The 72,089-nt window shown below is 36.0% G+C and overlaps 4 protein-coding genes and 1 non-coding gene across 17 annotated transcripts; 4 read left to right on the forward strand and 1 right to left on the reverse strand.

The window, feature by feature from the left end:
• The first annotated feature begins 27,405 nt into the window (after positions 1–27,405).
• LOC145118106 (small nucleolar RNA R71) lies at positions 27,406–27,512 on the forward strand. The gene has a single exon (XR_013713088.1). It is a non-coding gene; the product is annotated as a small nucleolar RNA R71 (small nucleolar RNA).
• Positions 27,513–36,902: 9,390 nt separating this feature from the next.
• On the forward strand, positions 36,903–41,939 carry LOC145114658 (uncharacterized). Of its 13 annotated transcripts, none has more exons than XM_079050721.1 (13): positions 36,903–37,449; positions 37,520–37,580; positions 38,031–38,156; positions 38,604–38,678; positions 39,023–39,089; positions 39,232–39,289; positions 39,410–39,436; positions 39,741–39,839; positions 39,933–40,009; positions 40,215–40,256; positions 40,343–40,553; positions 41,189–41,556; positions 41,770–41,939. In XM_079050721.1, the coding sequence occupies exons 4-9, from the start codon at positions 38,634–38,636 to the stop codon at positions 39,943–39,945; spliced, it is 309 nt and encodes a 102-aa protein (XP_078906847.1). In that variant the 5' UTR covers positions 36,903–37,449; positions 37,520–37,580; positions 38,031–38,156; positions 38,604–38,633; the 3' UTR covers positions 39,946–40,009; positions 40,215–40,256; positions 40,343–40,553; positions 41,189–41,556; positions 41,770–41,939. The 13 variants fall into 13 exon arrangements, 10 of the variants coding, with proteins under 10 accessions (XP_078906847.1, XP_078906845.1, XP_078906846.1 ...); XM_079050719.1 differs by having other exon boundaries at positions 36,904–37,449; positions 39,933–40,099; XM_079050720.1 differs by lacking the exon at positions 40,215–40,256 and having other exon boundaries at positions 36,904–37,449.
• A 6,966-nt stretch (positions 41,940–48,905) lies between these two features.
• Positions 48,906–50,912, reverse strand: LOC145112265 (uncharacterized). Its single transcript, XM_079048450.1, has one exon. The coding sequence runs from the start codon at positions 50,910–50,912 to the stop codon at positions 48,906–48,908; it is 2,007 nt and encodes a 668-aa protein (XP_078904576.1).
• Positions 50,913–56,936: 6,024 nt separating this feature from the next.
• Positions 56,937–58,943, forward strand: LOC145112267 (uncharacterized). Its single transcript, XM_079048451.1, has one exon. The coding sequence runs from the start codon at positions 56,937–56,939 to the stop codon at positions 58,941–58,943; it is 2,007 nt and encodes a 668-aa protein (XP_078904577.1).
• Positions 58,944–68,239: 9,296 nt separating this feature from the next.
• LOC145111156 (F-box protein At2g26850-like) lies at positions 68,240–71,243 on the forward strand. The gene is made up of 5 exons (XM_079047452.1): positions 68,240–69,746; positions 69,992–70,071; positions 70,237–70,415; positions 70,563–70,637; positions 70,877–71,243. The coding sequence occupies exons 1-5, from the start codon at positions 69,057–69,059 to the stop codon at positions 71,062–71,064; spliced, it is 1,212 nt and encodes a 403-aa protein (XP_078903578.1). The 5' UTR covers positions 68,240–69,056; the 3' UTR covers positions 71,065–71,243.
• The last annotated feature ends 846 nt before the right edge of the window (positions 71,244–72,089 follow it).

Consider the following 72,089-nt stretch of genomic DNA (forward strand, 5'->3'; position numbering starts at 1 on the left):
ATAGTATGGTTATAATAACTCATTAAAAAGATATTAACAATACGTTAGTGTATAAACAACTAAACGAAAGTACACCTTCAAAGTACCAGTTTACAGAATACAAAATACAATGGTTCAATACAGTTTTCAATAACAGCTGGTGGAGCCAGGCACACTCTCAGTTACAAGTTTTCATAAAGGAATACAAATACAAAACATTAATACAAAGAGAACGGTTTATGGGATTAAACCACTTTTACAAATGGGAACCTAGTCATTCACTTTCGGTAAACTAGTATAACATAAAGGACCTTTAGTGGTTAATTCTATAATTCCTTAGTTGCTACATCATAGTTATACATAAGTAATATCCGATTGACAGTGAAATGTGTGACTTCCGCCTTACTTCCTGTTCCTTGTTTGGTTGTGGGCTTAGGGCAGATACACCCATTTAACTGTCCATTCGATATTGGGTTATATATAATCAGTATAAACTAAGTAATTACAGAGGGAAACTATTGAGGTTATCATTTAATCACCTTAGGAAATATAGGATTTCCTGGAGAAACCAGTGAACTTATCCAAAGAACTTAGGGTATACTTAACAGAACTAAAATACTTATGAACTCACCAGCTTAAATGTTGATCTACTCTTTCCAAATAACTTGTATTCTCAGGAATCCAGTAGACAGGTACACTTCCGAAGCTTTTGAGAAGACTACCTAGTATCGTACCGCGACTCTTGTCTTCTACTGTACCTACTTTAGTGTTTGAATATGTAATGTTTAAGCACTTATGTAAAACTTATACTTATTAATGCAATGGTTGTTTGTACTTTGATTACTATATTGCATATGTTGTGATACTTACCTGAAGTCCTCCGCCCCCGAACGTTTCCGTCGTTCCGGTTTGGGGGTGTGACAGCTTCGTATTGTCGAAGTCCCCATAATGGAAAGCCCTCCCAACGCCAATCCCCCTAGCAGGAACGGCTGCGGTGGCTGCGGCAGCAGCAGCCTCAGAAAGTGCAGTTTATTGGTCATCGAAGAACTCAATCATTACGGTATTGATAGACCCAAACAACTCTGGTATCTACTCCCAGACAATATAAACAACCTCCTCACAAAGGATCTCCCTAACCCGGTCCTCAGTCAATCTTGGCCCATCCTGACCACTTGCTCCGGCTCCTAATCCAGATCCTGACTCAAATCGTCTTGTAAACACCATACTGAAAATAAATCAGGGAGATATCAGATAAAACACATATAATACAATAGGGACCATTCCCACAAAACCCTAGGGTTGTGACTTCCCTGCTATGCGTACGGGTCTTGTGTTTCCAGTAGTACGACCCATACTACCTTCCACACCTACCCGTATTTGTCTCAGAGGATCATCACAACAACCCTAACAACACTCACTGGAATACACATACGCCCTATTCTCACTTCCTAGAGAAAGGCCAGGCATCCCTCGACGGGTCGGCTGACTCCACACAACTTATCCATGAAACTTCCACCAACCCTGCAACACTCGTGTATGCTAATCATACATAACATTGGATCCTATAGACAGTCAAATACTTGATTCTACCCTAAGCCCACAACCAAACAAGGAACAAGAAATAAGGCTACATCAAACATTCTCTGGCTATAAAATCTTAGTTATGTACACTTTTGATGCATACACTAAGCAACTACAATATTAATGTCAATTCCATATAAGAAAGAAACCCTAGGCTACCAATAAGGTTCTAGATAACGTAAGGCATGACTTGGCGGCAATGTCAAGCCTCAAGATTTTTCGAGCCTTTGTGAGCCACGTCTTTTGTAAGGTGTGACTTAAGGTGGCAATTGTGTATATAATTAATATTTTATATGTATTTTCAACTATTATTCTATTTTATAAATATATATGAGTTAAGGCGGCGTTTTGGTAAAGCTTGGCGGCAGGCACAAGCCTTGGATTCATGGAGAGCTTTTTAGAACCTTGGCCGCATCATATAATCAGACAATTCTATCATGCAATTCCTGAAGATCCCTAACCTATCACTAGCATGTTGTTCTAACATATCATAATATCAAATAACAGTGTGGTAATTTGTGGTTAACTTACTGGCTCCGGCTGATTGTACACACCACATACTTTCTTGATTATATTTGAAAACAATTTTGGAAATCATTTTTAAAACCTCTACAGTTCCTTAGTTTGAAACTAGATTCATACGGGTGTTCCTCCAATTCGCTGAAACCAAGGCTCTGATACCAACTTGTAACGACTCAAAAATCACAACAAATTTAAAGTTTTAAAAATGACCCATAGTCATAAAATGTTTACAAAATCATTGTTTCCAAATTGTTTATCCATATCAGAGCATCCTAAAATCATAAAGTCATAAACAGAGGATGTGTACGGTTACGCCTTCGCCTTCCAGCGATCATCAAAAGTACCTGAAACAATAAACTAAAAATCGTAAGCCAAAGCTTAGTGAGTTCCCCCAAAGTACCACCACATAGCACACATATCATAAACAAACAAGCATATTGGGTCCAATCAGTTATCGGACTGGAATACCCCTAGGCTTAGAGCCATCGGTCTTGATTACCCATGAACCAATCAGTTATCAGACTGGAATGCCAATACACATCGGGTCCACTCAGTCATCAGACTGAAATACCCTCAAGCCCTCAATACGAGTCTGGCATACCAACCGTCCCTCAGCTCGTATCTGGAATGCTCCCGAGCCCTTAGTATGAGTCTGGCATGCCAATCGGCCCTCAGCTCATATCTGGAATGCTCCCGGGTTTGTTGGCTACAACACAAAGCAGTACAACCTCAACCCAACACAATATGTCGGCATATAACAGATAACAAACATAATCAATCAAACAGATAATGATGCGGTCAGAAATAACAGGTAGTCCTATAGATCTACTAGTCTACGCATATCAATAACTAGCATATAATCATACAGATCTATCTCATACTCAACATATCAATGTATAGCAGGATATCAATCGAATGGGTCGGCCTTGGTGTCTTGGACCCGTAAGTACAATGAGGAAAACTCACCTCACAACCTGAAAAAAAAAAGATCAATACTCTGATACTGAATACCGACTCCACCCAAGTCCTAAATGTCCAAACATTTACCATTAATAAAATAATCACAATTTCCCAAATTACCCTTGGTCAAACTGTTGGATGTATATGCTCAAGAATCATTATGGAGTGATATTGCTAATAATATATGATCCTATAGGGTCAAACCTTTATCAAGTTGGCACATTTTGTATATTTATTATTAATATGATTATTAATAAATAATATCGATTCTTGTATTTTAATTAGGGAATAATTATTGTTTTGTGAAAATAATAATTATAAAAGAGTATTACTAGTTATTATTTCATATGGTATGAATTAATAAGTCATGCACAACATTTTAGACTAGTTGGATTCTTTTGTCTTTTACCTAAAGACAAAGTTTATATTTTATAAACTTGAAGTTTATAAAAAATAGAGAATCTTAACTTTTTAAAAGGCATAATGATAGTGTGGGAGGTTGCTTTTTCAACCTTCCACCTTTTGTCTCCCATGCTTCTAAAGGCTACCATTACTTTAGATTATTTTAATGGTTAGGCCTTACTTTTCATGGACAATATAAGAGATGCATGAGGCTTGCATTGGTGCAAGAGTGAAGCTCTTCTTCTTCCTCTCTTTTCTCTCTAGAACCGTGGGTTCTTCTTCTCTTCTTCCTCTCTCTCTTTTGAAGTTAGTTTGGTGTTTAGAAGACCTCTTGAGTTGTTCCCTTTAGTGATTAATTGAGTTAAGCACTTAAAGGCTTTAGACACTGTTAGGGTGCAAAGTCACGCTTGGATGTATTTGTGCTTTACCCACTTATATTGTGTAAATGAGTTGTCTTTCTTATAAATTGGAAGTGAGTGACACTCATATTTAGGATGAAAACTTTGAGAGAATTAGTTTAGAGAGAGAGAAATTGCAAGACCTATTTGTACTCTTTCTATCAATACTAATGAGAGCTAAACCCAGATTGATTTACTCATTGTGTTCTTGAGTTTACATGATGATTCACTAGATCTTTTCTTATTCCGCACATGTCATCATAATCAACAACACTACAATTGGTATCAGAGCGGGTGTTCTTGATTTGATCAAGAATTGATCCATGATGGCTTTCTAGATTTGGTGACTCTTCATTGTGTTTTGATCTTCGTGATTTAGAGAGTTTTTGGATTCTAGAAATCGAATTCATCTTTGATTCTATTCATAATTCGATTTTCTTCACTAGAATTTAAGTGATTTTTACTTTCTCTCTCTAGAAAACCCATTAAAAATCACTTTCTCTCTCTAGAAAATTTCAAGTTCTTATGATCATAGTGGATTTGTCATATGATTCTTGCATTGTGATCGTTGAAGATATCAAATACAAAGTCAATGAAGATCAATTTTATGGGTTGGTGTTAAGCAGATTGATTTCATGGGGTAATATGGTTTCTTATGGAGATTTGAAGGATGATAATGGAAGCTTGATTTTTCAACCACTTTGTAAGATTGTATGGATGAATAAAATTGCTTTGTCCATATTAGTCCGTAGTAGAAATCAAAAGGAAGGAGAAGAAATAGATTTGTTTAATAAGAAATACATTTCTCTAATTGAAAACCCAAATGATCTTCGTGCTCTTAAGGTTGTTGAAGTTCTTGACAATGGAGTTTAATGTGATGTTCTTGAAGTTCATGATAAGAAGATTCAAGTTGATTCTCATGAAGATGAAAAAGTTTTTTGCTCGATTGGAGTTCAAACCGATGATATTTTATGTTCTTGTGATTCGTTTGAAGGAATGATTCCTTATCGGAAGCCGGTGATCCAAAAAATTCACAAGTATCAAACTCCAAAAGATTTGATTCAAACTCAAAAAGTTGAAGTTGTGGAAAGTGGGTTTGTTCATGAAATCAAGTCTTCAAGGTGCAAAAAGATGAGAAAGAAAAAGAAGAAGAAGATTAAACGGAAGAACAAGCGAGTTTATTCACAAAAATCGTCGAATGTTGTTGTGAATCTGAAATCCATGAAGCAAATTTGGGTTCCAAAGCAACAATCTCCAAATGTTGCATTGAATTTGAAGTCAAAACCCAAAAGTGTTGGTGGTTCTTTTGAAGATGTTCTTGGATCGATGAAGAACACGAAGAACGAGTTGTACATCACGCATAATGGGTGGTACAATGTTCAAATTCGAGATTTTCTCGTTCTATCAAAAGAACCAAGATCTTCTAAATTTGATTCGTTCTTTGCAAATGGGTCTCGATTCGTCAAAAAGGTATCTTAAATTCTCAAATGGATTCCAAAATGTCCATGATCTCGATTTGTATTTTTCGTTTTTCATTTTTTATCGCTTTGTCTCATTGGATCAAATATGTTTCAACCCCGTTGATTGATCCAATTATTTTTGTTTAGATCAAACCCCCAAAATCAAAATCAAATTCTAATTTTTTTACTGTTCGAAATCCATTTTTGTGTAAGCCCAGTTAGACCATCTTCATACTTTGAGCCCAAACTGAAATTCGATTAATGTTCATTTGTTAAGCCCATTTCTAAATCAAAATTTCCATCCGATCTAATTCAAAGCCCAATGTCACAACGAATATGTTTGTTTATTCTTAACGTCAAAATCGAAGATAAAGTCAAAATTAGATTTTTTTTTGTTCTGTGTTCGATGATCGAATTAGTTCAAGTTTTGATTTCGAATGGTGGGGATAAGGATCGATGGTTGCTACTACTTGCTTGTAACTGGAAATTCATTTGGAATCGAAAAGTACTTGTGTTCGACATCGAGTGGATTGAAATCGATATTTGAATATCGATTTTTGATTGTTGTTTGTTCAAAATCGATAAGGATTTTTGGAGATGATAGATTCGAAAATGGAATCTGTTTTGGTTTGCTAGTGATTAGAAGGTTTGATTGTTGGAAATCGAATGCTTAGATGATTTGATGTTTTTGGGTCAAATGGTAAAAGTCAAAATAGATGTTCTTGGTGTACAGTGATCAGTTTCTTAATTGAAATAAGAATTTCATTCTTGCTGGTCTTATCGAAACGAATTTTGTTGATGGATCGATAGTTGAGAACGAAGGACTATGATCTATTGTTGATGAAGATATTGGAATCAGGTTCAATGGTCGATGGTTTGGGGATGAACAAACATCGACTTGGCTAACAAACTGGGAAGGTTTTGAGAAGTAGATTGAGAAGTGAAATCGATTTTGGGGTTAGATTTCGAAGGCATGTATGTGGTTTGGAATTGAAAATGGAATCGATTGTATGTTGAGTGTCGAATCTGATTTGGTGATTGAGTTGTTAGTATTTGGGAAGTCGACAATTGAACGAAACTTTGATGTCGATGCATTTGGAATCAATGGATGGTTTAGGAATGAACTGAGAATAACGAACTCAGATGTTCGTTCATTGGGTTTGAAAATGGTGTTGGAATCGATTTCAATTGTGTGTTGGGTTCGATTTACGATTGATAGCCTTGAGAAGTCGATTGGTAACGAATGTGATGATTTTGTTTCAATTAGCGTGGTTGGAGATTATCAGTCGAATGTATTGATTGATTTTGGGAAGTCAATGTTTAGGGTGAATGAAAAGCGAAGAACGACGATGTTGGAGTCAATATATCAAAATTGATGGAACAAGCTTGCTAACGAAGTCTTGTACTTTTGATAACAAAGGTTTTGAAAAACGAAGGTTTTGTATACTGGGACTAACGAAGATTTTTGTTTGAAAAGCGAAGCGAATAGTTGCAGAATTCAATTTTGGAAATCTTCGCGGATGGATTGATTTTGAGGAAACGAAGTGTGATGTTGATTCAATTTTGAGTCCTTAATGAAAACGAAGGTTTTGGTATCGACTAATGAAGTTTTTTTCACGAAGGTTTTTGGTTGTCGCTATCTGCTACTTTCGTTAGAGAAGAAACCAATTAAGTTACGAAATTGGTCCTTAAACTTTTGAAAGATTGACAGTTTGCACCCACTTTCGAAATAAGGACTAAACCTTTAGAAAGTTTGAAGAAGTGTGCAGAAGTTTCGAAAGTAGTCCCTGATGTTTCGAAATTTTGGCTGTTCATACCCAACTTTGTAAATGGGGTTATAAAGCTGAGAAATTGAAGAATGTTCATTTCTGGTCTCTGCAGTTTGTGCAAATTTACACTTTCTACCCAGTTTCACAAATGGGGGAGAGTTTCACATATTTGGCTGTTTTTGGCGCAACGGGCCCCTGTAGAATTCAGAAAATGACAATTTCTACCCGGTTTTTGGAAAATCTTGCAACTTTCACCCAAAAAGTCAAAAAATTTCACAAATTGGAAATTTTTTTGAGGCTTTTTCGTGATTGTTTTTCCGTGCAAGTTTTTCGGGAGTTTCATTTTTGGTACACATCAAGGGGGAGTATTTTCAAGTTCATTCCTCGCGAGCTTCTCACCCTTAATGGGTTTTATAATCATTTTTTGGTTATAAAAAGGGGGAGAATGATGGGTATTCGAAGCGAGTTTTTCGGGTATTCATTTGCGGATTTGAAGACTGGTGTTACTTCGAGGGGGAGTTTGGTCTTGATCGCGCGAGTTCGTTGGATATTGAAGCCGGGCATCCAATCCTAACTTTGAGGGGGAGAATGTTAGGGTGCAAAGTCACGCTTGGATGTATTTGTGCTTTACCCACTTATATTGTGTAAATGAGTTGTCTTTCCTATAAATAGGAAGTGAGTGACACTCATATTTAGGATGAACACTTTGAGAGCATTAGTTTAAAGAGAGAAATTGCAAGACCCATTTGTACTCTTGATATCAATACTAATGAGAGCTAAACTCAGATTGATTTACTCTTTGTGTTCTTGAGTTTACATGATGATTCACTATATCTTTTATTATTCCTCACATGCCATCATAATCAACAACACTACAGACACTCAAGAATACAAGAAGGAAATTGCATTCCAAGTGCCTTACTCTTGATGGTGGATACTTGTAGAGAAGATCATACACTTTGATCTTTTGTTATCTTTATCAACACCCCAAAACCAAGTAGGTTCAAAGGCTTCAAAGGTTATCTCTAAAACATCCTATTGTTGTTTTTATTTCATTCTAACCTCTATAAATGGATCCATGATGGTTCGGTTTGTTATGAACTAAAAATAAACTTGTTATTGTTAAAGTCTTCCGTTGCCGGTTTTTGTGAAAAACAAACTTTTATATCGTATCAAAACCCAACACAAACTTGGTCAAAACTATCAAGTCAACTGAGTAAACCCAGCCGAGCTAACTCACCCGAGTCAACTCAGTCGAGTTGACACAGAACGCATACGCAGGGCGTACTCTAGCTTGTCTGTGATCGGGGTGGTAATTAAATAAGACTTGTAATTGGTTAATCAAATTACTAATTCAATTAGCCTCTTGTTGTTGGTTTATCAACAAGGTCACACATTAATTTACCCATTCTCTAATTAATCCTAGTTTCATATTCACTAGTCCTAGGCACATAACAAAGTGTTCACATAAATCATATGAGGTAAACAATTAAGAGATGTTCATGCAGCCTAATTGCTTTCCTATTAACAGAGAATAGTTATGGTTAATGCATAAGGATCTTTAACAAGCTTAATTTAACAAAATCACCAATTAACAATTAATCAAACCATAAAATTAATCCATAAGAGTAAAATTGTCTTCCCTAAACAGAAACTAGTAAATTTAGCTCATGATTACAGTAGTCAAAAAGCTAAAAACGAAAGTAATCAACTCAAACATTGTTCAATTCAAAGATAAAGTGGAAAATTAAACCTAAGTTGCCTTGAATCTCTTAAGAATGAGAGATTAGGGTTCTTCTCACGTTCTCCAGGTCTCCAAGGGTTTCCTTAGTCGCAAAGTATCTTCCAGAAAAGCCAGAAAGTCCTCCAATCGGATTTATTGCGTCTATTTATAGATAACTCAAAACAGGGGCTACTCGTCGAGTAGACAACCGACTCGCCGAGTACCCTTTGTGAATCCGTGTACGGTAAGGACTTTACGTGTTGCTTCGCGAATCTTCGTGGAAACTCGTCGAGTAGACGATTGGACTCGCCGAGTAGATTCAGGTTTGTACTCCTTTCTTCATTTTGCAGCTTCTAATTGCATCTCCTTCCTCCTTTTTGCTCCCGAGCATGACTTCTGGACTGAAAATACAATTTAAACATTATTAAGTACCTTTTGTCCATAATATGTAAATAATTAGCTAATAATTGATAAAAATCTATACTAAATATATGGCTAAATATGCAAATATCAAAATACCCCACACTTGACTTTTGCTTGCCCCCAAGCAAAACTGAATTTTTGCACACTAGAATCACATGAGACAATCCCAATCAAACCCAGCCATTATGCCAAGACCGCAACGCATGCATTTGTGTCTAAATTTTTCCTAAACGACCCCCCTCATCCTAAATACTCACAATCCTCATAAACACTCGCCCACTTCTTTTGAACAATGCTCCTTTTATGCATCCCTCCGAATCCATCCGCAGAAAACCTCCTAGTCTCAAGGTGTTTTTGGTTGAGCAACCCAAGCATACATAATCTAAAAATTACAATTTTTCGATACCACTATGGAGCTTTTTGGAATTCTTCACCTTCTTGATAATTTGAACTTTGATTTCTTTGAATTCTTCAAATTTGCCACCTTTTTTATTTTCTTTGATTTTTGGGTATCTTCAACTTTTTGAAATTTCTTCAGAATTTTTGATCTTTGATCTTCATACTTTGTACTCCAGAAATTCTTCAAACTTTTCTTGTAATTCTCTCTTTTTTTTTACATGTAACTCACTTTTTATCACTCAAAACCTACATGCTTAAGTAGGGGCGCTCAACTTCAACCTTTATTGATTAAAGATAAAAAATTTCCTGGATACATTTCTGGTACACGATGCTAAACTTATTGCATCCCTCAAACTAAGCGAGGTTATGTTTTTGTCCCATGATTTCACTAGAACAAAGGGGGCCACAAATGCACTATAACGTGTATAGGCTCAACTAAACATTTGGGTCTTCATGCAATCATCAAACATAACACTTAGCATGATTCCTAATTGCTTTTTACCAAAATTTTCTAAATTAAGATCCTAGCAATATTTTTTTTAAAAATTAAGCCTAATTTAGGATTCTAAATTTACTAACATAACCAACCATTCTAAATTTACTAATATAACCAACCCCCTACCTCACACTTAATTCATGCAATGTCCCCATTGCATGTTATGCATGAAAAGAAAAATGCAAAAATAAAGAAGGAATTGGAACAAACTCCCCTGGGATAGCAGTGGCGAGGTTGATATCTCTTCTCTTCAGCTCCATCTTCAATTGACTTTAGACATGGGAACAGCTCATCCATGTCTTGGATGTCATGTCTCGTGTGGAAAAACATCTAAATAGCTCCAATTATTAAGGAAAAAACTCTTAGAAATCTCCAGGAATTAATCTTCATGATAATATGAGTAAAAACTGCAGCGAATGTGCCCAAAATTCGAATCATGAGAGTAGAATCTTGAGTGGCTCGTCGAGTAGAACGGGAACTCGGCGAGTAAATTGACTCCAAGCAGAAAATCGTGATATTGCAGATGGACTCGTCGAGCCCAATACGTGCACTCGGCGAGTAGAGCGCTGAATGGAAAAAAAATAATGTTCTGCCTTCTTCCTTTGCTAAGCTGCTGGAATATGACAATTCAGCGACTCTTCTTTGATTTCTTCAGTAAATGACACATTTTGTCACCCTTATTCCTAACGGACTCGATCCTAAACTTGAATTTTCATACTCTCATCTAGACCCGATCCTCACTCTAGCCTTGACCAATGAGACTCTTATATTGCATCCTAATCTTCAATCCTGAAAAGAAACAAGGCAACCACAGTAAAAGAAAACAAGCACAGTCCTAAGTAAGTCTTAATACATAAAAGTTCAAAACACAAAACCAACAAAATAAAATAACATCCAAATAAAAAACATAAACTTTCAATCTTCTTCAATATCATCTCCTCCAGCTCCACTCCCACTCGCTTGATTGTTCCTCCTCTGCACACGCTCCTCCCAACTCATCACATACGGGTATCCGGGTTTGGGCCTCGACGCAATATTCATTTGTTCAAAGAGATAAACAAATGACTCGTTGTGATAATTCATACTTCTACCAAGGTCATCTTGGTACCTTCTTTCCTCAACGTGGTACCAATCCATAGGCAACTCATCATCCGCGGGAATGACCGGTGGGTCTTCTCGGACTTGCTCCCTCCTTTGCCTCACCCTTCTTCCCGGCTCCTCCGGTACCAACACCTCGTCCGCATTGGGGATGCCAATGTGCCCCCCACCATAGTCGTCAATGATCATCGCCCTCCTATATAAGGTGGTGCTAAAAGGAGGGGACGGAACCATTGTCAACATCCGAGCTTCCCTTTTTTCAAAAATCCCATATGTTCTCGCAAGCTTTGTGACAAACATGCCCCCATTGATCTTTGAGGTGATCCGCTCTTTGATTGCCCCTTCTGCTAAATATTTTGCCAAGCAATATGGCAAGTTGCAGAAAACATCGGGAGTTATAATACTCCACATATAGAAAATGTCAAGGGTGGGAACTTTGTCATCATCCTTCCTCATGTTGATGGTGCTAGCAACGAGACGGTGGATAAAATGATTGATGGGTGAACGGATAAAGCCTTCTTGGGCGGAAGATGGAATATAGACCCGGTTGGCGATAGTATTCCACCAAGTCGATGCCACCACCCCCTCGGGCAAATCTTTGTGACATTGTTCTAGGAAGGTTTCAAAATCTTCGGACATAATCACAGCTTGATCATATATCCCCATCCTCCAAGCAAGCTCTGCAATGCTACATTGATGCAACTCCCTTCCAAGACAAAAAGTAATAGTGTTTGGATTGTAATATTCACTACCACCTCGGAAGGAAATAGTAGCAAAGAATTCCCAGCACAACTCTTGATAAACGGGCTCTTGAATTTTGAAGAGTCGGCTCCAGCCATCGCACACTATATTCACCCCCTCATTGTTGAAAGACTTGACCAAATAAGGGGTCAACTCCTCCTCCAACCCAGTTTGACCAATCCACTGCCAGTCAATTGCATTTGGAACATATATTTCCTTACGTTTCAATGCTTCCAGTTTGTTTTTCGCACGAGCCAATGAAGATTTTGAGGTAATGCTTGGAAAGTTTAACCATGAAAGATCCCCATAGTTACCTCCCCTGGAACTCTGCCCTCTTCTAGACATTCTGACTGCAAAACACAACCAAACATACCAAAAACAAAACACAGAAAGATTAAAAACATAAAAATTCCTGGCTTCTGCAACATGGACTCGCCGAGTCCACGAACCGACTCGGTGAGCAGGATGAACTTTGCGAGTCCAGCTCTGTTACATGAAATTAACCGGCCAAATCTGAAAATTTCTTCAGGGGTTTGCTTCGGTATGTTCCAGGAGCATAACTATGTAAGAAATTTTCTCTAAAACGTCCTAATTTAACAAGAACTCAAAACCCTAAAATCCAAGTTTAGTCAAAATTGGGATTTTGCAGAAATTAAGGGTCTACTTTCACCAAAGATTGAAACTTTTAACAGATTAAGAGTAGAAAATGGTTACCTTGTGGTTGGATTTGGAAGAAAATGGAAGAAATCAAGATGAAAACCTTGAGAGAACTCGCTCGTCGTGTATGGGTGGCGGCTGTGAAATGTTGAAATGTTCCTCAATTAGGGTTAAAAACCCCTTTTACTGAATGTGAAAAAAAAAATTCTGGTAAATACTTCGACTCGCCGAGTAGGTGTACCTACTCGCCGAGTAGTTTCGCGATTCCGCATTTAATCGGGATTTCTCAAATGGACTCGCCGAGCAGGTTTAGGGACTCGACGAGTCTTTTATTCAGGAAGCTAAAAACATCGAATTTTTTTTTTTAAATTGTTATGCCACACCCCACACTTGAGCATTGTTTGCCCTCAAGCAATCATCAGAAACTCAGAAGAAGAATGATAAAAGCAGATCCTAAGAAAAAGTTAAAATAAAAATGAAAAATAAAGGAAAAAGAAAGCAAACTCTAAACTCGGGTTGCCTCCCGGAAGCGCTTCTTTTTAAGGAGTCATTAGCTGGACTCCTTCCCGCTTACGTTTCTGTAATCCCTTCCAGCAGCAGCCCTTCTTCAAGTTCTTCATTTCTCGGAATTCCTTCTTCATATCTTTTCACCCTATGACCATTCACTTTGAAAGGAGTTCCATCTCTTGCTATTAGCTCAATAGCTCCATGTGGAAAAATTTCCTTCACTATAAATGGACCATCCTATCGTGTCTTTAGCTTGCCCGGAAAAAGTTTGAGCCTTGAATTAAAAAGTAACACCTTTTGTCCTTCGTGAAAGTCCCTATTACCCTTGAGTCTTTTGTCATGCCAATTCTTGGTCTTTTCTTTGTAAATCAAGGAACTAGTGTATGCCTCATTCCTTAGTTCTTCAAGGGCATTCATTTGCATCAATCGGTTGTTTCTAAGTTCAGCCAAATCAAAATTGCACATCTTTAAAGCCCAAAATGCTTTATGCTCAATCTCTACTGGCAAGTGGCAACTCTTCCCATAAACCAACCTATATGGTGTAGTACCAATAGGTGTTTTGAAAGCTGTTCTAAACGCCCAAAGTGCATCATCAAGCTTATCCGACCACTCTTTTCTATTACTTCCAACCGATCTTTCTAATATTCTCTTCAACGCACTATTTGTAACTTCAGTTTGCCCACTCGTTTGAGGATGATAGGATGTTGAAAATTTATGGTGGACACCATATTTTTGCAATACCTTAGCTAATTGATCATTGGCGAAGTGGGTGTCTCGATCACTAATTAGAGCCCTTGGAACTCCAAATCTTGAAAATAATTTCTTGAGAAAACGTACCACTACTCGAGCATCATTCGTGGGTAATGCTTGTGCCTCCGCCCATTTGGATACATAATCGACTGCTACCAAAATGTATTTATTTCCCTTTGACATTGGGAAAGGTCCCATGAAGTCAATTACCCAAACATCAAATATTTCACAAACTTGAATGCTATTTTGGGGCATCTAGTTTCGTGATGAAATGTTTCCCGATCTTTGGCATGAATCGCATTCTTTGACAAATTTTGTAGCATCTTTAAAGATAGTAGGCCAATAAAAACCCGAATCAAAAACCTTCTTGGCCGTATATTGCGCTCCATGATGTCCTCCGGTGGGCCCGCTATGACAATGCTTCAAGATTTCCCGACTTTCTTTCCCGGATACACATCTTCTTATCATACCATCAGCACAGCTACGAAAGAGGTATGGCTCATCCCAAAAGTAATACATAATTTATGAAAAGAACTTCTTCTTTTGTTGGCGGGTCAAGTCTTTTGGGATGTATTCACTAGCTAAATAGTTAACTATATCTGCAAACCATGGAATCTCTCATGCTATAACCAATAAATATTCTTCGGGAAATTCATCTCCAATCTTGTTTTCTTCTAACTCTTCCAAGTGCGGTTTTTCCAATCTCGATAGATGATCGGCAGCCACGTTTTCCATCCCCTTCTTATCTCGTATTTCAATGTCAAATTCTTGTAGCAGCAATACCCAACGAATCAACCTTGGCTTAGCATCTTGTTTAGCAAAAAGATACTTAAGGGCAGAATGGTCAGTAAAAACTATGGTTTTTGACAAAACCAAATATGAGCGAAATTTATCAAATGCAAAAACCACTGCTAGTAGCTCCTTTTCTGTAGTAGTGTAGTTCTCTTGTGTTGGGTTCAGGGTCTTACTTGCATAATAGATTGGCTGAAAATGCTTGTCAATTCTTTGTCCCAAAACAGCTCCCACCGCAAAGTCACTAGCATCACACATTAGCTCAAAAGGAAGACTCCAATTTGGAGCTACCATAATAGGCAAAGTAGTCAACTTTTCCTTCAACAAATGAAATGCTTCAAGACATTCTTTAGAAAAGTTGAATGGGGCGTCCTTCAAAAGAAGTTGAGTCAAGGGTCTTGTGATATTCAAAAAGTCTTTAATAAAGCGCCTATAAAACCCCGCATGGCCTAAAAAGCTTCTTACCCCCTTGACATTTGTTGGAGGTGGCAATTTGGCTATAGTGTCCACCTTTGCTCTTTCCACCTCTATCCCCATCCTCGAGACCTTGTGTCCTAGCACGATTCCTTCCTTCACCATAAAATGACACTTCTCCCAATTAAGGACAAGGTTGGTTGTAACGCCCGTGTTTATAGGCTAGGCATTAATATTGACATAATGGTCTAGGTTAACCTTTGTAACTCATTTAGAAGAAATGAAAAGGAATTATGTGAATTTTATGTGAATTATGTGTTTTATGCTTAATTATTAGGGTTTAATTAATTAAGAATAAAAATGAGCATCAAAATTAAATATTAGATAAAGCCGATATCTATTAAGAAACTTGTAGTGGGCGTGACAAGGATTACGGATATATAAAGAATGCCGAAATCCGAGTTATAACGAAGAAGTTATGACCTGTTGAAGTTTCGCGACAAAACCGGCACGGTGCCGAATGTCGTAAAAAGTGAGTTTTTGATAAACTACTTTTTGGCCTTAGTGATCTAAACGAAACTCGTCGTTTTCGTTAAACCGAGAGTAGGTATAAAAAGAACGCCCAAATCTGACTTCGTATGAGGAAGTTATGATTTTTCGAAGTTTCAGCTTAGCAGTAGACAGCTAAAAACTCGAATTTTAGATCGAGAGATTTTTAGCCGACACGACCTAAACGAGAATCGAAGGTCTCGTCATTAGTAGCACAACGGTAAAAAGTCTGACGAAAACGGACGTCGGATGAAGAAGTTATGAATTTTTAACGGATTTCCTGTCCCGGTCTGTTAAAAATAATAATATAAAAATTAAAGTGAAAATTTGCCGACGAAGTCTAAACGAAAGTTGTAGAGCGTAATTTTACCTACGCGTGCATGTAAAGAACGTTAAAAATGGAGCTCGTATGCGAAAGTTATGGATTTTAGAAGTTTTGGCGCGAAAACCGAGAAATTTTGCATAGGTGGCTTCGGCCATGTCACCTTCGATGTATGAGTACCACGTGTCCGAAATCAGTGAGTCATGCGAGCCACGTGGCGAAATCCGCTGAGTCATCGAAGACGTGTCGCGATCCTTCCGAGTCCGAAGCCGCGGTCCACTAAGAATCCGACGCGTGCCCTTTGGTGCGTGTCCGAGCCTCGCAGAGGGTGCCACGTCCGAAGTCTCGGACCTAGACCTCGGTCCAATCAGAGGCGTGGAGGCTTCTCAGCCCTCGGATCCGAACCCTCGCATACTATAAATAGGAGGGTGCGAACCCTCCCGGCTAAAGTTAGAAAATTGGCAATTTTGGCCCCTTTTTCAATATTTTAGCTATTTTCACATCCCCCGAAGCCCCGGTTTCAATTATAGCACCCGGAACACGTCCCGAAGTGCCCGAGAAGCCCGAGAAATTTATTTTTTTCGGTTTTGAAGCCTGACCCTTCGCAGAGCCCGGTTTCTCAATAAAACTACCGGTTTTATTAGAAACGATCGTTTTAGGCAACGAAGTGTTGCCCGATTGTCGTTAAATCATGTAAGTGTGTAGTTACTTTCACCTTACACATATATATGAAGTATTTACTTTAAAATACGTGCTATATGTAAATATATTAATTGTTTATTTGAGGTGACTGTTGACTTGATATTTTATACAAGTTTTAAACTATGTATGTATTTTTATCTACAAATATGTTGGGTAAAACATGGGTAGATAAATTAGATGATGTGTGATGAAATAAAAGTGATGAGAGATATCGATGTTTAAGATGATCTAGTCATCTAGCAGAGTATAGACAACGACCACAGACTATTTTAGATAGTCCAGTGGAACGTTACCAGACTTGTAGTCGGTACGTATGTTTGAACTATATGTTCATAAGGTGTTCTTGAACTATATGTTCATTAGGTGTTTTTCAACTAAGTGTTCATCTGTTAGTTCTTCTTTTTGACACTATTACGTGTCGGGGTACGGGAGCGTACGGGAGTACTTTATCAGTATTTTCCCTATACTTTTATTTTGAAGAGCTTTGGAGTCTTTATTTCTTTTATGAAGTGATCGGACGAGCTTCATGAGTCAGTGATATAGATCATGAGTTAAATAATGGGTGTGTAATGAAAGTTGAGTTGGATAAATGAGATGATCAGTGATATAGATCATGAGTTGAGAGTGAGTGGTGAAATATGAGAAAAGCCCTTACCCAAACGTTGGCGTGAGCGGTACAATATGAGAAAAGCCCTTACCCAAACGTTGACCCCCGTCATTCAGCAGAGTATGGATGACAACCATGGACTGTTCTAGACGGTCTGTGGAACACTAGCAGGCTCGCAACCTGTAGGTGTTAATGGACTTGAGTGTTCATTCGTTGTACTCTATTCCTCTTCGTGAGTGGTGCAATATGAGAAAAGCCCTTACCCAAACGTTGACCCCCGTCATTCAGCAGAGTATGGATGACAACCATGGACTGTTCTAAACGGTCCGTGGAACACTAGCAGGCTCGTAACCTGTAGGTGTTAATGGACTTGAGTGTTCATTCGCTGTACTCTATTCCCCTCATGAGTGCCTTTAGGGCATGTATGGCTGGGGAAACCCCTTAGTATGTTCATTAGCTGTATGGGAAAACCCATTGACATGTATTGCGGGGGGGAACTCCCGTGGGAAATACCGTCGATGAATAAGAGCTATGGACTTAGCATATGGAAAACCCATTGACATGTATTGCGGGGGGAACTCCCGTGGGAAATATCATCGATGAATAAGAGCTATGGACTTAGCATATGGAAAACCCATTGACATGTATTGCGGGGGGGGGGGGGGGGAACTCCCATGGGAAATACCGTCGATGAATAAGAGCTATGGACTAGCACATGGCGACGATGTGACTTCGTGCCTATTTGACATAAATTGCTGAAGGAAAGCAATGTTGTCACCCCGGTGTTTATCTTATTTGACATATATTGCAGAGGAAAACAATGTTGTCACCTTGTTGGTTGTTTTATGTTAGGATGTCTTGTTTGACATAAATTGTTGAGGAAAGCAATGCTGTCACCCCTTGTGAAAATCCTTAGGTTGGGTCCCTTGTGATAGTTGGTTTAGGGACGTAAAGTGAGGATAATGGGAATAGGTAATTATGGTTATTTGGTTGATGAAATTAATAAATTTACTATTGATTGAGAACTTAATAAGTTTATTATTATTGTGGGTTGAAAACCCTATATGCTCACCAGGCTCCCAAGCCTGACCCACTCAGTTTAATTGTATCACAGGTATCGATACGAAGTTGCTTTACACTGAGAGATTAAAAGAGAAGTAGATCACTAGTGTAATGAATGTAAGTTTTGTTTATGCTTATGTTTTTGTATTGACAATGACATCCCAATGGTTTAAGTGAATAAAATACATTTCTTCAGAAATGATTTGATAACATATTTATCATGTTTTTCTGGGAACAAATTCCGCAACACTTTTAATCAAATGATTACTTTGAAATTATTTCAAAAGCATAAATTTAAACCGGTCTTTTCTGGCCGTGAATTTGGGGATGTCACAGTTGGTATCAGAGCATTAGTTTAAGCGAACTAGGAATTTGTAGGATTTCTAGACTTAAACTTAGAATGCTAAGTGATGATTGTGAGATGAGTGTCTGCTATATTTTAGACACGAGCTCAAGTTTATTTTAGGAAAGATGCCTAAAATGTTTTATGTGTTAAATATTTTATGTTATAGCTATAAGGATGCCTTATATGGTATTATTTGTTCGGATCTATGGTCTGTTGCCGACCGGATCTGGAAACCTTATGTGTGTAGGATTCTAAGCGTATGATTACGAGATTAGAACTAACATGTAAACGTTTCGAAGTGATAAGGAGATTTATACGTCTATCGTAAATAAAGCTTTCTTATCTTAAATTCTCGCCCAGTACACCGAACGTCTGCTTGGGTGTACAAAACATTATGGTGAAGACTCGTAGAGAATTGAGTAGATGGAGGAAATGAAAAGCTTATGATAGTGAATGATACCTATCAGGAGATATCGTAAGAATGGTATCTTGTCTTTAGAATATGTCTAATAAAATAACGGAACGTTTAGAGGGGTACGGTACGTCTGAAGTACACCTCCGATTGGCAGGATGATGAATGGTTGGTGTAATTCTTGAAGTTATTCCATCGTCTGGAATTTCTATCACCAACCAAGTTGAAGTAGAATTGATGATTGAAGATACGCATGGAAGAAGTCCTAGTAGAGTCTAGGAAAATTTTATGATTACTTGGACACATTCGTATGTGTTAAATTGTTTTGTGATTTTAAGACTTGGGGACTGCGAGACAGTACTTGGGATGAGTATGAGTAGGTGTGAATAATAGTAGAGATCTATACTACTGGAAGCACAGGACTCACACTTGGATCAGGGAAAGTCACAAGGTTACCAAGGAGCTCGTAATTGATTCCGTCTTATTCTAATCTGTCGTTACCATCGTTTCGGTAATAACTAAGAAGATGATTGTTATTCCGACCCTAGTGGTCATATCAAATCGAGTCCGACTACGATGAGTTTATTACGTGGTTCAGAGAACCAAGTTCGATGTAGCATTTGACTTAAGCCAGAAGATTGAAGTGAAATATGATCAAAGCGATCAATAGAAGTATCGCGTTCGTTGTTAAAGAAGTTGGATTAGGTTGTGTTCTGACCCAAAGGGATAAAGTGATAGCATATGCATTGAGTCAATTGAAAGGGACATGAAAAGAACTACCCCACTCATGATCTGGAGTTGGCAGTGGTAATATTTGCCTTAAAGATAGGGAGGCACTATCTTTACGGTACTAAGTGCAAACTGTTCACTGATTATAAGAGTCTTCAAAATCTCTTTAATCAGAAGGAATTGAACATGAGGCAACGGCGCTGGCTAGAACTATTCAAGGACTACGACTGTGAGATACTTTACCACCCTGGTAAAGTAAACATTGTTGCTGATACTCTCAGTCAGAAGGTAAATGTTGAAAAAAAAAGCCAAGAGCGTTGAGAATTGAAGTTGTCTCTACAATTGTGGGAAGTATAAAAGAAAGCTCAGGAGGAAGCTTTAAAGAAAAATGACCGAACGGAAGAACGTTTGGGCAAAACGTTGGTGTTTGATACAAATGGTCAAGGACTGAAGGTATTCAAAAATAGGATTTGGGTACCTAAGACGGGAGGAGTAAGAGATCTTCTGATGGAAGAAGCTCACAAGACCATGTACTCAATTCATCCCGGCAGTGCGAAAATGTATAGGGATCTAAAACCCTATTACTGATGGCCGACGATGAAGCTCGATGTTGCTAAGTATGTGGCCGAGTGCGTAACATGTGCTAGGGTTAAGGCACAACATCAGAAACCGTATGGGAGTTTCGAACCTTTACCTGTACCCATGGGTAAATGGGAAGGTATCACTATGGATTTTGTGACTAAACTGCCCAGAACAAGGAACGGTCACGACATGATTTGGGTGGTCGTTGATCGCTTCACTAAGAGTGCGCATTTCATAGCAGCCAACGAGAAATGGTCTATGGATAAACTTGCGAATTCTTACGTGAAGGAAAGTGTGAGGCTTCACGGTGTTTCGTTAACGATTGTATCCGATCGTGACAACCGTTTTACCTCAAGGTTTTGGAGGAGTCTATAACAGGAATTGGGTACCAAGTTGTGTTTGAATACAGCTTACCATCCACAAACCGATGGTCAGAGCGAACAAACAATTCAAACGTTGGAGGATATGTTGAGGGCATGTACCCTGGAATTTCCAAGGTAACTGGGGTAAACACTTACCTCTAGTAGAATTTTCCTATAGTAATAGTTTCCACTCAAGCATCAAGATGGCACTTTATCACGTTTTGTATGGGGAAAAGTGTCGAATGCTGTCATGTTGACTGGAAGCTGGGAAAAGCAGTTTATGGGACTTGAAATAGTCCATCAGACTGCTGAAAAGTTGAAAGTGATTAGGGAAAGGATGTTAGCTGCTCAAGAGAGCTATGCTGACAAGAAAAGATAACCGATATCATTCAAAGTTGGAGATTCGGTTTTACTTAAAGTCTCGCCGTGGAAGGGACTTATAGGATTTGGTAGAAGGGGAAAGTTGAGTCCAAGGTTTATTGGACCATTTAAAGTTCTTCAGAGGATCGGGAATCAAGCTTACGAGCTAGAATTACCGGAAGAACTGGAGGATATTCATAATACCTTTTATGTGTGTTATTTGAGAAAATTTACGGGAGATGTGCCCGACATAATTCCCATTTCTGAATTAAGGTTGGATGAAAACAAGAGGTTGATTGAAGAACCTGAGGCAATCGTTGACCGTAAGACTAAGAAGTTGTGACACAAAGTGGTCGATTTAGTGCTTGTGCATTGGAAACATACGAATGGGTCAAATCTCAACTGGGAAACGGAGAGTGACATGATGAGTCGCTACCTGTATTTGTTTGCTGATGTGTGATTCCGGGGACGGAATCATTCTAAGGGGGAGAGAGTTGTAACGCCCGTGTTTCTAGGCTAGGCATTAATATTGACATAATGGTCTAGGTTAACCTTTGTAACCCATTTAGAAGAAATGAAAAGGAATTATGTGAATTTTATGTGAATTATGTGTTTTATGCTTAATTATTAGGGTTTAATTAATTAAGAATAAAAAAGAGCGTCAAAATTAAATATTAGATAAAGCCGATATCTATTAGGAAACTTGTAATGGGCGTGACAAGGATTACGGATATATAAAGAATGCCGAAATCCGAGTTATAACGAAGAAGTTATGACCTGTCGAAGTTTCGCGACAAAACCGGCACAGTGCCGAATGTCGTAAAAAGTGAGTTTTTGATAAACTACTTTTTGCCTTAGTGATCTAAACGAAACTTGTAGTGTTCGTTAAACCGAGAGTAGGTATAAAAAGAACGTCCAAATCTGACTTCGTATGAGGAAGTTATGATTTTTCGAAGTTTCAGCTTAGCAGTAGACAGCTAAAAACTCGAATTTTAGATCGAGAGATTTTTAGCCGACACAACCTAAATGATAATCGAAGGTCTCGTCATTAGTAGCACAACGGTAAAAAGTCTGACGAAAACGGACGTCGGATGAAGAAGTTATGAATTTTTAACGGATTTCCTGTCCCGGTCTGTTAAAAATAATAATATAAAAATAAAAGTCAAAATTAGCCGACGAAGTCTAAACGAAAGTTGTAGAGCGTAATTTTACCTACACCCTTCGCACGCACAACCCACATGGCCTCGCTCCGGATTTGCTGACGCGTGGAGGCTTCTCAGCCCTCGGATCCGAACCCTCGCATACTATAAATAGGAGGGTGCGAACCCTCCCGGCTAAAGTTAGAAAATTGGCAATTTTGGCCCCTTTTTCAATATTTTAGCTATTTTCACATCCCCCGAAGCCCCGGTTTTAATTATAGCACCCGGAACATGTCCCTAAGTGCCCGAGAAGCCCGGAAAATTTATTTTTTTCGGTTTTGAAGCCTGACCCTTCGCAGAGCCCGGTTTCTCAATAAAACTCTCGGTTTTATTAGAAACGATTGTTTTAGGCAACGAAGTGCTGCCCGGTTATCGTTAAATCATGTGAGTGTGTAGTTACTTTCACCTTACACATATATATGAAGTATTTACTTTAAAATACGTGCTATGTGTAAATATATTAATTGTTTATTTGAGGTGACTGTTGACTTGATATTTTATACAAGTTTTAAACTATGTATGTATTTTTATCTACAAATATGTTGGGTAAAACATGGGTAGATAAATTAGATGATGTGTGATGAAATAAAAGTGATGAGAGATATCGATGTTTAAGATGATCTAGTCATCTAGCAGAGTATAGACAACGACCACAGACTATTTTAGATAGTCTAGTGGAACGTTAGCAGACTTGTAGTCGGTACGTATGTTTGAACTATATGTTCATAAGGTGTTCTTGAACTATATGTTCATTAGGTGTTTTTGAACTAAGTGTTCATCTGTTAGTTCTTCTTTTTGACACTATTACGTGTCGGGGTACGGGAGCGTACGGGAGTACTTTATCAGTATTTTCCCTATACTTTTATTTTGAAGAGCTTTGGAGTCTTTGTTTCTTTTATGAAGTGATCGGACGAGCTTCATGAGTCAGTGATATAGATCATGAGTTAAATAGTGGGTGTGTAATGAAAGTTGAGTTGGATAAATGAGATGATCAGTGATATAGATCATGAGTTGAGAGTGAGTGGTGAAATATGAGAAAAGCCCTTACCCAAACGTTGGCGTGAGTGGTGCAATATGAGAAAAGCCCTTACCCAAACGTTGACCCCCGTCATTCAGCAGAGTATGGATGACAACCATGGACTGTTCTAGACGGTCTGTGGAACACTAGCAGGCTCGCAACCTGTAGGTGTTAATGGACTTGAGTGTTCATTCGTTGTACTCTATTCCCCTTCGTGAGTGGTGCAATATGAGAAAAGCCCTTACCCAAACGTTGACCCCCGTCATTCAGCAGAGTATGGATGACAACCATGGACTGTTCTAAACGGTCTGTGGAACACTAGCAGGCTCGTAACCTGTAGGTGTTAATGGACTTGAGTGTTCATTCGCTGTACTCTATTCCCCTCATGAGTGCCTTTAGGGCATGTATGGCTGGGGAAACCCCTTAGTATGTTCATTAGTTGTATGGGAAAACCCATTGACATGTATTGCGGGGGGGAACTCCCATGGGAAATACCGTCGATGAATAAGAGCTATGGACTTAGCATATGGAAAACCCATTGACATGTATTGCGGGGGGTAACTCCCGTGGGAAATACCGTCGATGAATAAGAGCTATGGACTTAGCATATGGAAAACCCATTGACATGTATTGCGCGGGGGGGGGGGAACTCCCGTGGGAAATACCGTCGATGAATAAGAGCTATGGACTAGCACATGACGACGATGTGACTTCGTGCCTATTTGATATAAATTGCTGAAGGAAAGGAATGTTGTCACCCCGGTGTTTATCTTATTTGACATATATTGCAGAGGGAAACAATGTTGTCACCTTGTTGGTTGTTTTATGTTAGGATGTCTTGTTTGACATAAATTGTTGAGGAAAGCAATGTTGTCACCCCTTGTGAAAATCCTTAGGCTGGGTCCCTTGTGATAGTTGTTTTAGGGACGTAAAGTGAGGATAATGGGAATGGGTAATTAGGGTTATTTGGTTGATGAAATTAATAAATTTATTATTGATTGAGAACTTAATAAGTTTATTATGTATTGTGGGTTGAAAACCCTATATGCTCACCAGGCTCCCAAGCCTGACCCACTCAGTTTAATTGTATCACAGGTATCGATACGAAGTTGCTTTACACTGAGAGATTAAAAGAGAAGTAGATCACTAGTGTAAATGAATGTAAGTTTTGTTTATGCTTATGTTTTTGTATTGACAATGACATCCCAATGGTTTAAGTGAATAAAATACATTTCTTCAGAAATGATTTGATAACATATTTATCATGTTTTTCTGGGAACAAATTCCGCAACACTTTTAATCAAATGATTACTTTGAAATTATTTCAAAAGCATAAATTTAAACCGGTCTTTTCTGGCCGTGAATTTGGGGATGTCACATTGGTCTTCTCACATCTTGCTAACATTAGATCCAAGTTGGACAAACAATCTTCAAAAGAGGACCCGAAAACCGAAAAGTCATCCATGAAAACCTCCATAAACTTCTCGATCATATCGTGGAAAATGGCCATCATACACCTTTGGAAAGTAGCCGGTGCATTGCATAACCCAAAAGGCATGCGTCTATATGTAAGTGTTCCACTTGGGCATGTAAAAGTAGTCTTCTCTTGATCTTGTGGGTCAATTGGAAATTGAAAATATCCCGAGAAAGCAATAATATAGATGCCCGGACAGCCTCTCGAGCATTTGATCAATAAATGGCAATGGAAAATGATCCTTGCATGTTGCATCATTTAGTTTCCTATAGTCGATGCAAACACGCCACCCGATCACCGTTCTTGTTGGAATTAATTCGTTATTTTCATTTACTACCACCGTCATTCCTCCTTTTTTCGGTACCACCTGCACCGGACTCACCCACGGGCTATCTGAAATTGAGTAAATAATCCCGGCATCTAATAGTTTTACCACCTCCTTTTTCACAACTTCTTGCATGTTCGGGTTTAGTGTTCTTTGGCGTTGAACTACAGGTTTAGCCCCATCTTCTAAGTTAATTTTATGAGAGCAATAAGCTGGACTAATTCCCTTGATGTCGGTTATCTTCCATGCTATAGCACCTTGCCTCTTTTTTAGTACCCCCACAAGACTTTCTTTCTCATGTTTGGTCAAATCAGCAGCTATAATTACAGGTTTTTGTTGACCCTCTTCAAGAAATGCATACTCCAAGTGACCTGGTAGTGCTTTCAACTCAGTTTTCGTGTCCAGTAAGGGGACTCGTCGAGTCCTGGGCAAATTTTGCGTCTGATCGGGATTCTTTGGATGGACTCGTCGAGTAGGTTGAGTCTACTCGGCGAGTAGACTGTTCATTACTTTTGAGCAGCTCATTATAATCAGCTACCTCAAGTAGTCTCTCTAATTCCAGCAGGTCGCTTTCAGCATCGAATTTTTCATCAAATGTGATGGTGGACTTGTTTGGTTCTTCATTATTCCATTCCTCCATTAATTCTTCCAACATATCAATCGAAAATGCTGTGTCATCACTACTCCTTGCGTGCTTCATGGCTTGATCAACCCCAAAAGTGACTGATTCATCCCCCACCCGTAGAGTAAGTTTGGAATATCGCATGTCAACTATAGCGCTTGCGGTGTTAAGGAAAGGTCTTCCAAGAATGATCGGGACTTGAGGATCCGCTTCCATGTCTAAAACTATAAAGTCCGCGGGAAACACGAACTTGTCAACCTTCACCAATAAATCTTCGCATATTCCCCTTGGGAATGTAACTGTTTTATTTGCTAAGTGAATTGCCATTCGAATTGGCCTTGGCTCCGGGAGATCTAATTTCTTGAAAAATGAGTATGGCATGAGATTTACACTTGCCCCTGAATCAGCCAATGCATAGATGGTAGCTAAATTTCCGAATTGACAAAGCAAGGTTAAGCTTCCCGAATCACCCTTCTTCTTCGGTAGTTTGTTCAACATGGTAGCTGAACAATTCTCATTTAGAACCACTTTCTTCACTTCTTCCATCTTCTTTCTATTAGTTACAAGCTCCTTGAGAAATTTGGCGTATTTTGGCATTTCTGCAACCGCTTATATGAATGGTATATTAATTTGAAGAGCCTTTATGTGTTCTAGAAACTTCTGGTAGTCTTCTTCATTCTTTTCTTGTCTAGCTCGGGCTGGATATGACAGTGGAGGCTGATATGGCTTAGCAAGAGACTTAATTTTCTGATCAGGTGTCGGACTCGTCGAGTCCATATCCTGGACTCGGTGAGTAGTGTCTGGATTCAGCTGGGTCTGATTTTGGTTCTGCCCTTCTGCCTCCTCCTTTTGTACCAGCTTCGGATCTTCGTTCTGAATAGGGGCCAGAGGAGTAATTATCTTTCCACTCCTAGTTGTCACAATATTTATATGTGCGCCTCGTGGATTGTTTTCGGTATTACTAGGAAGTTCTCCCGGTGCTCTTTGATTTATTTGTTGGGCAAGTTGCCCCAGCTGCTTCTCAATGTTGTGAATAGATGCTTGCTAATTCCTTAATATTGTTCTTGTATCTTGTATTGCAGCATCGTGGTCATTGTGTCTTTTCTCGGATGCAGCTACAAATTTAGTGAGCATTTCTTCTAAATTTGGTTTCTTTTCTTATACCGGCTCCTCCTTTTGGTAAAAACCCCTTGCCTTTTGTCTATACTTCTCCTCCTTCGCCTTCTTGTACTCATCATAAGGAAGTCATTCTTTCTTAGGTTTTCGCCAATCGTCATCAAATCTATCACCACTAGAATAGCATACTTGCACTTTCTTATTCCCGTTCTCGTCTAAATCACAATCTCTAGTTAGATGAGGCCCATTGCAATTCTCACATCTTACCCGAATAGCATGGATTGTTTGATCCATTTTATCCATCCTCCTATCCATGGTTTTCAACATTGCCATAACTGCCGACAAATCTTCTGAAGCTGCATAAGCTGATCCCTTTGTCACATCATTCCTTGGATTGTGGTATTCTCTAGAATGCTTAGAGAATTCCTCAATTAGTTGCTTTATCACCGGGGGTGCCTTCTTTGTGAGCGGTCCTTGCGAGTCAAGTAATTGCCTTGTTGTCACATTTACTCCATCATAAAAAATGGAGACTTCTTGTTGACTATTAAGATCATGATGTGGGCAATTCCTTAGTAAGCTTTTGTACCTCTCCCACGCCTCATAAAGTGATTCTCCGGCTCGTTGCTCAAAATTAGCTATAGCTTTCTTCAACTTGGCTATCTTTGATGGTGGGCAAAATTGATCAATAAACTCTTCTTTCATTCTAGCCCATGTGGTGATGGATCCTGGAGGGAGTGATTTTAGCCAATCTTTTACAGCGCCTTTAAACGTGACCGGTAACATGCGAAGCAGAACGGTGTCGCGGGCCACATTAGGAAAGTTAAAGTAATCGACTATATCATTGACCTCTTCTAGGTGCTTGTACGCGTCTTCGTGATCTTTTCCATAGAACGGAATTTCTTTAAGTTGGGCGAGTATGTGGCCTTTAAGTTCGAAGTTGGCATTTTCTGGAATTGCGGGTTGCACGAGTCCCGGACCGGTGTCTTCATGCATCCTCTTCTTCCACTCGCCCATGGTAACTTCATCGATGTTAGCCATGGTGTCGCCGAATCCGCCTTCTAGATCGCTACCTTCTTCAAATTCGCTTTCTTCCTTTTCGGATTCGTACACGATGTCTTCCTTGATTGGGTCTTCGTTTGCCAAGGAAGAGGTGTTGGATGCTCCTGATTTACTACTCTTTTTCTTGCTAAAAACGGATTTGAGATTCTTCAAAGGTGAGTTCTTTGAAGAAGCGGATTCTCCAATGGTTTTGCCTTTGTTCTTCCTTAAAGTAGCTTCCGGGTCTTCAAGTGGTGGAGTTAAAGGTGTATTGCTTCCTCTGGTCATAAACACTCTGCAATTGAAGCAAGAAAAACGCGTAAAAAGAACAAAAACGAAACAGAAAGAAAATAAAAACGAAACAGAAAGAAAATAAAAACGAAACTGGAAATCAGCACTAAACTCGCCGAGTCGGTTCGACTGCACTCGGCGAGTACACTGCCTAGAAGCCTAAAATAAATAAAAAAAAATAAGAACAATTAAATACTAAAACTTAACCTAATTACTGAATTACTGAAAAAAATAACTTTGTGTAAGATAAGCTCACACAAAGGATCGATAAAACTAGAAATTAGAATTAATTTTTGAACCGTTCCCCGGCAACGACGCCAAAAACTTGATGTGTGTAAAACCAACTCGTTTTATTCCTACTCTAAAAATATAATTTAAACACACAAAGGCAGTGAACCTGTCTTTTAGTGGTATAGTTGAATAAGTAGGGTGTCGAACTCGAGGAACGGAAATTAACCTAATAACTAATTTTAACCAACAAGTAATAAAAGTAAAGGGTTTTCTCTAGTTTTACAAGACTAGAAACTTAGACACACTAACTAACACGCAATTAACTAATCAACTAAAACCAAGTAAAAATTCACCAAATTTGATAAAAGGTTTCTGCTTAGGTTCAACTCATTCACTCATATGGTTAATTTTATGGCAAAGCAATAGATTAATTGTTATTGGTTACCGACTAAAGTGATTAGATTCGCATTCGCTATTACCAATCCTTAGAAAATCAATTAGTTTAAGCAGTGATCAAGTGTTTAAGCTAATTAATTCCCTAGTTCAATTATTTGGATTAAATAAGACTTGTAATTGGTTAATCAAATTACTAATTCAATTAGCCTCTTGTTGTTGGTTTATCAACAAGCTCACACATTACCCATTCTCTAATTAATCCTAGTTTCATATTCACTAGTCCTAGGCACATAACAAAGTGTTCACATAAATCATATGAGGTAAACAATTAAGAGATGTTCATGCAGCCTAATTGCCTTCCTATTAACAGAGAATAGTTATGGTTAATGCATAAGGATCTTTAACAAGCTTAATTTAACAAAATCACCAATTAACAATTAATCAAACCATAAAATTAATCCATAAGAGTAAAATTGTCTTCCCTAAACAGAAACTAGTAAATTTAGCTCATGATTACAGTAGTCAAAAAGCTAAAAACGAAAGTAATCAACTCAAACATTGTTCAATTCAAAGATAAAGTGGAAAATTAAACCTAAGTTGCCTTGAATCTCTTAAGAATGAGAGATTAGGGTTCTTCTCACGTTCTCCAGGTCTCCAAGGGTTTCCTTAGTCGCAAAGTATCTTCCAGAAAAGCTAGAAAGTCCTCCAATCGGATTTATTGCGTCTATTTATAGATAACTCAAAACAGGGGCTACTCGTCGAGTAGACAACCGACTTGCCGAGTACCCTTTGTGAATCCGTGTACGGTAAGGACTTTACGTGTTGCTTCGCGAATCTTCGTGGAAACTCGTCGAGTAGACGATTGGACTCGCCGAGTAGATTCAGGTTTGTACTCCTTTCTTCATTCTGCAGCTTCTAATTGCATCTCCTTCCTCCTTTTTGCTCCCGAGCATGACTTCTGGACTGAAAATACAATTTAAACATTATTAAGTACCTTTTGTCCATAATATGTAAATAATTAGCTAATAATTGATAAAAATCTATACTAAATATATGACTAAATATGCAAATATCAGTGGTTAATCGACTACGCTTGGCGTATACATAGGTACACACTAGGTACTCACAAAACTTCTCTTTTTCACATTAAGAGCTTAATACTTCGACTTAATGCGTCCAATTGCAGATCCATGACCAAAATATCACTATGAGTCATAAAGTTTCCAACTTTATGACTTTGCATGTCCAATAAGTGCTTAACTCAACATCTTAATGCATTAAGACCTTATAAAGAATGCATGGAGCAAGACCAACCATCAAGACCACATTTTTATGAATCAAGACTTTTCCTAAGGTTTGAAAGGACGACTTAATGGGTCAAGAACATGCCTTGCTCAAGAATCACCATTTTGGGACAAAAAATGTCTTAAAGGAGTGAAATGCCTAGATCTACAAGATGGAGTGATCAAGATGCAAACTTTATACCTCCTAGAGGTTGCAAACAAGAAGGGAATCTCATATCCAAAGTGCTTTCAAGCTCCAAGTTCTTCTCACCACTTTCTTCTTCTTCAAACACACCTCCAAAACACTCCTACGGGCTCAAAAATGGACTCTTCTCACTTAGGATTGCTTGAAGACGTTTTTCACATAGGGAGGCTACTGAGGATATGAAGCATGAAGTTATAGTTGTGTTTATATATGGCTAAAACCCTAAAAATTAGGGTTTGGACATCCTGCGCGTACGCCCTGCGTACGAGATGTACGCCCAACGTACTAGGGTCCGCCCTAGTATGCTCAGTGTACACATCGTACCCCCAACATACTAACTTCAAGTCCAAAAACTACCATAATGCCACTATGGGCCAATATTGCAATCTTTTCAACTTTAGGGGGGCCAAAATGCAATATTATTCAAATATAGGGTCAAAATTAGAAGTAGCTCATCATTGGGATGTTATAGAACAAAACTTCGAGTATCAACTCTGCAGGTCACCTATATAGCAAAAGAAGGACCAATCCTCAATCCATAGCTCAAATACTACCCAAAACATCCTAGATTACCTAAAGTCAAACTTGGTCAAAGTCAACGGTCAAAAGTCAACCTCTACCCGGTCGCCTCCCCGTGGCCGCTAAACGAAAAAACAGACGAGCCTTAGCCCAGTCGCCACACCATGGTGACCTAAGGCCATGTCGTGGGCACTGGCCTCCTAACCGCTTAATGAGTTAAGTCGTTTCATTCGATTCTAAGGGTTCTAAAGCCCAGATCTGGTCCATTCTATGGTCTAATTGGATAAAGTTTCCAACTTTATCCCTTTAGACTCTCCAAGAGATAGAGATCTCAATCCTAGATCCAAAAGGGGCAAAACGCAACTTGGCTTAATTCAATAAGCACTTAATCTTGAAGACCTCTAGTCCAACACTCCCAGAAAGGTTTCTAGCATCATAAATAACATAAAAATCCATGTTTTTCTAACATGCATGTCCAATGCATGTCTTGAACTCCTTTTAGGTCAAAACGAGGGTTTATGGCCAAAAATTCATGCTTGGCACCAAAACTCATTTCTAATCCAGATCCAAAGCACCAAATACTCCAAAAGGTCTGGAGATTCATAAAGTTGCAACTTTTATGAGATCTCACACCCCAACCAACAAGAACATGAAATCTAAGGACAAAACTTAAAATCTAACAACTTATCATGATAAAAATCGAGTCTTGAATACTTACAAAGGTCTAGAAGAGTGCTATAACAAAGGATGATGATTTGCTTGTTGAATCTTAACTCACTTCTTCTTCTTCTTTCTTCCTTCAATGGCTTAAAGGAACACCAAAAAGGGCTTAAATAAAGGATGAAGGAGATTAGAGTTTCTCAGGTCTTAAGGATACTGATGGAGGCTGAGGGTGAACAAACCCTAGCCTCTTCATTCCTTTAAATAGGGAGCAAAACCCGAAAAATAGGTTTGACATTTGCCAGTTGTCACACCCTAAAACCGGAACGGCGGAAACGTTCAGGGGTGGAGGACGTCATGTGTAGTATCAAGAGATATGTATATGGTAAGCAAGTAATGAACAACCATTTCATTTCGAAAGAAAGTGTTTACAATGTGTGTGTTCATAAAACATAGAATTCATAAACAAATAACAAAACAAGACTTGAAGCTATAATGCTCCATCTTCTGAATTCCCAGCACGAGCACCTGTCTAATAGTCTCCTGAGAATACAAGTTATTTGAAAGAGTTGATCAACAATTAAGCTGGTGAGTTCATAAGAGTTTAGTGATGTAAGTAAGTTGTAAAGTGTTGTTAAAAATGTAGATGTAAAATGGTGTTGAAAATGTAGTTATAACATGTAGTTGTAAGTCCTGTTTTGTAAAGTTCACCTGTTCCTCTAGAAAATCATATATTTCCTACTTTGATGGAAGTTTAAGTAAAAATGACACTACAACCCATTCTATGGGTACTAAGTGGGTACAAGTTATATAAGACTCAGAGTAAACAAACAATCAATTGTGCGCATCTGCCCTAAGCTCACAACCAAACAAGGAACAGGAATTAAGGCGGATAGCACACATTCCATTGGTTGTTAGATCATCGTCATATATAACCCTGGTGTAATCACTTGTTACTCATGGAGTTAATTGTAATGTTTCCTTTATATCTAATGAAGAAGTTCTTTAAGAAAACCCTTATTTCTTATAATAAAATAGTAACCATAGTGACTACTTTTATAATAGCTTAGTTTATACTGCTATATATAATCTAATATCGGATAGAAAGTTAATTGAGCGAATCTGCCCTAATTCCACAACCAAACGAGGAACAGAAATTAAGGCGGAAAACACACATCCAACTACCTATTGGGTATTAGTTTTATACATAAACATGGTGTATAAACTAAGGTATTATAGAGTTACTCACCTAAGGTCTTTTAAATTGTACTGGTTTAATAAAATGGATTAAACCCTTTACCGGGAAGTTTCTAGTTTTGTATACCAAAAGTACTAAAAATATGTTTTGTACTAGAAAAACTGTGCTTTGACTCTGTGTCCTATAACCTGACCCATACCTGGTACCCTTATGATGACTCAATGTATACTAAGCATACATATATATAGAATCGGGTAGAAAATAGATTGGGTGAATTCGTTCCAAGCCCACAACCAAACAAGGAACAGGAAATGAAGCAGAGAGCACACATCCTATTACCTGTCGGACCCTATTGGTATATATATATATCCTGTTATGTATACATTAAGGAATCATAAGACTAGCATTATGGTCCTATCTTTTACTCGTATCCTTCTACCAAGGCATCTTCTGTTATGTGCTAGACTCGACTGTTCCGTTTGTCGTTTGTAAGAATGTATATTTTCCCTAGTTTATAACTATCTTGACTCGAAAATAGTTTGGGTTGGACTTTCAAGTGGTACCGTCACTTTATGAAAGAAAGGGAAGTGTAAGTACACAGTTGTCGTTTATAATGACATGCGGATGTACTAATAACCTAAAAACATATTTGTTTTATTATGGTTATAATGTGAAGGCTAGAACCCTTACTATACGCTCTCCCTGTCAGGAGATTAGGGGAACTAAACACGACCTCTGCAAATTCTTGCAAGCCATGTAATTCACATTAAAGTATATGATCATGTATACCCAATATAACTATCACCTTTTGTTTAAAACAATGAGTTAGTGATTCATTGGTATAATTAGATCATGTATGTGTGTTCTCATGCTATAGCAACCTAACTTGTTTTGTACTGTATCTTGTACGTTCTATTTGTTTCTAGTAATTTTGTGTTCTCTCTGTATGGTATTGTTTGATTCTCTTCACTATCTGTTCTGTATGGTATTGACTCTTTGTGTGCTTCATTGTACTAGAAGTAATGAATAGCATTCTCCTAACTATACCTATTATAGCTTACTAATGTTCTACTTGGACTGTTACTGGAAAGACTCGTTTATCTACTAAGTTATGTTTGTACTTTAAAAACAAAGTTTTGTATAACTAGAAAGTAACATAACTTTAAAAGAGTTTTGAAATGTTTTGATGACTTATAAATGACATAAGTAACATTTTGAAAGATGTTTATAACAAACATTTACACAATTATCATTGTGTTCAACTTGTATTCCCCCCTTAAAACAGTTAAAACAGTTAAAAGATTCATTACGGGGTATGAACTCACCTGATGTGGGTGATTCAAACGGGTATGCGTGTAAGGATGAGAAGTTCCACGAATGAAGTCCCGAGACTCAATAAGTCCTAAATGACATATAAGGACACATATTGACATGAATATAGTGTTTATAAACGACTATATGAAAGGAAACACCTTCCGGGACTAGGAAACACCTTGACCAAGTGTTGGAATCACATGTGATTCATCAAAGGAAAGTGAAATGGCACTAACATGTGTTTACGGTTTAGGGTTTATGGTCCTAATGGGTTTACGGCCGTAAACCCATGGTAACTTCTACCATTTGGTGTTTTAAGGTCTAACAAGTCAAGGTTAAGCATACTATGATCAAGTCCAAGCCTTAGGAAGTAATTGTGGCACCATTGCACCACTTTTTAGAGTTTACGGCCCATGGACCATTCCTCATGAGTTTACGGCCGTAAACTCATGGTCAAACATGGCTAAGTGTTGGTTTGAAAGTTATGGATGCTTTAAGGACTTTTGCTTTATACTTGTATGAGGAAGACCACCTCAAATGAGGCTTTTGATGAGTTTACGGCCCAAAGGGGTTTACGGCCGTAAACTCATGGTCATTGTGAACTTGAGTGAAGTTTAAGGTCCTTCAAACATCAAGGAAGGGTTCTGGGTCACTTGCCTTGCATCCTATAGGGTTTATGGCCCTAATGGCCACCAAAAAGGGGTTTACGGTCTTGGGAGTTTACGGCCGTAAACTCCCTTTGATCTCGTGTTCTTGATGTTTCCAAGTCTCTAAGCATGGATACTAACTAGATACGAAGTATAGGGAAATGTACTTACAATCTAGAAGCTTGAAATGGTTGATATTGGCCAAGAACACTAGTGTGTGTTCTTGGTGTTTTTGGTGAAACTTGAAGATCTAAGAAAACATGATTTTTATGGATGAATCATGAGGATGAAGCTAGTTAAGAAGGATTATCAACAAACTAGAGAAAGAACACTTACGATTTTTGAAGATCAAGCATGAAGATCGGGATGATACTTGAGAGAAAACTCATGTGTTCTTGAAGTGAAAGTGAAAGAATGAAGAAAAGTGAAGGAAATGAACTTATATGGAGGAGTTTACGGCCTACATGAGTTTACGGCCGTAAACTCCATGTTTACGGTCGTAAACTCCATAGGATGGAGTTTAGGGCTTGAATCTTGTACTGTGGCCTTTAGCAGATAAAATCCAACACTTATTTCTTAAGTGTACTAGGCTAAAACTCCTTAGAAAGACCTTTAACCGGGCTAGAACTCAGTACTAATGAGTTTGACACTCATTTGAGTTGATTGACTGGGCTTTAAATTTAAAAAAATTTCGGGTTGTCACACCAGTTGCCACGTCGTGGCCATATACTGCCATGTTGTGGTGGCTTAAATGAATACATGATTTTATCTTGATTTGTCATGCCGTGGTTCCCCCACCACGTCGTGGCAAACCCTAAAATGCCAAAATTAAAAATGTGAAGTACCTCGGGATTCGGATGTTACATTGTTACATGTTGATTCAAAGGTAATCAGGAGAAAAGAGTCGGAATGCAACATTTTAACGATTTTTAGGATTTTTTGTAAAAAAATAATAATTTAAGACTATTTCGTAAACTCGCCAAATATTTAGACTTTTCAGAAGAAAAATAAAAATAAAAATAAAAAAACTCTATTTAAAAAGGTTCAGGATAAGTTGCAACAACGATTATTGCTCCCATACAAGTGAACCTCCATTGGTGTCTATCCTTTTGTATCACAAGTCTCAAATTGGTTTATGTTCTGCATATACTACTTGTACCACTTAGGAGTGAGCAAAAATCGCACCGTAACTAAAACTAACCGCATAAACCACAACCGATAAACCGCAACCGCAATAAATATCGATGGTGATGTTTTCTGTTTTTCAAAAACTGCAAATTTGCGGTGCGGTGCGGTTATTAGTTTTCAAAACCCGCAAAAAAAAAAAAAAACGCACCGCACCGCATATATGATATACAATTTTTTATTAATTATTAATATATTAAATATTAAAAATAAGACAAATTTCATGGATGAAATCATGATAAAATTCTAGAAGATTAAAGTGTTGGTTTTTTGTTATGTTTAACACTGAAAAATGATGAAATGTCACAATTTTAAGATATTTATTGTTAATTACTAGTGACTTCACGTTTTTAAGATATTAGTTGTTTGTGATTTAAGTTAATTGTCTTATACCTTATTCTTTTTTTATTATTACAAGTAATATCTTTGAACTCTTAAAACCCTTTGAACTCTAAATAACGATTAAAAATCACACAAAATAACCGCACCAAATCCATGCGGTTAATAACCGAAACACAAAAAAAACAAAACCGCACTGCAAAAATAACCGTCTAACCGCACCGCAAAATAACCCCACCAAACGGTTTTAAAATGGATTAACCGTATTTGCGGTTAGTAGTGAGGTTTTGGCCAATAAATGCACCGAACCGCACCGCACTCACCCCTACCACTAGTCAAAATATAGATAATTTATAGATGTAGTTTTATGTTCAAATTTGACAATTTGGGAACATTGTAGTCGACATCATACACACACAATCGAACAACATGGTGAATGGCTTTCAGTCAAAACAGTTAAATTTTCGTTGCGAGTCAAGCTGGATTGGATTGACTAGTCAAGGTTTTCTTTGTTTATTTTCTAGAACTTAAAAAAATACTAATTATTATATATATATATATATATATATATATATATATATATATATATATATATATATATATATATATATTAAGATTGTGAAAAATTTTAACGTATTTTTGGCAACAATGGTCTTGTATCCCTGTAGTTGCATTTGCTGTAGCAATTGTTTTTTTTTATTATTATTTTAGGGTCATATTTTGACATTTTCATATTTACGTTTTGTGTTATTTGCCCACCGCCTCACACCGACTCCATTCGATGCTTCTGGGTTCTTTAGATAAGCACTCCACCTCCTGCGGTTTCCTTCACCCCATATCCCCAAATCTGCCACCATTTTCCACTCTCGATGTGTACTCCATCTTCTCCACCGCTCGCCTTCTTCGCTGGTTCCCCTTAACCCGATCCGTTTCCCTTATCTACCTCCATCGCGTCCCTTCTATCACTGATCGTTATGCCATTCGCTTAGGGTCGATGTCCGACTTCCGATGGATGTCTAGGGCAAAGTGATAGAGGTGCTTCCATGGTGAAGGGCGGCTTCGCCAGATTTAGTTACCTCTGTCGAATATTGTTGGTCTCTCGCATCCCTCCATGCCTCCTCTTCTCCCATGTCGGACGTCGCCTCCTGCTCTCTACTATGACCATCCTCGATTCAGCTTCCAATACCGGTGCACCTGTTGGCATAGGAACGACCTATCCATTGTAGCTATTAAAACTACTTACTTTCTGCCCCTCACTTTCTAGAAATTGGAGAATCGTGCTGAGGTATAAGTTCTTTTCTCATTGAAAATTTTTATGTTTTATTTTCATATTAACGCCTGGTCTGTGTGTATAGGTGAGTTTGTGATAGGAAAGAAGTTGCTACAAGCACTTTGTTAGCTTACAAATCTGTTCAGGTGGGTGATATTAGTAAATACTATCTGTTTTCTATACTCTGAAACTTGAAATATTTTCTATTGCTTACATTATTAGCACACATTCTGCAATGAGCTGTGTGTTTTCTATATATTTCAGTTGATCATTATATAAATTATACAATATTTTTAGTTTCTTAAATATGATTGGCATGTTAAACAACTTCATCTTATTCTTATCTACTAATTCTATCATTGTTGAGGGGTTTAGATTATCTTAGGCTAGATTACAGATTTACATTCATCGTCCTTATGGTTTTGTCAACTTTACATGTCGTCCAATGAAGTTTATTAAGTTGAAAAGAAACAATATGTTATTGATTTTGACCTGTAATGCAAAATGACATGTTTGCCCTTTGATTTAGATCGTCACCAACCTATCTTTGTCATGACCGAATGATATTTGTTAACCATGTGTGTTTTTTCTTGCAGTCTCCATTGATAAATTGGTATTATGGAAAGGCAGATCAAGTACTTTGACCAGAATACCCTTACTTTTGATTCTCTTGCAATACAATTGAGTCCCAATATAAAAGCTCCCATACGTAAATCACAATTGTGAGTTTTACACATCTTTAACTTTGTATTCACTTTAGCTTCATCCCACATAAACCCTTGAATATTCTGTTATCATAAAACCATTTTGTCCACTTTACTATTATTATTCTGAATAATTGTTTTCTCAAATTACTTGATGACAGATTACATAATGTATCAGAATAAGTACAGAGCCTACAAAAAGTACAAACTGATAGTTTTACTGTTTTAAGCAGAGTTGATTATTTACTACTTCCAAGGGGTTGATCTGTAGTTCTGACCTTTTTTGTTTTCAAAAATGATTTTTGATAGTTAGGAAGAATTATATTATTTCTTTAATGAGTTGAGTGTTTTATGCCAAATGGGTTGAAAATTATCAATTACAATAAGATGATTACAACTTATCAAGTTGCTTAATTACAAAAAAAAAAATTAAATTAATGGTTTTTATATTAAATTTTTTCTCAGGATAGAAGTTTTCACTTATATGTGCAAAACATGTCAGAGGGCTATCTTTTCAATATCAAAGTTCTTTCATATTTGGTAAATATCCTTATAAGCAAATATAATATACTTACTATTAGATTATTAGATCCATTTTCATACAGTTGCACTTGATTTGTGAATAGTGTTATCATTTTAATAGATTTCTATTGACTTCTAAGTGAAACTATTCTTTATCATTTCTACTTCCCTCACTTGCATCAGATGATCATTACAGTTTTTAGTTTTTGTTATCCTCTTCCTAATATGGTTTTTGCAAAAATGCTTTTCAATGTTTAGGTAATATTCTTAAATAGTTTTCAAATTCCTTTTTATCTACATGTATTATTCTTATTTTTTGGTATTATGATTTTCCGTCTTTCTCTTTTCTTTTTCTTTTCCAGATTTGTAGAGATTATGGCTCCAGTTTTTTCGAGGGAAGCTTGATGGTATGTGTAACGTATGATTCAGGTAAAAAATATAAGTCGGAATACAATAAATAGCAATGTATTTTACTCTTTTTACCAATATGGGCAACATAATTTTTTCCCCTCAAATCTGTGGTTCAACTTGCTTACAAATTAAATTGTTGTAATTTTCGTTGTTTTGACAGATAACAGTGGCTTCTCCAATAATCTCACATCTCCAATCCCCGACAGAAATTGGTTTAGGTATATATTTCTATTACTTATTTTAAGGTTCATATTATTTTATAGATATTCTTGATGAGTTTTATAAAGGGTCCACTTTTTTTTTTTTTTTTTTTTTTTTTTTTTTTTTTTTAATTTCAGCTTCAAAATGGAGGGATACGTCTTCGGGTAATCATGTTGATTATGACCAAAAGCCTGATGTGTATTTCGACTTCTACAGCTGAATCTCCTTCTGTGACTGAATTAATGTGGTCCTAAATTTTTAATCGGTGGTCCGAAACCAATTTCTGTTCCTTTTGCGTTCATACATCGATATTGGGTTCCAGTAGTCTCCCTTTTATCGATTGGAACATCACAAAATTGTTATGATACGTCTCTCTAAAAACCCTAATTACCTCATAATTTTATTTAGTTTTGTTTCCTATGCCTACCGTATTTGAGTAATTACATTTTTATGATTTGTGCTTTATAGGTGTTCAAGAAAGGGGGATATAAGAACCAACAATCTAAAACCAGAAGGACAACGTAGCATTAGCCACCATAGAGCACCCAAAACCCCTATCATTTCATTGTTTCTGATTCTATCTATCTGTCTTCCAAACTCGATTTCTTCAAAAATCCAGTGATGATTTCTCTTCTCATGTCATTTGTGTGTCTTTTCTAGGGCTAAACTGTGAATGGAAAGAAAACAAATATCTCTGAGGAAGACAGAGAAGGGAGATCGATTCTGCCTTTCTCTCGGTACGTATCTGGAATTGACCCCCTAAAAGTCACACTTCTATATTTCGTTCATTGTTGTTAGCTTTTGCTGCTCAGGTCTTCAATCATCAGGTATGAATTCATTGTTTTTAATAGATTAATATAATATATTTGAATAGGCTGTCATTTCAATTTGGGTTTTAATCAAATGGTGGTTTTGAGCCAATGGTTTTGAACATATAATTAGGTGCCGATAGCAACACCCTGCTCTAACTTATCCTCCTGTATTGTATGCATTCCTTTCAACCGTTTCATTTTTTTTCTATCAAAATTATTAATCCAAATTAATCTTCATAATGTCTTTCACCTCTGCAGAAAAATTGATCAGAATGCATTCACTGGTACCTTACCTCCATTCCTTGGAACAAAGCGTCTACCTTTAACAATGTAGCAACCTTTCAGTTTTGACTGATCAATAGAGAGGCTTTCAGTAAAGAAATCAGGAATCATGGCTTTTTGTGATCTGCATTTCGTTGAAATGAAAAAACTGCACATCAACTACACTTACGGTGGTAACCAATTGGAGGTAATTCCACTGTTTACATTTAAAGTGTTTGGTATGATGGAATGGAATCATCCATTCCATCGGAATGCCAAAAAATGTTTGTTTCGCTAATATAATGGAACAGGCTATTCATTATGGTGTCCATTCAATTCCATCCAACTAAACACCTTTTTTAATCATGAACCAGGTGGAGGTTAATGATCTTCAAGAACTAATATTACCTCAGGAAAAACAGAAAATGTGAAAAAATATTTACATATTTTTGATTTCACTTCAGACTAAACTTGGTAAAAAAATTAAGTTATATGTACATGGGTAAAAATATATGTTTTGGTAAATTTTTATAATTTAAAATATTTCTTACGAAATGGCAAAAACAGAAAATGTGAAAATATTTACATATTTTTGATTTCACTTCAGACTAAACTTGGTAAAAAAATTAAGTTATATGTATATGGGTAAAAATAGATGTTTTGTTAAATTTTTATAATTTAAAATATTTCTTACGAAATGGCACCTAATTTTGAAAATTCTTACAAAACGGAACCCAATTTTGATATTTCCTACAAAGGAGCTCTTTTAAATTTTTGACAGACAATATCTGTTTTTAACAAATTTTATGCTTTTTGACATTTCATTTTGTTTTTTTTTTATAGATTATGGATTATATCATCACTATTCAAAACTTTCTATTAGAGCGTAGCAGTTTTGATCCGTTTCCATGTCTTTATGTTTGATTTCCTTCATCAATGATTTATTTGTGCCACATTTAGATAGTAGAGCAATCAACAAAATCAACATATCCGTAACAAAATTTGCGACCAAAAGAACATTATGTACTTATAAAACAACATAAGAGTTGTACAAAAAAGAGTGAGCAACTGTATTTGAAGATTCTGATTTTTGAACTTGCAAATCAACATAATCCTGTTGATGATGTTCAATAGAATAGTTACAGTACAAAATGGGGGTAGTGTTGCTATCAAAGTCATCAATGATGCTGATCAAATGTTTGACCTTTCAGGTAAAACATGAAATTTTCCGTTTTTTTTTTTTTTTTTTTTTTTTTTATTTTTATTTTTAATATTGAAGTTGTTATCCTGGAGTTGTATCATTTCTAAATATTGCATTTTTTTTCTTTTTTTTGTTTTTGATGTTAAGGAAAATATGGAAAATATGAATAATTTGTATGCATGACGGTTTTTATTTTTATACATTATTTGCCTTCTTTTTGCAGTTATTTCAGATGAAGGTTTGAGTTGCAACTATTTCGGCAGGTAACAAGTATTTTTAAGTAAACTGATGAAATTAGAAATGAACCTTCGTAGCAAAAAAATAATAATTATATGGTAGTGCAAACCGTTTATTGACCAGTATGCCCCTGGTCGGTTAAAAGTTTTTTTGGCATCGTTTTGGCTTTGACTTTGTTTTCTAGGTTCATATTTGTGTCGTAGTAAGAAGTTCACACAACCCATAAACTATTTTTTTTTGCTACTACAATTTTTTTTTTTACCAAATACAACAATGCACTTTAGTTTTTTTATATAAAAATGAAGTATGTGTACTTTTTACCATTAATTAGGTTTTTTTAATGGACTATCTTAGCAATCCCCACGTATCTGAAACAACTTCAGCAACTGATGTGAAATTTATCTAGTCTTAAATTTATAAGGTTGAAATTACCGATACTAGAATTTACTATCGACTTAGGCAAGTGTACCTAATTGAATTTGTAATATAGCAATGGTAAGAACGGATGTCGAACACTTGGGGAAACGAGTATGATTTAATATTAGACTATTTGTCGCTAATTAACTTAAAAGATAAGTAACTTGGGGGAATTTCTAGTAACAAGACAATAATGAGAATTTTAACAATTAAAGTGTAGAATAAATATAGAACAAGAATTGGTTTTTAAGAATCAAGAATGATAAGGATGCTTTCACTTAGATTAAATTCCACCTTTTAGTAATGAATGATTTATATTAAGTGCAATGGATATTATTAGTTATTTACCGATTTCTAAAATTGGTTAAAAATCATGATCTAAATTTTTTACCGTTTTGATAATAAAATTAATTAAAAACAATTGTCATGCAATTAACAATTTTATTAACAATAATTAATTCGTATCATGCAAACATTTGATCAAACTATTCATTGTATCATGCAAACATTTGATCAAACTATTCATTTTAGTGGTAGTAAAACAAATAGGAATCGTAAGTTGGTCGTACGATATAAAATATACATGTTAAATTTTTAGTATTTTATTTTGCCCAATTCCTAGAATATTGTCCTTTACTAGTCATAAATATCAATGGTTATGAAAAATTTATGATTCAAGATAATATAATTAAAGTGATCTTTTAAAAATATTAACTTAGTTATGGGAAAATTAATTACAAAAACTTAACATATACAAATAAATGATCAAATATGCATGATAAAATAAATAACAATTAATATCCGAATAATATAAATCAAATCATATTTTCAAGGTTTCATTATCCAAGTGAAAGCAAAGAGAATTTAGCTCATAATTAAGGTTACAACATACATAGAAAACATATTGAGAATGTTAAACATGTCGATAAAACAAACCCGATGTAGTCCCTAATGCCACTGCAATCTTCAATTCCTTAGCTTTTTTTGACTCTTGAATCCCCAATTGTGGTTCAAAGGTTGGAAGAAATTTGTGTATCAAAATGCATAATTGCAATGACTTCTCTTTTTTTTTTTTTTTTTTTTTTTTTTTTTTTTAAATCAAATCATATTTTCAAGGTTTCATTATCCAAGTGAAAGCAAAGAGAATTTAGCTCATAATTAAGGTTACAACATACATAGAAAACATATTAAGAATGTTAAACATGTCGATAAAACAAACCCGGTGTAGTCCCTAAACCCGGGTCGGATCGGGTACGGATCGGAAATATTGGGTTAGTCTGTGAGGGGAAGTGGATGCGGGGCGGAGCGCTTCGGATATCGGGTCCCGGATCTGGGTCGCGATTTTGGATCAGGCCTGTTTTTGGGCTAGTTCCGAGTTTGGGCTCAATTTTTGTTTCTTTTCTATTTTTCTTTTTTTCTTTTGCAATTTAAATTTAATTAAATTAATTTAATTAATATAAATTATTTATAAATTAAATAATTAATTCCCAATAATTTATTTTAATTAAACCTCATTAATTAATTTAAATTCTTTTTATATTTTTATTTTGTTTTCTCGTCTTTCCAACGTGGCTATCTTTGAATTCTTTGACTTTTTGATCTCGTTTTTCTTCGTGTACTTTCTTTCACTTCTTTTTGCGGATTTTTGCACATTTTCTTCTCCTTTTTCTTCAGAAATGATTTTTTAGCTGTAAAATGGAATTTCAAACTTTATAAGTACCTTTTATCTTAAATCATACCAAAATATAGCTAAAAATACATAAATATCGCTCGAAATGTATGTATAATTATTGTGATATCAAAATACCCCACACTTGAACTTTGCTTGTCCTCAAGCAAAACTGATTTAAGCATGTCATCATATCAAAACCTTCATTACCAACATCGCACAAGACAATCCGACTTGAACCCAACCATTACATCGAAACCTCAATGCACACATTTGTGTCTAATGATTTCTAAAACTTCCCCAATCCTAAATACTCACAATCTTCAAAAACACTTGCCCACTTCTTTTGAACAACATTCATTTTATGTATCCCTCCGAATATATCCTCAGAAATCTTTCTTAACCTCAATGTAATTTTTGACTAAGTCCCCAAGCATACATATGGAAAAATAACCTAGAAATAAAAACTACAATAACTAATAACTTGACAAATTGCCTTTATTCTTGAGTCTTCTTTGATTTTTGGAACTTTTCTTCATGATATTTCTTGATCTTCATAGCTTTGTAGACTCTTATTCTCAAACTTTGTAATTTTTTTTTTTACTAGCAATCCTAAAAAAATAAAAACATATGCTTAAGCAAGGGAACTTAACTTCAACTCTTATTGGTTAGAGATATTAGTCTAGAGTGCAATGACTACATAAGCTCTCCTGGATATATTTCTGGTACACGATGCTAAACATATTATGACCCTCAAACTAAGCAAGGTTGTGTTTTTGTTCCATGATTTCACTAGGATAGGGAAGCCACAAATGTACTATAACATACTATTGGTTCAATTAAACATTTGAGTTCGCATTGGATCATCCTACACAACGTTTGCAATTTAAGTTTCAACACAATAAAACTTTTTAATTTTTACTAGATTTCTGAATTAAACCATTATTCAATAAATGTGAATCTAGCAAAAATTTTAAAATTTTCAAAATTTTTTTTTTTTTTATCAAAAATGCTTGGTTTCCTTATTCGACCCCCCTACCCCACACTTAAATCATACAATGTCCCCATTGTATGCAAAATTAAAGAACATAAAAGTAAAAAGGGAGAAAAAGGAACAGACTCCCCTGGGGTATTGTAGTGGCGAGGTAGAAATCCTGATTTTCGTGGGACAAGTGTTGAGTGCACTTTTCTGTTTGTGATGTTGAAGTGCATGTAAATCTTTTCTTTTTGAACCAGCTGGAGATTTAGGCAAGTGTGGCATCTGAATCTTTTTCCGCACAATTTCTCTGAACAGGTGCATTTACGTGTCGCGTATAAGATTTGGACACGTCGCGTAATGCAATTATTGGTATTCTCTACGCGATTCTGGAATTTAATGCTTTGTATACTGGCCAAGTACACATTGCGTTATTAGATCAATTACTCCTTTTCGCTGAGTGAATTTGATTTGACTTGTGTCGGCCGAACACTTGCTTTATCCTTCGAATAAAACTCTCCCGTTGGTCAGTATCAGCTTCAGTTCTTCATCCTGTTCTTTGTGGGGAATCACCCCACACTTATGTGATGCCACTTCTCCTATTGTAATTTGCATTTCAGAAATTTACTTTACACCATTCTGACCATCACCTGTTTCTAAGCTGAAAAGTAACTTTCACAGAAAAATAAAACCATTAAAAAGCACTTTTATTGAAAACAAAAACACAAACTAAAAAGAAAATTCACACCAAACATACAGAAAATAAACACACCAAATTTAAAAATCAAAACAAACATCGGGTTGCCTCCCGCAAGCGCTTCTTTTTAACTGAGTCATGAGCCAGACTCTACCCCTCACTTAATTGTTTTCAGTGAGTTGGAGGGGTATATCCTCTTTCTCTTCTTTTTCTAACATTCCTTCCTGGTAATGCTTCACTCGATGTCCATTTACCTTAAAGCTTTCTCCATCTTTTCCAATTAGTTCGATTGCACCATGTGAAAAGACTTCTTTTATTGTGAATGGACCGTACCAACGCGTCTTCAGTTTACCTGGAAAAAGTTTCAACCTGGAATTGAATAGCAATACTTTTTCTCCAGGGGTAAATTTTTTGTCTCTGCTTAATCTTTTATCATGCCATTTCTTTGATTTCTCTTTGTAGATTTGAGAGTTTCCATAAGCTTCATCCCTTAATTCTTCCAGAGCATTCATCTGCATAAGACGGTTAGTTTTAATTTCCACAGGATCAAAGTTGCATGATTTCAATGCCCAAAATGCTTTATGTTCGATTTCGACTGGCAAATGACATGCTTTTCCAAAGACCATCCTATATGGTGTTCTACCAATAGGTGTTTTGTATGCAATTCGAAATGCCCACAACGCATCATTAAGTTTATCTGCCCATTCCTTCTTGTTACTTCCCACTGATCGTTCCAGAATTCTTTTTAAAGCTCGATTTGTGACTTCAGTTTGCCCACTGGTTTGTGGATGATAGGCCGTTGCGATTCTATGGTGAACACCATATTTTTGCAAAACCTTTTCCAGTTGGGTATTGCAGAAGTGTGTACCCCTGTCACTGATCAGAGCTTTAGGGAAACCAAAACGTGAAAACAGATTCTTTAAAAACTTGACTACTACACGAGCATCGTTAGTAGGTAAAGCTTTCGCTTCAGCCCATTTTGATACGTAGTCAACAGCTACCAAAATATATTTGTTTCCTCGTGAGGAAGGAAATGGTCCCATAAAATCGATTCCCCAAATGTCAAAAATTTCACATACTTGGACGCTGTTTTGGGGCATCTCATTTCGGGAAGAGATGTTACCGGCCCTTTGACATGCATCACATTCTTTCACGAAGATGTGAGCATCTTTGAAAATCGTAGGCCAGTAAAATCCAGCATCAAAGATTTTTCTTGCTGTGTAATTAGCACCATGATGCCCCCCAGTCGGTCCAGCGTGACATCCTTTCATGATCTCACGACTTTCTTTTCCGAATACGCATCTCCTTACTACATTATCCGCGCAACTTCGGAATAAGTAAGGGTCATCCCAATAATAGTGCCTGAGGTCCGAAAAAAATTTCTTCTTCTGTTGATGTGTCATTCCTTTAAAAAGAAATCCTGCAGCCAAGTAGTTTACAATGTCTGCATACCAAGGTACCTCTTCACCTATCATCATCAAGGATTCATCTGGAAATTTGTCATTTATTTCAGACTCCTTGAGTTCTTCGATGTTGGGATTCTCTAATCTGGACAAATGATCAGCAGCCACATTTTCCATGCCTTTCTTGTCTTTAATCTCGATGTCAAATTCTTGGAGTAACATGATCCAACGAATTAATCGTTGCTTAGAGTCTTCTTTCCTGAATAAATACTTCAAGGCAGCATGATCAGTAAAGACAATAGTTTTTGACAAGATCAAGTAAGAGCGAAATTTCTCAAAAGCATAAACCACAGCAAGCAATTCTTTTTCAGTTGTGGTGTAATTTGCTTGAGCGGGGTTTAACGTCTTGCTGGCATAGTAGATTGGCTGAAAATGTTTCTCAATTCTTTGTCCCATAACTGCTCCCACTGCAAAATCACTAGCATCACACATTAATTCAAATGGCAAATTCCAATTTGGAGCGACCATTATCGGGGCTGTTGTTAATTTTTCTTTTAAATTGTTGAAAGCATTTAAACAATCTGAAGAAAAATTAAACTTTGCTTCCTTTAACAGAAGTTGAGTCAAAGGGCGCGTGATTTTTGAAAAATCTTTTATGAACCTTCTGTAAAATCCTGCATGACCTAGAAAACTTCTGACCCCTTTGACGTTGGTTGGAGGTGGCAATTTTGATATTGTCTCTATTTTTGCTTTGTCCACCTCAATCCCCTCCTTGGAGATTTTATGCCCTAGTACAATGGCTTCTTGCACCATGAAATGACATTTCTCCCAGTTCAAAACCAGATTTGATTCTTCGCATCTAGCAAGCATTTTGTCTAGATTAGCTAAACATGCATCAAAGGAATCTCCAAACACTGAAAAATCATTCATAAACACTTCCATGAAGTTTTCCACCATGTCGTGGAAAATGGCTGTCATGCATCTTTGGAAGGTTGCAGGAGCATTGCAAAGTTCGAATGGCATTCGTCTGTATGCAAAACTTCCGTATGGGCAAGTGAATGTTGTCTTTTCTTGATCTTCAGGAACGATAGGAATTTGAAAGTATCCTGAGAAACCATCTAGGAAACAATAGTAAGCATTTCCAGAAAGACGTTCTAGCATCTGATCGATAAAAGGAAGGGGGAAATGGTCTTTGCGGGACCAATCATTTAACTTTCGATAATCGATGCACACTCACCACCCTGTAACTGTTCTTGTTGGTATCAGCTCATTCTTTTCATTGATTATGATGGTCATTCCTCCCTTCTTTGGGACAATGTGAATGGGGCTTACCCATGGACTGTCTGAAATAGGGTAGATCATTCCCGAATCTAAGAGTTTTACGATCTCTTTTCTCACAACTTCTTGCATTTTCGGGTTCAATCGCCTTTGTGGTTGGACTGCTGGTTTTGATCCTTCTTCCATCAAAATTTTGTGAGAACAATAGGATGGATTTATTCCTTTGATATCAGAAATATTCCATGCTATAGCTTGCTTTCTCTTTTTCAAAACTTCAATCAACCTCTCTTTTTCATGCGGTGAGAGATTTGCAGCGATGATCACAGGGAATTGCTCATTATTTCCTAGGTATGCGTACTCCAAATGATCAGGTAAAACTTTCAACTCACTTTTGACATCGGAGTCAAAAGGTGTTTCTTTGTGGTGTGCTTCCTCTTTTTCTGATTTACTATCCGTGTAGTCTTCTTTTTGATTAATCTCCTCCAGCAGCTTTTCCAGTTCTTCCAGATCTTTTTCAGCATCAAACGTATCTTCTCCAAGTTGCATCATGCTTTCAATGTCTTTATCTTTTACTTCCAATATCTCATTTTCCAATAAGTTATCAAAAACATCAGCAAAGAAAACTTCATCATCACTCACCTTGGAGTGCTTCATTGCTCTATCAAGACCGAAGGTGATAGCATCAGTTCCGACTCTGTGTCAACTTTGATCCATGAATGTCAACTAATGCTCTTGCAGTGCTTAAGAATGGTCTTCCCAAAATAATAGGAACTTCATTGTCTTCTTCCATATCAAGCACTACAAAATCTGCAGGAAATACGAACTTGTCAACTTTCACCAGTAAGTCCTCCACTATCCCTTTTGGATACGTCACTGATTTGTTTGCCAGATGGATTGCCATTCGAATTGGTTTTGGTTCAGGTAAATCAAGTTTCTTGTAAAACGAATATGGCATAAGATTTATACTTGCTCCTGAATCAGCCAGAGCATGGCTGAGACCCAAATTACCAAATTGGCACGGTAAAGTCAGACTTCCTGGATCTCTCATTTTCTGAGGAAGTTTGTTCAACATGGCTGCTGAACATTGTTCGTTTAATACTACACTTGAAGCTTCCTCCATTTTCTTTCGGTTAACAAGCAAATCTTTCAGAAATTTTGCATATTTGGGCATTTGAGCCATAGCTTCAATGAATGGGATGTTGATATGCAAGGATTTGATATGATCGATGAATTTGCGATAGTCCTCCTCCTCTTTTTCCTTCCTCAAGCGTTGAGGGAAAGGAATTGGTGGCCTATATGGTTTGACAACTGGAGTGGATGTAGTTGTCTCAACCGGAACTGGTTCTTTTTCCTTCTCTTGGGATTGTGAAATAGTAGAAGGTTCGTTAGTATGAACTGGAACTAACGGCTCAAGATTTTTTTCAGTTCGAGTTGTTATTGCTTTGACATGAGCAGTCGGATTTGTCTCAGTGTTACTTGGTAATGTTCCAGGAAATCGCTCTTGTAGTACTCTCGAAATTTGCCCGACTTGGTTTTCGATGTTCAACATCGAAGCTTGCTGATTTCTTAGAGCAGTTTCAGTTGTTGATCCGATTCTTTTCACCAACTCTTCTGTATCTCGATGTCTTTTATCAGATGCTTCTGCAAATCTGGCCATCATTTCTTCGAAAGTTGGCTTCTTTTCTTGCACAATTTGCTCCAATGGTGGGTTTTTTTGGTAGAAACCTTGACCGCTTTGTCTCCATTTCCCTTGCATCTCCATTTCCTTCTTGTATTCATCGAATGGTTTCCAGTTGTTCCGAGGCTTCCTTTCATCGTATCTATCTCCAGATGAGTAGCATACATCAACCTTTTGATTCCCATCTTGATCTAATGGACAATCTCTTTCAAGATGTGGTCCACTACAGTTGTCACAGCCGACTTGGATAGCATGAATTGTCTGATTGACCTTTTTCATGTCTCTTCCTAATGCATCCAATTTTGCATTTAATGCTGCCAAGCCATCTGAGCTCTCTCCTGTTGATCTTTTTCGGAAAGATGAATCTCGTGAAGAATGCCACTGATGTGAGTGTTGGGCGAGTTCCTCGATTATTGCTTTCCCGTCAGCTGGATTTTTCTTAGGAATGGGTCCTTGAGAGTCAACTAACTGACGGGTACAAACATCGATCCTGTTATAGAAAGTCTGCACGACCTGATGTGGATTTAGATCATGTTGTGGACAATTTTGCAGCATTTCTTTATAACGGTCCCAAGCATCATACAGTGTCTCATCTTCAAGCTGCTGAAAATTTTGAATTTTCATTTTCATCTTCGCAATTTTGCATGGTGGGCTAAATTGTTTTGTAAATTTTGATCTTAAACCTTCCCATGTGGTAATCGTAGGTTCAAATTTTATCCAACGTTTTGCAGCTCCTTGTAGTGTTATTGGAAACACTCTAAGCATGACTGCATCTTTGCTTACTCCAACAGTGTTGAAGTAGTCAGCTATTTCGAGCACAGCTTCGACATGTTGGTTCGCATCTTCATCTTCTCTTCCGGCAAAAGGAGTTTCTCGTAGAAGGTGAAGAAATTGTCCTTTTAATTCGAAATTTGTTTGGGCTGGTATCGCTGGACGAATGACTCCATGATCATCTCCGTCTCTAGTACGACTTGCATATTCCTCTAATGAAAGGAGGGCTAGATCGGTCATTGTTTGGTTTTCTCGGATTCGTTGATGAAACGTGCGTTCGAGCTCTTCTAAAGGTGGAACGATAGTGAAATTTGAACTTCGGGTCATATATTAGGGAAATTCTATCTTAAAGTGAATTGATTATACTGCATAAATTATTTATTTAATTTTTGTGTAATACTTTGACTATCAAATAGAGAACAGACAGAGAGAGGCAGCCGGGAGGCAGGATCATTTCGGTGTATATTATAAATATAACTTTTCTGGAATCCAGCAACCAAAAACCAACGTACCAATTCCAAACTCTGTTCTGGTAAGTAGAATTACTCGTATTACACGCGAATTAAATAAGGTTATTCATGCAATATAAACATGGCTCTGATACCATTTTTTTTAAATCTTTTTTTTTTAAAAATATTTTTTAAGTTTTTTTTTTTTTTTTTTTTTTTTTTTTTTTTTTTTTTTAATAAGTAAATTTAACAATCTATAATTAACTAAGAAAATTTAACAACCTATAATTAACTTACAACTAAGGAAATTTATGCAATACTAAATTAAAAGAAAAAAATAATAAATTTTTTTTTAAAAAATTTTTAATAAGTAAACTAAATATTTTAAATCAATTTCGTCTCTTTTTTTTTTTTTATTAATTTTGTTTTTAATATATATATATATATATATTTTTTTTTAAAAAAAAAAATTTAATTTTTTTTTTTACGTTAACTAACAAACAATAAGACTAAACCAAATAAAACCGTTTCCCCGGCAACAGCGCCAAAAACTTGATGTGTAAATTTATCTAGTCTTAAATTTATAAGGTTGAAATTACCGATACTAGAATTTACTATCGACTTATGCAAGTGTACCTAATTGAATTTGTAATATAGCAATGGTAAGAACGGATGTCGAACACTTGGGGAAACGAGTATGATTTAATATTAGACTATTTGTCGCTAATTAACTTAAAAGATAAGTAACTTGGGGGAATTTCTAGTAACAAGACAATAATGAGAATTTTAACAATTAAAGTGTAGAATAAATATAGAACAAGAATTGGTTTTTAAGAATCAAGAATGATAAGGATGCTTTCACTTAGATTTAATTCCACCTTTTAGTAATGAATGATTTATATTAAGTGCAATGGATATTATTAATTATTTACCGATTTCTAAAATTGGTTAAAAATCATGATCTAAATTTTTTACCGTTTTGATAATAAAATTAATTAAAAACAATTGTCATGCAATTAACAATTTTATTAACAATAATTAATTCGTATCATGCAAACATTTGATCAAACTATTCATTTTAGTGGTAGTAAAACAAATAGGAATCGTAAGTTGGTCGTACGATATAAAATATACATGTTAAATTTTTAGTATTTTATTTTGCCCAATTCCTAGAATATTGTCCTTTACTAGTCATAAATATCAATGGTTATGAAAAATTTATGATTCAAGATAATATAATTAAAGTGATCTTTTAAAAATATTAACTTAGTTATGGGAAAATTAATTATAAAAACTTAACATATACAAATAAATGATCAAATATGCATGATAAAATAAATAACAATTAATATCCGAATAATATAAATCAAATCATATTTTCAAGGTTTCATTATCCAAGTGAAAGCAAAGAGAATTTAGCTCATAATTAAGGTTACAACATACATAGAAAACATATTGAGAATGTTAAACATGTCGATAAAACAAACCCGATGTAGTCCCTAATGCCACTGTAATCTTCAATTCCTTAGCTTTTTGACTCTTGAATCCCCAATTGTGGTTCAAAGGTTGGGTGGAATTTGGTATAGTGGTGATATGGTAAGAAATTGTATGGAGAAATTTGTGTATCAAAGTGTATGATTCCAATGTCTTCTCCTTTCTTTTCTCCTCTTTGTGGTGAAAAATGGTGGTATTTATAGTAAAAATTTGAAGAATTAAATACCAAAAAGAAATAAATTGAGATTGGATCTAATGAAAAAGAATTGAAAAGAATTAAAAAGATAGGAATAAAAGGTTGGAAAGTTTAAAGGTGGTGAATTATTGAGTATTGGTTGGAAAAGAATGGGTTAAAAATAAGAAAAAGTGGGGAAAAAATGGTTAAAAACGGAATGGAATCGGAATTGGCAAATCTGGAGGCCAAAACGACGTCGTTTAGGCATGAATAGTACCGAATCGAATTCTGGGTCGGAAACCGGGTCAACACGCGGGTCGACACGCGGATCTTACGTGAGGTAATACGAATCGGATCTTCGGGTCGGATCGGGTCGAAGTCGGATGCGGATCAGAACCGAGTGACGTCGTCGATGACGTCATAATCGGAAAAAAAAAGCGCGGATCCTAAACCCGGGTCGGATCGGGTACGGATCGGAAATATTGGGTTAGTCTGTGAGGGGAAGTGGATGCGGGGCGGAGCGCTTCGGATATCGGGTCCCGGATCTGGGTCGCGATTTTGGATCAGGCCTTCTTTTTGGGCTCCCGAGTTTTTGGGCTAATTCCGAATTTTGTTTCTTTTCTTTTTTTTTTCTTTTGCAATTTAAATTAAATTAAATTAATTTAATTAATATAAATTATTTAGAAACTAAATAATTAATTCCCAATAATTTATTTTAATTAAACCTCATTAATTAATTTAAATTCTTTTTTTTTATATTTTTTATTTTGTTTTCTCGTCTTTGCAACGCGACTATCTTTGAATTCTTTGACTTTTTGATCTCGTTTTTCTTCGTGTAATTTCTTTCACTTCTTTTTGCGGATTTTTGCACATTTTCTTCTCCTTTTTCCTCAGAAACGATTTTTAGCTGTAAAATGGAATTTCAAACTTTATAAGCACCTTTTATCTTAAATCATACCAAAATATAGCTAAAAATACATAAATATCGCTCGAAATATATGTATAATTCTTGCGATATCCAAATTACATTGAGGTTAAGAAAGATTTCTGAGGATATATTCGGAGGGATACATAAAATGAATGTTGTTCAAAAGAAGTGGGCAAGTGTTTTTGAAGATTGTGAGTATTTAGGATTGGGGAAGTTTTAGAAATCATTAGACACAAATGTATGCATTGAGGTTTCGATGTAATGGTTGGGTTCAAGTCGGATTGTCTTGTGCGATGTTGGTAATGAAGGTTTTGATATGATGACATGCTTAAATCAGTTTTGCTTGAGGACAAGCAAAGTTCAAGTGTGGGGTATTTTGATATCACAATAATTATACATACATTTCGAGCGATATTTATGTATTTTTAGCTATATTTTGGTATGATTTAAGATAAAAGGTACTTATAAAGTTTGAAATTCCATTTTACAGCTAAAAAATCATTTCTGAAGAAAAAGGAGAAGAAAATGTGCAAAAATCCGCAAAAAGAAGTGAAAGAAAGTACACGAAGAAAAACGAGATCAAAAAGTCAAAGAATTCAAAGATAGCCACGTTGGAAAGACGAGAAAACAAAATAAAAATATAAAAAGAATTTAAATTAATTAATGAGGTTTAATTAAAATAAATTATTGGGAATTAATTATTTAATTTCTAAATAATTTATATTAATTAAATTAATTTAATTAAATTTAAATTGCAAAAGAAAAAAAGAAAAATAGAAAAGAAACAAAAATTGAGCCCAAACTCGGAACTAGCCCAAAAACAGGCCTGATCCAAAATCGCGACCCAGATCCGGGACCCGATATCCGAAGCGCTCCGCCCCGCATCCACTTCCCCTCACAGACTAACCCAATATTTCCGATCCGTACCCGATCCGACCCGGGTTTAGGATCCGCGCTTTTTTTCCGATTATGACGTCATCGACGACGTCACTCGGTTCTGATCCACATCCGACTTCGACCCGATCCGACCCGAAGATCCGATTCGTATTACCTCACGTAAGATCCGCGTGTCGACCCGCGTGTTGACCCGGTTTCCGACCCAGAATTCGATTCGGTACTATTCATGCCTAAACGACGTCGTTTTGGCCTCCAGATTTGCCAATTCCGATTCCATTCCGTTTTTAACCATTTTTTCCCCACTTTTTCTTATTTTTAACCCATTCTTTTCCAACCAATACTCAATAATTCACCACCTTTAAAGTTTCCAACATTTTATTCCTATCTTTTTAATTCTTTTCAATTCTTTTTCATTAGATCCAATCTCAATTTATTTCTTTTTGGTATTTAATTCTTCAAATTTTTACTATAAATACCACCATTTTTCACCACAAAGAGGGGAGAAAGGAGAAGGAGAGAAGACATTGAATCATACACTTTGATACACAAATTTCTCCATACAATTTCTTACCATATCACCACTATACCAAATTCCATCCAACCTTTGAACCACAATTGGGGATTCAAGAGTCAAAAAGCTAAGGAATTGAAGATTGCAGTGGCATTAGGGACTACATCGGGTTTGTTTTATCGACATGTTTAACATTCTCAATATGTTTTCTATGTATGTTGTAACCTTAATTATGAGCTAAATTCTCTTTGCTTTCACTTGGATAATGAAACCTTGAAAATATGATTTGATTTATATTATTCGGATATTAATTGTTATTTATTTTATCATGCATATTTGATCATTTATTTGTATATGTTAAGTTTTTGTAATTAATTTTCCCATAACTAAGTTAATATTTTTAAAAGATCACTTTAATTATATTATCTTGAATCATAAATTTTTCATAACCATTGATATTTATGACTAGTAAAGGACAATATTCTAGGAATTGGGCAAAATAAAATACTAAAAATTTAACATGTATATTTTATATCGTACGACCAACTTACGATTCCTATTTGTTTTACTACCACTAAAATGAATAGTTTGATCAAATGTTTGCATGATACGAATTAATTATTGTTAATAAAATTGTTAATTGCATGACAATTGTTTTTAATTAATTTTATTATCAAAACGGTAAAAAATTTAGATCATGATTTTTAACCAATTTTAGAAATCGGTAAATAACTAATAATATCCATTGCACTTAATATAAATAATTCATTACTAAAAGGTGGAATTTAATCTAAGTGAAAGCATCCTTATCATTCTTGATTCTTAAAAACCAATTCTTGTTCTATATTTATTCTACACTTTAATTGTTAAAATTCTCATTATTATCTTGTTACTAGAAATTCCCCCAAGTTACTTATCTTTTAAGTTAATTAGCGACAAATAGTCTAATATTAAATCATACTCGTTTCCCCAAGTGTTCGACATCCGTTCTTACCATTGCTATATTACAAATTCAATTAGGTACACTTGCCTAAGTCGATAGTAAATTCTAGTATCGGTAATTTCAACCTTATAAATTTAAGACTAGATAAATTTCACATCAAGTTTTTGGCGCCGTTGCCGGGGAAACGGTTTTATTTGGTTTAGTCTTATTGTTTGTTAGTTAACGTAAAAAAAAAAAAAAAAAAATTAAAATTTTTTTTTTAATTTTTAAAAAGAAAATATTAAAAACAAAATTAATAAAAAAAAAAAGACGAAATTGATTTAAAATATTAATTTTACTTATTAAAAATTTAAAAAAAAAAATTATTATATTTTTTTTCTTTTAATTTAGTATTGCATAAATTTCCTTAGTTGTAAGTTAATTATAGGTTGTTAAATTTCCTTAGTTAATTATAGATTGTTAAATTTACTTATTAAAAAAAATTAAAAATTAAAAAAAAAAATGGTATCAGAGCCATGTTTATATTGCATGAATAACCTTATTTAATTCGCGTGTAATATGAGTAATTCTACTTAGCAGAACGGTGTTTGGAATTGGTACGTTGGTTTTGGTTGCTGGATTCCAGAAAAATTATATTTATAATATACACCGAAATGATCCTGCCTCCCGGCTGCCTCTCTCTGTCTGTTCTCTATTTGATAGTCAAAGTATTACACAAAAATTAAATAAATAATTTATGCAGTATAATCAATTCACTTTAAGATAGAATTTCCCTAATATATGACCCGAAGTTCAAATTTCACTATCGTTCCACCTTTAGAAGAGCCCGAACGCACGTTTCATCAACGAATCCGAGAAAACCAAACAATGACCGATCTAGCCCTCCTTTCATTAGAGGAATATGCAAGTCGTACTAGAGACGGAGATGATCATGGAGTCATTCGTCCAGCGATACCAGCCCAAACAAATTTCGAATTAAAAGGACAATTTCTTCACCTTCTACGAGAAACTCCTTTTGCCGGAAGAGAAGATGAAGATGCGAACCAACATGTCGAAGCTGTGCTCGAAATAGCTGACTACTTCAACACTGTTGGAGTAAGCAAAGATGCAGTCATGCTTAGAGTGTTTCCAATAACACTACAAGGTGCTGCAAAACGTTGGATAAAATCTGAACCTACGATTACCACATGGGAAGGTTTAAGATCAAAATTTACAAAACAATTTAGCCCACCATGCAAAATTGCGAAGATGAAAATGAAAATTCAAAATTTTCAGCAGCTTGAAGATGAGACACTGTATGATGCTTGGGACCGTTATAAAGAAATGCTGCAAAATTGTCCACAACATGATCTAAATCCACATCAGGTCGTGCAGACTTTCTATAACGGGATCGATGTTTGTACCCGTCAGTTAGTTGACTCTCAAGGACCCATTCCTAAGAAAAATCCAGCTGACGGGAAAGCAATAATCGAGGAACTCGCCCAACACTCACATCAGTGGCATTCTTCACGAGATTCATCTTTCCGAAAAAGATCAACAGGAGAGAGCTCAGATGGCTTGGCAGCATTAAATGCAAAATTGGATGCATTAGGAAGAGACATGAAAAAGGTCAATCAGACAATTCATGCTATCCAAGTCGGCTGTGACAACTGTAGTGGACCACATCTTGAAAGAGATTGTCCATTAGATCAAGATGAGAATCAAAAGGTTGATGTATGCTACTCATCTGGAGATAGATACGATGAAAGGAAGCCTCGGAACAACTGGAAACCATTCGATGAATACAAGAAGGAAATGGAGATGCAAGGGAAATGGAGACAAAGCGGTCAAGGTTTCTACCAAAAAAACCCACCATTGGAGCAAATTGTGCAAGAAAAGAAGCCAACTTTCGAAGAAATGATGGCCAGATTTGCAGAAGCATCTGATAAAAGACATCGAGATACAGAAGAGTTGGTGAAAAGAATCGGATCAACAACTGAAACTGCTCTAAGAAATCAGCAAGCTTCGATGTTGAACATCGAAAACCAAGTCGGGCAAATTTCGAGAGTACTACAAGAGCGATTTCCTGGAACATTACCAAGTAACACTGAGACAAATCCGACTGCTCATGTCAAAGCAATAACAACTCGAACTGAAAAAAATCTTGAGCCGTTAGTTCCAGTTCATACTAACGAACCTTCTACTATTTCACAATCCCAAGAGAAGGAAAAAGAACCAGTTCCGGTTGAGACAACTACATCCACTCCAGTTGTCAAACCATATAGGCCACCAATTCCTTTCCCTCAACGCTTGAGGAAGGAAAAAGAGGAGGAGGACTATCGCAAATTCATCGATCATATCAAATCCTTGCATATCAACATCCCATTCATTGAAGCTATGGCTCAAATGCCCAAATATGCAAAATTTCTGAAAGATTTGCTTGTTAACCGAAAGAAAATGGAGGAAGCTTCAAGTGTAGTATTAAACGAACAATGTTCAGCAGCCATGTTGAACAAACTTCCTCAGAAAATGAGAGATCCAGGAAGTCTGACTTTACCGTGCCAATTTGGTAATTTGGGTCTCAGCCATGCTCTGGCTGATTCAGGAGCAAGTATAAATCTTATGCCATATTCGTTTTACAAGAAACTTGATTTACCTGAACCAAAACCAATTCGAATGGCAATCCATCTGGCAAACAAATCAGTGACGTATCCAAAAGGGATAGTGGAGGACTTACTGGTGAAAGTTGACAAGTTCGTATTTCCTGCAGATTTTGTAGTGCTTGATATGGAAGAAGACAATGAAGTTCCTATTATTTTGGGAAGACCATTCTTAAGCACTGCAAGAGCATTAGTTGACATTCATGGATCAAAGTTGACACAGAGTCGGAACTGATGCTATCACCTTCGGTCTTGATAGAGCAATGAAGCACTCCAAGGTGAGTGATGATGAAGTTTTCTTTGCTGATGTTTTTGATAACTTATTGGAAAATGAGATATTGGAAGTAAAAGATAAAGACATTGAAAGCATGATGCAACTTGGAGAAGATACGTTTGATGCTGAAAAAGATCTGGAAGAACTGGAAAAGCTGCTGGAGGAGATTAATCAAAAAGAAGACTACACGGATAGTAAATCAGAAAAAGAGGAAGCACACCACAAAGAAACACCTTTTGACTCCGATGTCAAAAGTGAGTTGAAAGTTTTACCTGATCATTTGGAGTACGCATACCTAGGAAATAATGAGCAATTCCCTGTGATCATCGCTGCAAATCTCTCACCGCATGAAAAAGAGAGGTTGATTGAAGTTTTGAAAAAGAGAAAGCAAGCTATAGCATGGAATATTTCTGATATCAAAGGAATAAATCCATCCTATTGTTCTCACAAAATTTTGATGGAAGAAGGATCAAAACCAGCAGTCCAACCACAAAGGCGATTGAACCCGAAAATGCAAGAAGTTGTGAGAAAAGAGATCGTAAAACTCTTAGATTCGGGAATGATCTACCCTATTTCAGACAGTCCATGGGTAAGCCCCATTCACATTGTCCCAAAGAAGGGAGGAATGACCATCATAATCAATGAAAAGAATGAGCTGATACCAACAAGAACAGTTACAGGGTGGTGAGTGTGCATCGATTATCGAAAGTTAAATGATTGGTCCCGCAAAGACCATTTCCCCCTTCCTTTTATCGATCAGATGCTAGAACGTCTTTCTGGAAATGCTTACTATTGTTTCCTAGATGGTTTCTCAGGATACTTTCAAATTCCTATCGTTCCTGAAGATCAAGAAAAGACAACATTCACTTGCCCATACGGAAGTTTTGCATACAGACGAATGCCATTCGAACTTTGCAATGCTCCTGCAACCTTCCAAAGATGCATGACAGCCATTTTCCACGACATGGTGGAAAACTTCATGGAAGTGTTTATGAATGATTTTTCAGTGTTTGGAGATTCCTTTGATGCATGTTTAGCTAATCTAGACAAAATGCTTGCTAGATGCGAAGAATCAAATCTGGTTTTGAACTGGGAGAAATGTCATTTCATGGTGCAAGAAGCCATTGTACTAGGGCATAAAATCTCCAAGGAGGGGATTGAGGTGGACAAAGCAAAAATAGAGACAATATCAAAATTGCCACCTCCAACCAACGTCAAAGGGGTCAGAAGTTTTCTAGGTCATGCAAGATTTTACAAAAGGTTCATAAAAGATTTTTCAAAAATCACGTGCCCTTTGACTCAACTTCTGTTAAAGGAAGCAAAGTTTAATTTTTCTTCAGATTGTTTAAATGCTTTCAACAATTTAAAAGAAAAATTAACAACAGCCCCGATAATGGTCGCTCCAAATTGGAATTTGCCATTTGAATTAATGTGTGATGCTAGTGATTTTGCAGTGGGAGCAGTTATGGGACAAAGAATTGAGAAACATTTTCAGCCAATCTACTATGCCAGCAAGACGTTAAACCCCGCTCAAGCAAATTACACCACAACTGAAAAAGAATTGCTTGCTGTGGTTTATGCTTTTGAGAAATTTCGCTCTTACTTGATCTTGTCAAAAACTATTGTCTTTACTGATCATGCTGCCTTGAAGTATTTATTCAGGAAAGAAGACTCTAAGCAACGGTTAATTCGTTGGATCATGTTACTCCAAGAATTTGACATCGAGATTAAAGACAAGAAAGGCATGGAAAATGTGGCTGCTGATCATTTGTCCAGATTAGAAAATCCCAACATCGAAGAACTCAAGGAGTCTGAAATAAATGACAAATTTCCAGATGAATCCTTGATGATGATAGGTGAAGAGGTACCTTGGTATGCAGACATTGTAAACTACTTGGCTGCAGGATTTCTTTTTAAAGGAATGACACATCAACAGAAGAAGAAATTTTTTTCGGACCTCAAGCACTATTATTGGGATGACCCTTACTTATTCCGAAGTTGCGCGGATAATGTAGTAAGGAGATGCGTATTCGGAAAAGAAAGTCGTGAGATCATGAAAGGATGTCACGCTGGACCGACTGGGGGGCATCATGGTGCCAATTACACAGCAAGAAAAATCTTTGATGCTGGATTTTACTGGCCTACGATTTTCAAAGATGCTCACATCTTCGTGAAAGAATGTGATGCATGTCAAAGGGCCGGTAACATCTCTTCCCGAAATGAGATGCCCCAAAACAGCATCCAAGTATGTGAAATTTTTGACGTTTGGGGAATCGATTTTATGGGACCATTTCCTTCCTCACGAGGAAACAAATATATTTTGGTAGCTGTTGACTACGTATCAAAATGGGCTGAAGCGAAAGCTTTACCTACTAACGATGCTCATGTAGTAGTCAAGTTTTTAAAGAATCTGTTTTCACGTTTTGGTTTCCCTAAAGCTCTGATCAGTGACAGGGGTACACACTTCTGCAATACCCAACTGGAAAAGGTTTTGCAAAAATATGGTGTTCACCATAGAATCGCAACGGCCTATCATCCACAAACCAGTGGGCAAACTGAAGTCACAAATCGAGCTTTAAAAAGAATTCTGGAACGATCAGTGGGAAGTAACAAGAAGGAATGGGCAGATAAACTTAATGATGCGCTGTGGGCATTTCGAACTGCATACAAAACACTTATTGGTAGAACACCATATAGGATGGTCTTTGGAAGCATGTCATTTGCCAGTCGAAATCGAACATAAAGCATTTTGGGCATTGAAATCATGCAACTTTGATCCTGTGGAAATTAAAACTAACCGTCTTATGCAGATGAATGCTCTGGAAGAATTAAGGGATGAAGCTTATGGAAACTCTCAAATCTACAAAGAGAAATCAAAGAAATGGCATGATAAAAGATTAAGCAGAGACAAAAAATTTACCCCTGGAGAAAAAGTATTGCTATTCAATTCCAGGTTGAAACTTTTTCCAGGTAAACTGAAGACGCGTTGGTACGGTCCATTCACAATAAAAGAAGTCTTTTCACATGGTGCAATCGAACTAATTGGAAAAGATGGAGAAAGCTTTAAGGTAAATGGACATCGAGTGAAGCATTACCAGGAAGGAATGTTAGAAGAAGAAGAGAAAGAGGATATACCCCTCCAACTCACTGAAAACAATTAAGTGAGGGGTAGAGTCTGGCTCATGACTCAGTTAAAAAGAAGCGCTTGCGGGAGGCAACCCGATGTTTGTTTTGATTTTTAAATTTGGTGTGTTTATTTTCTGTATGTTTGGTGTGAATTTTCTTTTTAGTTTGTGTTTTTGTTTTCAATAAAAGTGCTTTTTAATGGTTTTATTTTTCTGTGAAAGTTACTTTTCAGTTTAGAAACAGGTAATGGTCAGAATGGTGTAAAGTAAATTTCTGAAGTGCAAATTACAAAAGGAGCAGTGGCATCACATAAGTGTGGGGTGATTCCCCACAAAGAACAGGATGGAGAACTGAAGCTGATACTGACCAATGAGAGAGCATTATTCGAAGGATGAAGCAAGTGTTCGGCCGACACAAGTAAAATCCAATTCACTCAGCGAAAAGGAGTAATTGATCTAATAACGCAATGTGTACTTGGCCAGTATACAAAGCATTAAATTCAAGAATCGCGTAGAGAATTCCAATAATTGCATTACGCGACGTGTCCAAATCTTATACGCGACACGTAAATGCACCTGTTCAGAGAAATTATGCGGAAAAAGATTCAGATGCCACATTTGCCTAAATCTCCAGCTGGTTCAAAAAGAAAAGATTTACATGCACTTCAACATCACAAACAGAAAAGTGCACTCAACACTTGTCCCACGCAAATCAGGATTTCTACCTCGCCACTACAATACCCCAGGGGAGTCTGTTCCTTTTTCTCCCTTTTTACTTTTATGTTCTTTAATTTTGCATACAATGGGGACATTGTATGATTTAAGTGTGGGGTAGGGGGGTCGAATAAGGAAACCAAGCATTTTTGATAAAAAAAAAAAAAAAAATTTGAAAATTTTAAAAGTTTTGCTAGATTCACATTTATTGAATAATGGTTTAATTCAGAAATCTAGTAAAAAATTAAAAAGTTTTATTGTGTTGAAACTTAAGTTGCAAACGTTGTGTAGGATGATCCAATGCGAACTCAAATGTTTAATTGAACCAATAGTATGTTATAGTACATTTGTGGCTTCCCTATCCTAGTGAAATCATGGAACAAAAACACAACCTTGCTTAGTTTGAGGGTCATAATATGTTTAGCATCGTGTACCAGAAATATATCCAGGAGAGCTTATGTAGTCATTGCACTCTAGACTAATATCTCTACCCAATAAGAGTTGAAGTTAAGTTCCCTTGCTTAAGCATATGTTTTTATTTTTTAGGATTGCTAGTAAAAAAAAAAAAAAAAATTACAAAGTTTGAGAATAAGAGTCTACAAAGCTATGAAGATCAAGAAATATCATGAAGAAAAGTTCCAAAAATCAATGAAGACTCAAGAATAAAGGCAATTTGCCAAGTTATTATTTATTGTAATTTTTATTTCTAGGTTATTTTTCCATATGTATGCTTGGGGATTTAGTCAAAAATTACCTTGAGGTTAAGAAAGATTTCTGAGGATATATTCGGAGGGATGCATAAAATGAATGTTGTTCAAAATAAGTGAGCAAGTGTTTTTGAAGATTATTTAGGATTGGGGAAGTTTTAGGAATCATTAGACACAAATGTATGCATTGAGGTTTCGATGTAATGGCTGGGTTCAAGTCGGACTGTCTTGTGCGATGTTGGTGATGAAGGTTTTGATATGATGACATGCTTAAAGCAGTTTTGCTTGAGGACAAGCAAAGTTCAAGTGTGGGGTATTTTGATATCGCAATAATTATACATATATTTCGAGCGATATTTATGTATTTTTAGCTATATTTTGGTATGATTTAAGATAAAAGGTGCTTATAAAGTTTGAAATTCCATTTTACAGCTAAAAATCGTTTCTGAGGAAAAAGGAGAAGAAAATGTGCAAAAATCCGCAAAAAGAAGTGAAAGAAATTACACGAAGAAAAACGAGATCAAAAAGTCAAAGAATTCAAAGATAGCCGCGTTGCAAAGACGAGAAAACAAAATAAAAAATATAAACAAAAAAGAATTTAAATTAATTAATGAGGTTTAATTAAAATAAATTATTGGGAATTAATTATTTAGTTTCTAAATAATTTATATTAATTAAATTAATTTAATTTAATTTAAATTGCAAAAGAAAAAAAAAAAGAAAAGAAACAAAATTCGGAATTAGCCCAAAAACTCGGGAGCCCAAAAAGAAGGCCTGATCCAAAATCGCGACCCAGATCCGGGACCCGATATCCGCGCATCCACTTCCCCTCACATACTAACCCAATATTTCCGATCCGTACCCGATCCGACCTGGGTTTAGGATCCGCGCTTTTTTTTTTTTCCGATTATGACGTCATCGACGACGTCACTCGGTTCTGATCCGCATCCGACTTCGACCCGATCCGACCCGAAGATCCGATTCGTATTACCTCACGTAAGATCCGCGTGTCGACCCGCGTGTTGACCCGGTTTCCGACCCAGAATTCGATTCGGTACTATTCATGCCTAAACGACGTCGTTTTGGCCTCCAGATTTGCCAATTCCGATTCCATTCCGTTTTTAACCATTTTTTCCCCACTTTTTCTTATTTTTAACCCATTCTTTTCCAACCAATACTCAATAATTCACCACCTTTAAAGTTTCCAACATTTTATTCCTATCTTTTTAATTCTTTTCAATTCTTTTTCATTAGATCCAATCTCAATTTATTTCTTTTTGGTATTTAATTCTTCAAATTTTTACTATAAATACCACCATTTTTCACCACAAAGAGGGGAGAAAGGAGAAGGAGAGAAGACATTGAATCATACACTTTGATACACAAATTTCTCCATACAATTTCTTACCATATCACCACTATACCAAATTCCATCCAACCTTTGAACCACAATTGGGGATTCAAGAGTCAAAAAGCTAAGGAATTGAAGATTGCAGTGGCATTAGGGACTACATCGGGTTTGTTTTATCGACATGTTTAACATTCTCAATATGTTTTCTATGTATGTTGTAACCTTAATTATGAGCTAAATTCTCTTTGCTTTCACTTGGATAATGAAACCTTGAAAATATGATTTGATTTATATTATTCGGATATTAATTGTTATTTATTTTATCATGCATATTTGATCATTTATTTGTATATGTTAAGTTTTTGTAATTAATTTTCCCATAACTAAGTTAATATTTTTAAAAGATCACTTTAATTATATTATCTTGAATCATAAATTTTTCATAACCATTGATATTTATGACTAGTAAAGGACAATATTCTAGGAATTGGGCAAAATAAAATACTAAAAATTTAACATGTATATTTTATATCGTACGACCAACTTACGATTCCTATTTGTTTTACTACCACTAAAATGAATAGTTTGATCAAATGTTTGCATGATACGAATTAATTATTGTTAATAAAATTGTTAATTGCATGACAATTGTTTTTAATTAATTTTATTATCAAAACGGTAAAAAATTTAGATCATGATTTTTAACCAATTTTAGAAATCGGTAAATAACTAATAATATCCATTGCACTTAATATAAATCATTCATTACTAAAAGGTGGAATTTAATCTAAGTGAAAGCATCCTTATCATTCTTGATTCTTAAAAACCAATTCTTGTTCTATATTTATTCTACACTTTAATTGTTAAAATTCTCATTATTATCTTGTTACTAGAAATTCCCCCAAGTTACTTATCTTTTAAGTTAATTAGCGACAAATAGTCTAATATTAAATCATACTCGTTTCCCCAAGTGTTCGACATCCGTTCTTACCATTGCTATATTACAAATTCAATTAGGTACACTTGCCTAAGTCGATAGTAAATTCTAGTATCGGTAATTTCAACCTTATAAATTTAAGACTAGAGTGAATTTTTACACATCAAGTTTTTGGCGCCGTTGCCGGGGAATTCAAAGAAGTGAAAGATATTGCAATTATGCATTTTGATACACAAATTTCTTCCAACCTTTGAACCACAATCGGGGATTCAAGAGTCAAAAAAAGCTAATGAATTGAAGATTGCAGTGGCATTAGGGACTACATCGGGTTTGTTTTATCGACATGTTTAACATTCTCAATATGTTTTCTATGTATGTTGTAACCTTAATTATGAGCTAAATTCTCTTTGCTTTCACTTGGATAATGAAACCTTGAAAATATGATTTGATTTATATTATCCGAATAATATAAATCAAATCATATTTTCAAGGTTTCATTATCCAAGTGAAAGCAAAGAGAATTTAGCTCATAATTAAGGTTACAACATACATATTTTCAAGGTTTCATTATCCAAGTGAAAGCAAAGAGAATTTAGCTCATAATTAAGGTTACAACATACATAGAAAACATATTGAGAATGTTAAACATGTCGATAAAACAAACCCGATGTAGTCACTAATGCCACTGCAATCTTCAATTCCTTAGCTTTTTTTGACTCTTGAATCCCCAATTGTGGTTCAAAGGTTGGAAGAAATTTGTGTATCAAAATGCATAATTGCAATGTCTTTCACTTCTTTGAATTCTCCGGCAACGGCGCCGTTGCTATCTTTGAATTCTTTGACTTTTGATCTCGTTTTTCTTCGTGTAATTTCTTTCACTTCTTTTTGCGGATTTTTGCACATTTTCTTCTCCTTTTTCCTCAGAAACGATTTTTAGCTGTAAAATGGAATTTCAAACTTTATAAGCACCTTTTTTTTTTCTTTTGCAATTTAAATTTAATTAAATTAATTTAATTAATATAAATTATTTAGAAATTAAATAATTAATTCCCAATAATTTATTTTAATTAAACCTCATTAATTAATTTAAATTCTTTTTATATTTTTATTTTGTTTTCTTGTCTTTCCAACGTGGCTATCTTTGAATTCTTTGACTTTTTGATATCGTTTTTCTTCGTGTACTTTCTTTCACTTCTTTTTGCGGATTTTTGCACATTTTCTTCTCCTTTTTCTTCAGAAATGATTTTTTAGCTGTAAAATGGAATTTCAAACTTTATAAGTACCTTTTATCTTAAATCATACCAAAATATAGCTAAAAATACATAAATATCGTTCGAAATATATGTATAATTATTGTGATATCAGCAACATAAAAGCAACATATCATTCCTTCAGGTTTCTTAATTTTCATAATCTATTATAAAATGTAGAGTTGAATAATGCATCGTATTTACATAATATGTGGCCTTTTTCATGTAGGCTTTAGATGAGGTTGGTCTACAAATGAATTTAAATTGAATGCAAAAACATAATATTTTATGCACTTAAATTTCTTCAGTTAGTTAATAACAGGCATGCATTGAGAGCACATATGCTATGATCCAAGGTCTTGATATTTCGAGCATTGCGCTTCTTGGTGAAGCTGATGCGATTGGTAAGAACTACTTGATCCATTACCGAAAGTGTGTGTATTGTTGATTTGTAGGTATACGATTACTAATACTCAACTGACTTTTAGAAAATTGTATTGAAACATTGTCCATATTTTTATACTGCTTATGTTTGTTTTATAGGCTCTTTGTATTGGCCATAACCTAGCCTTAGCCATTGCTTTATTTAATATTCGAGACGTAATAATTTACTTTTTTTTAACAGGATGTTGCTGCCGCACTTGCTATTTACTTTGCAACACAAAGGGGTCATTATATTATAGCATACTCCAACATATTTGTGTATTTGTAAATGGGCGAAAACTAGACAATAGCAACATACTTTATGTAGATACCAATTAGAACAATGTACTATACTTCCACATAAAAGTGACACCTTCTGACCCCGCAACGCGGGGGTCACCTTTCTAGTTATGATTAAAAAACTATATTAATAGAATAATGATATAACTTCTAATAAAATGATTATTTAAATAACTTTCCACCGGCTTGACTTATTTAACTCATTTATTTAATTTAATTTAATTTAAATAAAAACAAGAGTTATCACTTCAAATGCACAAAACTGTGGCCCCATGTCACAGAATATCACATTTTAAATATTTCTCATGAATGCAAAACTGACTTCCTAAATTTCTTTTGCAAATATTTTTTTATAAACAATTTCAAACAAAAAGTGTAAACTGGAAAACCATTTGTGTCATTGAAATGAGTGCATTTATCTGCAGAAAAGTAACATGCATACATTCACCGGTAGTCCGAACTCTCCTCCAAGTTGCAATCCAATGGCGAAGAGAGACAGAGTGGCTCAGATTGTATCCACACAAAATCATGCTACGAAAATAAAGAATCCACACACACGTCAATACGTCAATGAGATGGAGATTTATCTTCCGCCTTTTTCTCTTTCTCTATATATTTGTGTATGCCCATAACCTGTTTGACGAAATTCTCCAAAGAGAACAAAAGGCCATAGAGAGGAGAAGACAAAGGCGAAAAAAAATCCAAAAGTATTGTCTTCTCCTTTCCTTTTCGTGGGCCTGAACTGAAAGAGGGAAATTTTGTTTATGAATGAATTGTTGATGAGGAAGAATCTAATTTTCTCTTAAAAATCAATCTCCGTCATCACCAAGTCTCCATCTCCACCCTTTTTCTGTTCATTCAACCCACGAAAAGAATAATCAAAATAATTTTGTTCTGAAATTTTATCCTTTTTTTTATGCTTAATTGTTGAGCTACACCTAATTTTTGGTACAATCTCAATTACCCTGATTTGTTTTCATTCCACTTTTCATAAAGTGGTTTGAAAAGGAAAAAACTTTTCAAGATTTCTTGGATTCATTCATTTTTTTCTCGTAATTCAATCTAATCCACATACCCTTTAATAGCTCTGTCATTTTTCATCTAGTCTCTTTGGTAGCTTCTTTATTTCTCCATTGAACCATTTTTTTGAAGGTTAACAATTGTCTCCTGTTAACAATTTTTTCTTTTTAAAAAGACGAAGCCCACTACAGTGGGCTTCGTCTAAAAACTAATTAAAAAAAATAAAATCCCATAAATTTTTCTCAAAATGCTAATCTACTTTGTTACTTTCATCTCCTTCATCTTCTTCTATAAATACACTCTTCCCATCAAACCACTTCCATCATGGGCTAGTGAAATGAGACTCCTCTCTTTCTATTTCTGGGAAAATTTATCAATCCTATTCCCCTCCATAAAATTCCTTAAAAACACCCAAATGACCTCAAACATGACCAAGAAAAAGAAAGTCAACAAGTCAACAACATATTCTTCAGAAAACTCTAAAACCACCACCACAACAACAACAACAACAACGAATCCATGTCTATTGGATTTGCCTGATTTGGTATTGGAAACCATTCTTGAAAAGCTTGAACCTTCTGACCTTTCAACAATGGCTTGTGTTTCAACTTGTTTAAAAGACATTTGTTTGAGTGATTTTCTATGGAAACGACACATGAAGGAGAAATGGGGAAGAATCATTGGTTCTGCTGCCCAAAGGGAATGGGAATCGCATATTGCAACTCAAAAGGAATCAAAAAACTACTTTTTTGATGGTGGAGAAGGAGGGTTTTTGGTGAAATATTTGTCTAAACTCATGCCTCTTGTGGTGTTTAAATCTAGCTTTAATGGAAAAAGAAAGCAGATGGAGTCATCAAGTGATTGTTCCATAGTGTCATTCTACAGAGCCCTTGAAACTGGGATGTTTTGGTTTCCTGCTCAAGTCTTTAATCGTGAGGTATTAAAAAAAAAAAAAAAAAAACTAACTCTTTTAGCTATTTATTTGTTTATCATATCATTCTAGTGTCACTTTTTTCTATTATAACATTGTATTTTGCAATTTTGTTTTCTTATTTAGGCATTTTACTTTTTCAAATCTACCCCACCCATATCATTGTAGTGTGAAAAATCTACCCAATTATAGAATGGGCATTTTAATGAATTTTTTCATGTTGAAATATGCTCGATTTCTTGGTTTTACAGAATGGGCATGTTGGGTTCATCATGTCATGCTATGATGCAGAGCTTTGCTATGATTCTCATACGGATACTTTCGAGGCTAGGTACAATTTAATACCTTTTATTATCTACATACACAGTGTAGCTGCCAGTGGGCCACTGTGTACCTGATTTACATCTTGCTCTTGGGGTAGAGCAGTGTCAGCTCAGGGGTTGCTAGAAGAATAACCTTTTTGTAGTAATGTTTAAATATATTTTTGGTGGCACAGATATCCACCACATGGGACAAGGGCAATTGCGTCAGAGAGCGGTGTGACATGGGAGAGGTTAAGGGCAGCTCCGGTTGATAATTCACCTCATGATCTTCTTATTTCAAACTCTTTAAATGATTTGCGCCCAAAAGATCACATTGAAATTCAATGGAGAAAGAACAAACAATTCCCTTATGGTATTTTCTTCATTCTAGAACCATGATTTATTAGTTCGTTTAAATTTAAATAATATAAAGGTTAAATGCAAGAAATAACGACGTTTAAATTAAGATAAAAAGATTTCCAAAATTAATAAAAAAAATCTTTAATTTGTGATCTTGCAGGTTGGTGGTATGGTGTTATCGGGCATTTAGAATCATGTGATGGTAACACCACTTATTGCCAATGTCACACAAGCAGTGAGTCATTCTTAACTTTCTCCTTCCATGATATAATTTTGATTTTCTAAAAGTGGTAAACCACATAGCGGGCCCCACCAACCTGTCAGATAAATCACAATGTCCACTCTGTGGAGAAATACTTTTGATTTAACATGAGGAGTCAAATCACATTGTCCCAGTGTGGATTGGGCTTCTTGTGGGCCCATATTGTGCTCTAATGATTAAAATTTAAGAGTGACATGAAATTAATGTAACAGATACGTTGGTGGTCGAGTTTAAGCAGTATGCACCGGGTTCACGATGGAGACATATGACGATCAATAGGAAAGACCATCGGGAAGAAGGAAATGAAACCGAAGGGTTCTATGGAGGAATAAAAAAACTATATAACAAGGATGATATATCTATGTGGCAGCAATTTTGGCCAGCTGGAATCTTGGAATAAATAAGCATATTTTTTTGATAGAGTTAGATGGTTAAATTTTTTTTTTCTTTTTTGTAGGATTAGTTGGAGATTGGCACATATATATGGGTATCACCCACATGTGACATAAGCTCCCATTGCACTTGAAAAATGTAATGTGTTGATATATACGACTTCATCTAGACTTCCCTTTTCTCTAATCAACGTTATTCAAAAGAACAACAAAAGTATTTGCATATTTAATTGTAGAGTAACGAGTATATCTTTCGACTAGATACAATGATTTTGACTTATTTACTTGAAAATATGTCCATTTAGGTTGTGTTTGGTTTACATAGGATAAGAGCTTACTGTTTGGTAAACCTAAGGGGTGTTTGGGATTGTTTATTTAAAATAGCTTATGTTTTTTTGTAAGGACTGAAAAAAAATATATAGTGACATTTATACCCTTGATTTTAATTTATCATTATTTAAGAGAGAGAAAAGATCTTTTTGTTTCCAAACGACTTATCATGAAACGAATGTTTTCCTCCTTTCTTCAATTCAACAATACATTAGTACCTCTTCCATGGTGGACATGGCAGCCTAGCTTGAGCATTTGCAAACCTCCATTGCAATAACCAATTTTTCAGAAATTATGAATAATTTCCAATATTTTGGAGAATAAAGAAGAAAAGTTAATAAACAAAGAGCTCCGTCAATCCTTTCAAAAACCCCAAGAATAAATAGTAGTTTATTGAGCGATTTTTTAAAAAAATTCTACAATTATTTCTCTAGATGGGTGCTAAGAAGTTAACGACATTACATTAGATATAGAAAACATACATATGTATCCCAAATTCAAACCACAGCATCTTCAGTCTTCACCAACTTCTAAAAGTTGTATCGATTTACTTACACAAATTATATCACCTTATAACACAGACCAATGATAAAAGATTAAAGTTATTTACGTGTGCGATTTGTGTTTGGAAGGGGACGGATCTGCTGATCACATGTTGATTACGTGCCTGCATGCATCACAGGTTTGGGTGAAACTGTTTCAG

The sequence above is a fragment of the Lactuca virosa genome, chromosome 5 (assembly GCF_052849685.1).
Source record: "Lactuca virosa cultivar CGN04683 chromosome 5, Lactuca_virosa_CGN04683_v6, whole genome shotgun sequence".
NCBI lineage: Eukaryota > Viridiplantae > Streptophyta > Magnoliopsida > Asterales > Asteraceae > Lactuca > Lactuca virosa.

Excerpts from the sequence above, each read along its gene's own strand:
- LOC145114658 (XM_079050712.1), top strand. The coding sequence starts at position 38,634 with ATGTCAGAGGGCTATCTTTTCAATATCAAAGTTCTTTCATATTTG. Across the intron at positions 38,679-39,022 it reads TCAAAGTTCTTTCATATTTG|ATTTGTAGAGATTATGGCTC; the intron begins GTAAATATCCTT and ends TTTCTTTTCCAG. Across the intron at positions 39,437-39,740 it reads ATGGAGGGATACGTCTTCGG|GTGTTCAAGAAAGGGGGATA; the intron begins GTAATCATGTTG and ends TGTGCTTTATAG.
- LOC145112265 (XM_079048450.1), bottom strand. The coding sequence starts at position 50,912 with ATGACCGATCTAGCCCTCCTTTCATTAGAGGAATATGCAAGTCGTACT.
- LOC145112267 (XM_079048451.1), top strand. The coding sequence starts at position 56,937 with ATGACCGATCTAGCCCTCCTTTCATTAGAGGAATATGCAAGTCGTACT.
- LOC145111156 (XM_079047452.1), top strand. The coding sequence starts at position 69,057 with ATGCTAATCTACTTTGTTACTTTCATCTCCTTCATCTTCTTCTATAAA. Across the intron at positions 69,747-69,991 it reads CTCAAGTCTTTAATCGTGAG|AATGGGCATGTTGGGTTCAT; the intron begins GTATTAAAAAAA and ends TTGGTTTTACAG. Across the intron at positions 70,638-70,876 it reads TTGCCAATGTCACACAAGCA|ATACGTTGGTGGTCGAGTTT; the intron begins GTGAGTCATTCT and ends TTAATGTAACAG.